General features: G+C 41.2%; 1 protein-coding gene across 1 annotated transcript; it reads right to left on the minus strand.

Moving 5' to 3' along the window:
- Window positions 1-19,654: 19,654 nt before the first annotated feature.
- Window positions 19,655-43,625, minus strand: DIPK2A (divergent protein kinase domain 2A). Its single transcript, XM_006124116.5, has 3 exons — window positions 42,850-43,625; window positions 26,780-27,083; window positions 19,655-22,579 (listed from the first exon to the last, which is right to left on the minus strand). Exons 1-3 carry the CDS (start codon window positions 43,501-43,503, stop codon window positions 22,248-22,250), a joined length of 1,290 nt encoding a protein of 429 aa, XP_006124178.3. The 5' UTR covers window positions 43,504-43,625; the 3' UTR covers window positions 19,655-22,247.
- Between the last annotated feature and the right edge of the window lie 17,980 nt (window positions 43,626-61,605).

Consider the following 61,605-nt stretch of genomic DNA (forward strand, 5'->3'; position numbering starts at 1 on the left):
TTGAGAGAAGTCTGGGGGGTACATCAACACAAGAGAATTTTGGAGAAAACTGAATTTTTGTTTTAAGTTTTATAGCGCTTTATTATTGTTGCACTTTTTACATCCAAAAATTTAATCGCCTGTCCTGCTACAATTAAGTTGTTTAAACAAATATGTTGCAATGATAGGGGAAAAAATGTGTGTCTGAGAACTGTAGGTACTGGGGGTACTTATAATTTTTTTAAAGGGGTACTTTATAAAAAAAAAGTTGAGAAACACTGTTCTAGACATCCATATTATCCCCTTCCCAGTACACTGTCTTGATTGCAAATAAACCAAAAAGTCAAAATAAATTCTACCTAAATTTTGTAAGAACATTCTATTTTCTCAGGGAAAGGTGAGGGAAGATATAATAGAAATTAAATATTCTTAACAGCTGAGAGAACAGAAATACAGCAAGCAGAATCAGCAGCCAGATGCAAAATGGCCACTGAGCTACTTTTTTTTCTGTCATAAAAAAAAAATCAGGCTAGAAAAGACTTCCTATACTGGAACAACCCTGCCCCGAGAATGGTCAATTGGGGTCTGGTTGTCACAAAGAAGTGTCCCTATGGAAAGGGCTGCTTTTATCCAACACCACTACTGCCAATGAGTGTTATTTTTCATTATATTTGATTGAACCAGGAGATTAAGAACAAAAAGGAAAAGATGTTTTACACTGATCAAATTGCAGTCTCAAAGAAATATAGGTACCTCAACTAACTACTGTGTTTTATCCATAAATTCTGCATCATTGGAATTTTGGCATAGCATCCTTCAATTTCCAAATTTGTAATATGGTGAGAGGTGTGCCTTACATGGGAGTTTTCCAGTTGCATTTGTTGTGCACAGTGGTAAAGGAAAGACCTTATTGTCTCATCTCAAGTTTGTGCCAGTCTAACCAAAAGTTACAGTTTTAAATCAATTTAGTCAAGCCAGTGAAAATCATGTGTGGACACTCTTAATTCAATTTAAATCTGGTTTATAAGAGTATCTACATAGGTTTTGCACCAGATTAACTAAATTAGTTTTAAACTGATTTAAATTAGCAAAGTTCTCTCTCAAACATTCCACACCCTTGGATTGTAAGATCTTTGAGACAAAATGAAGTCCCATTCCTGATTAAGGTGCTGGACACCATTATTATATAGGTAAAAAATATATCCCAGGTTTCATTTTAAACATTGGCCACTTCCTGCATTTGACTAATTTTAAGGGGTTTTATAATAATAAAAGAATGTTCCTGATCACATCATAAAAGTCTGTGCTTGGTTTTAAGACATTTGTGTCAGAGGATCTGCTAAAAAAGAAGAAGGAAGAGTGCTGGCTTGTTATAGCATACAAAGTGAATTGTAAAAAGGCAACAGCGGTTTTAACACAGAGGCTCATCATTAAAGATTCAGAGAAATTGAGAAATAAAAATAAATGGCAGATGACTGTCCCTCAGAATCAAGTTCTAATTTAGGCTTGAGGGACAGACAATATGAATGTTGGTGATGAAGTTCCCTTTCCTTCTCAATCAAGATAATGTTACAGCCCCACTGATTGTGTCTGAGAGTCTAATGGTGTTTGGTGTTTCATGAAAGAATCAAAACCCAGAGATCCTGATCAGATATGGTAATTAAAGACACTATGACACGCTGTCTGAAGGCCAAATTCTAACATCAGGAAGGACATTCCTGCCTGCCTCCATTCTCTGCCTGATCTTTCCATTTAATAGGATTCCATTCATTGTTTCTTGTTGCAAACTGAAAAATATTGCCAAATTGCATCCCCAAGGTAGCTGCATTTCAACAGTGGATGAAATACCTCTACAATTTGTGTAGCAGTTTATTAAAATGTGTAAAGCCCTTTGGAATCTTTCAAGATTAAAGAGATTTGTTATACATCAGATATTGCTAGCAATTAATCCATAAACCCCCCACAGATGTGTGATAATATTGCAAAATCAGTAATCTGCAGCTTAGATGATGGCACTTTGTATTTGTCAGTACTGTAGCCTGGATCCTAATATTTAGCCAGTAGAAGGCAACCTGATTACACGCACGCACACGCATGCACACACTCTTCGGCAGGTCTGAAATGTTATTAGTACAAATATCCTCCATTTTTGAACAACAAAATCATGATTTTAGTGTACTAGAGAAGTTATCAATCCAGATATGTATATCACATGCCTGGGAACAGTTATGGTATGGAAATATAGACTGCTTATGTCAAACAACATTAACTGCAATTACAGGTCATTACATGGAAGTTATATTTAATTACTAGTTCATGTAACCAGAAGGTTAACTGAATTAATTATCCTTTTATATTCTGTTACACTGTAATAACTCCCAAATTTGTATATCTACCACAAATTCCCATAAGGAAGTTACCAATACTGTTACATTGCAATTGCAGTGCACTTTTATTATAAAGTGTAACCATAATGTGAAATTAAGTTTCAGGCAAGCCCAAGACAAAGTACAGAAGAGTTTACCTACCAGGAATATATTCTCTTTCCTATCAGGTTTTGAAAGCAAAACAGATCCTTCAATGTAAGGGGATTTTCCCTGATGCAGCACTTCTGCTCCAAAATGCAATTACCACGATAATCAAGAGTAACCTTCCACCAACAAAAATTACAGGTATTTCAGTGGCACTTTAATGACCAACAAATATATTAGGGCATAAGCTTTTGTGAGATACAATCACTTCCTCAAGTGAAGGGAAGGAAAAGAGAAGAGAAGAGAAGAGAAGAGAAGAGAAGAGAAGAGAAGAGAAGAGAAGAGAAGAGAAGAGAAGAGAAGAGAAGAGAAGAGAAGAGAAGAGAAGAGAAGAGAAGAGAAGAGAGATGATACAGAGATGGGAGAGTGACATCAGTGCCAACTAAATCAGAATGGATGTGGCTCACCTCCAACAGAGATGAGGTGAGTTCCTGAATGGGAAATTACCTATTGTAATTTGAGAACGACTCCATTTTTCTACTTAAACCTTATTTCAGGGTGTCAAATTTGCATTTAAGTTCCAGCTCAGCAGTTTCTCCTTGCAGTCTGTTTTTCACTTTTTTTTGTCTGAGAATGGCAACTTACAAGACACAAACTCCCCTTCTCATCACTGTTGGCACCAATTAGCACTGATGTTACAGTCCCATCTCTGTATCCCTTCCCTTTCATTCCCTTCCCTTCATCTAAGGAAGTGAGTTGTAGCTCACAAAAGATTATGTCCTAATACCCTAATAAATTTAAAAACAACCAAAATGTCTGGTAGCACTTTAAAGACTAACAAAACATTTAGATGATATCATGATTTTTCATGGGCACAGCCCACTTCTTCAGATGACTGGTCAAAAAGCTCATGATACCATCTACATGTTTTGTTAGTCTTTAAAGTGCTACCAGACTTTGTGTTGTTTTTTAAGTTTATCCTGTTACAGACTAACATTAACCTAATAAATCTGTTAAAGTGCCACTGGACTCCTTGTTATTTTTGCTAACACAAACTAACATAGCTACCCTGTGGAAATTTCCACCAACATAAGTTGATCCAATAAAAAAAAATCACACCTGCCTTTTCTCTCCCATGTCTTTGGACCAACACTCCAAACAATAAACAAGAATGACAGCTCCTTACCAGTACAGTGCTAATATATAAATGGGATGTCACACAATAGGATGTATTCTCATTTATCATATCAGAGGTCACAGTCCTTCCCCAAATTAAGATAAAACAGTTCAAAACAACAGCAGCTTGTATGTTAACACAAAATTAGTGCTTAAGTACATGGACATCAGACCTGCTGTTCAAAATGAGTTGAATAAACACAACAGAGTGAAATACACTTTCCAGCCTTTTCACAAAAAACTCCAAATAGTTCCATTAAGTAAAATGTCAGTCTGATGAGTGATGTGGAGTTTGGGATTCTTTTTAATACCAACTTATGCTAGAAAATATATTTTACATACCAAGGTCTGTTGAGGTGTGTACGATAAATGATGCTTAAGCCTAATGGTCCTGAACATGTTTCAGAGTTTATGCAGTTTCCCTGATACACATCACCTAATAAAATTAAATTGTAGATAATACAGTTAGTTATATTGCTTCATTTTGTAGTTCCAACCAATGGTAAACACTTTTAAGACTTTATTTAATCTATCTAAGATTAACCAGAGTAAAACAGATGCAAGAAGTGTTGGGCTATGTAATGGTTAGAGGAGAGAGAGAAATTGCATCAGTTGATAATTGCCAATTTTTGCTAAAATATAGTTATATGGTCAACATTCATTGCTGTTACTGAGTAAGATATAATTCAGTGATTTATATTATACAGCTTGTAAACTGGCCAGCTGTGTCAACTAGCAATGTAATATCTATGTAAGGTTTACAAGAGTCCAGCAAGTTTTCAAATGATTTATTAGGCAATAGGGCTACAGACACATATGCATGAGTCAATGACATTGAAGGATAGTACTCATAAAAGTGGGTATCAGTCTGTGTTCTTGCAGGTTGGCACAAATCCTAATCCTAATACTATTAATAAGTAATGAGTAAAAATAGTTTCCACACTCAAGTTTCCCTATTATGATCACATCTCAAAGCCAGCAGAAGATGAGGGAGATGTCTAATTATTTTCATCACCAAAAAGCAAAAAAGTCTAATTTTAGTAAATAGCGTTCCATTTATATTCATTATTAGGTGGACAAATTACTGCATACAGCATGGTTGATCATAGAATATTAAGGTTGGAAGAGACCTCAGGAGCTCTTCAAGTCCAATGCCTTGCTCAAAGCACAACCAACCACAACTAAATCATCCCAGTGAGAGCTTGATCATGTGCCCCAACCCCCTAATCATTTTCCTTGCCCTCTGCTGGACTCTCTCCAATGCATCCACATGCTTTTTGTATTGGAGGTCCCAAAACTGGACACAAAACTCCAGATATGGCCTCATGAGTTCCAAACAGAGAATAATCACTTCCCTTGATCTGTTAGCAATGCTCTTACTACTGCAGCCCAATATGCCATTAGCCTTCTTGGCAACAAGGGCTCACTGTTGACTTGTATTCAGCTTCTCATCCACTGCAATCTCTAAATCTACTAAATTCCTGCTTAGCCAGCCTGTAGCAGTACATGGGATTCTTCCATCTTAAATTTAGGACTCTGCAACCTGTCTTTGTTGAATGTTATCACATTTCTTTTGACCGGATCCTTCAGTTTGTCTAGGTCACTCTGGGCCCTATCCTTACCCTTCAGCGTATCTGCCTCTCCCCGCACCTTAGTGTCATCCATGAACTTGCTGAGGGTGCAAATCATCCCATCATCCAGATTGTTCATGAAGATGTTGAACAAAACAGCCCCATAACCGACTCCTGGTTCACTCTGCTTAATACCAGCTATCCAACTAGACACTGAGCTTCTTATCAGTACCTGTAGAGCCCAATAATCTAGCCAGCTTTCTATCCACTTTCAGTCCATTCATCCAATGCATACTTTAACTGACTAGCCAGAACACTGTGGGAGATTGTATCAAAAGGTTTACTAAAGTCAAGTCAATATCATATCCACCACTTTCCCCATATTCATAGAACCTATTAGATCAATCAGGCATGACTTAGTGAATCTATGCTGACTGTTTCTGACCACCTTCATTCCTCTAAGCTTTTCAAAACTGATTCCTTAATTACCTGATTTTTCCAGGGATTGAAAAATCCCTGAAGCTGACTGATGCATAGTTCTCCAGATTCTACTTTTTCCCTTTTTTAAAAGATGGGCAGTATATTTGTCTTTTTTCAATCATTTGAGACCTCCCCCAATCTGCATGGGTTTTCAAAGATAATGACCATTGCTCTGCAATCCCATCAGCCATCTCTCTCAGAACCTTCAGATGCAGTCAATTTGACCCCATTGACATGTGCATGGCTAGATTTTCTAAATAGTCCTGTTGAAGCAAAAAAAAAAATGCTCCTCTCTGTTTAGGCAGCTAACAAACAGCTTTATTAATTAATAAAGCACAGCATGAGCCAAACGTGGTCCCAGCAGAGCCGGGCCCAGTAAGGCTGGCTAATACAATCAATCCTAGTATCTTTATACCCGTAGCCAAACAGTCTGATGTCAGGGCATCCAATTACAGAAATCCTCAATTAAACTTGGAAAAACAAAGCCTTATCAACAAGATGGCGGACAGGTACGAGGGAGTGCATCTCCTGTCCCAACCAGCCCAATTAACACATACCAATAGCCCATCCTGTAGGCCTCTTCTCACGGGGCGACAGAAAGTTCACTCTGGTCTACGTGCTTGAGAGAAAAGCTGAAATGGTTTCTGTTATACAAGATGGCTTCTAGCTAAATATGAAATGGTTTCTACAGCTTCTACAGTCCTTAACCTGTCCTTCCACTGCTGAAGGCTGCTCTCCTCCTTCCCATGCTGCCCAGTGCAGCTGACCGAGGAAAAGAAAAGATTGAGTACTTCAGCTTTTCCCACGTGATCAGTCACTAAGCTGCCTTCTCCATTCCCTAAGTGTCCCACAGTTTCCCTTCTTCCTGTTGCCAACAGATCTGTAGAAACCCTTCTTGTTATCCATCACATCCCTTCCTAAGTGGATAAAAGAGTACAAAAGTTGGCACATGTGTGACAATTAGAAACATAATTGTCTAAGAAGTGCCATAAAATGCAGTCTAACCACACAAAAATATCTTAAGCTAGTAAGCAAAGATTTCCCTTACTTATTGCTATCAAACAATCATAGTTAAATGTAGGGTTGGGAGGGAACTCAATTCTAGCCCTCTCCCCAGCACTCAAATCATGGTATATTATGTTCTAGGTGATCGTGCTAAATGAAAGCAACAGGCATATAAGTGGTACAGAGAAAGGATGCAGGGAAAGAAGACTATGATGTAAAAATGTGAAGAATAAAACTTTATTTTTATGATATTCATATATAAAGTAGAGGAAATTAGTGTCATCTAATGAAGTCTTGTAAAGTATCTTCTCAGAACAAAAAGTGGAGTATTTAAAGTAAAAACTTAGAGAAAGGATTTGGGAATAGGAGCTCCCAAGGATGTAATATTGTCTGCAAAGAACAGACAGAAATGGGCAAGTAAGCACTGTGGAATGGGTTGGAAAGTGGCCAAACAGACAAATAAAATCGCGAAAGGGACAGATAAGTGCAAGATCATTCCTCTTGAATTCTTGGCAGGGGATCCATGCAGTCCCTCCCCCTTCCACCACAAGTAGAAAATCTTTTAAAAATTCCTCATAACATAACTAAGGCCTGGTCCACACTACAGTTAGGACAACATAAAGTAGCTAATTATGTCTGCATACCTATGACAGCCTTGCATCCCACTGATGTAAGAGCCCTACAACACCATCCTAGCTGCCTTGTGGAAGACGGTGAGGAAGAAGAAATGTTACACTGTCTGTGTTTAAATCTGATTTTCCCCTAGAATAGATGAATCCATATGGTCATTTAATATACAGTTTATTTAAAATATATACCAGTTTACAGAGAGAAAATTCATGTTGCTGAAATACTCATTAGAGCTGGGTGAATGGTGGGAAGATATTATTTGCAAAGTTGTCAGTGAACTAAAGGCCAAATTTTGATTTGCCACATTCATTCCACTTTTATATCTACTGTTTATCATCATTCAACTTTTATTCTGTGTGCTGATTATTAATAGAAGCCCTTATTAAAAGGAGCAATCCTTTAACAAAGGACAGAGCTGTTGAAATACACTCCAGATCCCTGACCAGAACAGTGATTATATATGAGAATAAAACAGAAATTACAAGTTTCTGAACATATTCTATCCAACTAAGACAAACATGTGCATGAATTTTACTTTGGGGCTTGTCTTTCATTTACACTGATTTAACAGTGTTATTCAATTGAAACCAGCAGTGCAGCATTTGACACACATTATAGGAAGTTTAAAAAAGTCTGGCTGACTGGCAAATAACATCATATAGTAGAAAAACTTGATCTATGAAAAATTGTGTGTCTCCCTAAAACCTGAACATCATTTTGAAACAGAGATCTGCTCTTGCACTTCTCAACCAGAACTGTGCACACACTCACATTGCAATTCTGTTTGTGTCAATAAATGGAGATAAGTTTCCTAGATCCAAAAATTGTTTGGGACCTGCTTGACAATACATCATCAGAGAGAGATTCAGCCAGCAAAAGAACATCAGTTGCCTAGTATGAAAAGTTAATTGAAGTAAAAATGACCAAAAAGAGCTCAGTATCGCTCAAAAGATGGTATAATAAACATATATTATCTCACATGTCTTGTCTCCTAATACTCACCTGAAGACTGACTAACCTGATGAGATCTCTCAGACAGAAAGGGACCCAACCAGATACATCTGTGATCCACCCTAGCTGAGATCTGGCATCTACAACATAGCCAAAAACAGGACCAATAAAGGTGAAGCAACTTCCAGCATGAGCAGTATTTCTAGTTATTCAGAATTAAAACACACACACACACACACACTAAATAGGTTCTCTTTGAAAGGGTTATTTTGGTTTACTATTAATTATTTTAAAATAGTAAGAAAATTAGAAGTAAAATAAAATTCTTCAACATTTATAAATGCATGGATCTTTTAAGAAAAATGAAGTTGTAAACAAGACTACACAACTAGAATGAAAGCTAAATTTACTCCAAAGAAGACCAAATTCTAAACAAAAAGCTCCATTCTTGTCCTTTCTTGAGCAACAAATTGTTGATACTAACTTACAAGCCATCGTAAACTATGCCTTCCCTGTGGCATGTTAAGTGGTGTTTTATTTTGAAATATATTCTCTGTTGAATCGTTTCTCAGAAAGCCAAAAGTTACTGCATTAAGGCACCAAATCTAGAACTAGACAGATTTTTAAAGTCAGAGCTTTCTGATTGAAGCTGAATCACTATAAAGGTCAACATTCACAAAGCTTTTGGTTGCTATTTAAGTTTCCATACCACTTAAACTGGGCAAATAAAATATTTATATGCTCCCTTAGGTTTCCATACCATATTCCAGTAGCAGCCAAATAGGAGATCGCCCCTCACCTTGTCCACTCCCACACACATTACACAGAGTTGGCTGGATGTAGCATGACTTGACTGAACACGGCATTGCAATGGTTCAATACATATCATCCAGTGTAGGTCATGTTTCCAATACTTTTTTCCCTGAAAAGCACTGAACCATGTTTCTAGCAAAGTTCGCTATCAAATTTAAAATGCCATACAGTGATTTCAGTACTTTAGGTCAGTATTTCTCATAGGCTGTGTCCAGACTCAAGGGTTTTTTCGAAAAAAGTAGCCTTTTTTCGAAAAAACTTCACTTGTGTTTAGACTACAGCCACATTCTTTCGAAATTAAATCGAAAGAACGCGGCTTTTCTTTCGATGACGGTAAACCTAATTTCACGAGGAAGAACGCCTTTTTTCGAAAGTGCTCTTTCAAAAAAAAGGCGTTCTTAAATGCAAACAGGGTGTTTTCGAAAGAGAGCATCCAGACTGCCTGGGTGCTTTCTTTCGAAAAAGCGGCTTGCTTTTTCGAAAGTATTGGTTGCAGTCTAGATGCTCTTTTTCGAAAGAGGCTTGCAGTCTAGACGTAGCCATAGTGTTCTGTGGACCTGCTTTGGGAAAGGAGACTAAAGGTCTGTTGCCGTGGAGCCATTGGCTCAGTTCACCATTTCCAGCCAAGAGGTGCCTTTTTCAATTTAGTTTATATTTCAAGTTGGAAGGGGTTTATGCTAAACTGAAAAAAAATACTCTTATACCAGGACTAGAAGACTTACCCAGTGTTGCTCAGGTCCCTCAGGGCCAGGGGCTGGCAGAATGTGGGGTGCAGGAGTCAGGGAAGGGGGTTGGTTGTGGGGAGGAGGGGCTTGGGCAGAGGGTAAGGGTGCAGGAGTCAGGCAGGGGTCTAGGAAGTGGGGAGGGGCGCAAGGGAAGAGGTGCAAGAAGGTCTGGTTCACTGGGGCCACCTGCAGTAACAAGGATGGCACTTCAGCTACCAGCCCACCCACTTCCCTCCCCCAGTCTCCTCTGGCCAGGTGAAGGGGGACTTCAGTGCCCAAACCCAGCTGGCCCTCACGGTTGGAGGGGGGCTGGGACTGGATGGCCTGGCCATAGCAGGTCCCTGGGTGCGGGAGAGGGAACCAGGGCTACAGAGGCCAGCCCCCCTAGTGGGATAGAGGAGGGGAAAATGGGGGAGGCCAAGGCTGAGAATTCAGCTAGCACTAGCAGATCCCACAAGCAGAGTTTTATTTATATAACAGCAGAGTAGCAGTACCAAATATCACTCTAGAATGTGATATCAAGCCAATTTCACATAAAAATGGAAGTAATTATATCTACTAGCATACTAATAACAGGACACCAGTTGAATATTACCTACTAAGATGTCACAGTAGAGACTATATCTTGGTACTATATATGAACTTATAGCTAATGAGGACAGAGCTGGTTCTAAGAATGTGGTTGAGCCACAGAACAAGTGATTGCAATATAATTTAGATATTCTTATACTGTAGAGAGAAAATGCTGAAGGCTCTGTTGTAACACTACACTTTACAGAGCAAGAAATTAGAAAAGACAGGAAATTGAAATCCAGATAATGTGTGGAAATTGCTGAAGAATTAATCACAGAAAATACCCTATAAAAACCTAACATGTAAGATATCAGTGATCCATGTATTAAACAAGGTGCAAGTATTTATAATGCCAGTGTTAAAAGAAATGGAAATATTTTAAAAGCAGTCCTATAAAGAAAAGGAATAGAACGCTATTATAACTCAGATCACATGAGTCACATGAATTGCAGATCTGCCCTAATCACAGCAGTAAAATACAATTAAAGAATTGTTTAAACAATCCTTTTCATTATGATACAGCCTGTGAGTTGGTATAAGTAAGGAAAAAAGGCATTGGATTTAAGGGATTTAGATCATTCCTGATAAAATATCATGATCTATTTAAATATTGAGTTTGTATTGACCATCTTTCCAGCCCTGAAAAGTGTTGGTGAGATGTTAGTCTCAATGAGAATCATGTAGTTAGTTCCCCGTGATAGTTATGGAAGTGCAAAGGAACTGGGAGGAAGAGAAGAAAACCAAAAGAACCCTCCCTTACCCAATGATTTTGCAGTTCTTATGCTTAGGTGGAACAGGGTTACAGCCTCTTCTCCACCACCTTGGAAGCAAGCAGATACTAATCCCCCCATGAAGCAACAAGCATTATCTCTCTGTACATGCACAAAAAGGCATTGGAACAGCAGAAGGCATTGGAAAGAAACAAAATAATTACGGGTATTTACCTTGAAAGAGTATGAAGAAATACTTACATGAATTCTCTCAAGATATGTAATAAAGACAATGTACCTGCAGAAAAGTATAGAGTCAAAAGGTGTAGGAAGAGAATTTTAATTATATACCAGTCAATACCAGAAAGTGTGCCACCAAAAGTTCTAACATGATAAACTAATCAAATGAGTTAAATGATAAAAAAATAAAAAAATAAAGTTATCAGCCAGCATAGCGATGACAGTAGGTGATTGTTGCTTTTCCTATGTTTGAACTAAGGCAAACCAAGTTCTAAGTAGTTTCAACTCCTCATTCAAATCTGCCTCATATGTCTAGATTTTATACATTTTATACATTAGTTATTTGCCTCAACCACCATTGAGAATGTTTTCAATAGAAGTATGTAAAGGAGAATGTTTAGTTTTGAAAAGCATTTTCTCCACTGAATTGGCTTAAGATTGGTCTTGGATGTTTAGGGTTTTTCCGTTGAACACATTTTTCTGTTGAGCAGCGGAAGCTGAAATAGGGTCAGACAATACTCCTCATCTGAATTGCTGGTCTCTACCTCCCCTGGATGTTTTTTAAATCAACTGTCTATTGCTTTTTTAAGGTTTTCTTCACTTTTAAATAAATACCAGCTCTTTTATAATGCTTTACAAAACATCTACCACATAAGATGGTGCACCCCATAATGTTCTGTTCTTCAAGGAAATTGCCAGCATTTTCCCTCACCTCTGGTAAGACTCATTTCAACAATGTTCTATTAGAGTCAGATTCTGGCTCACTTATGGGTATCCTGTGTTAGGCATTTGGATCAATTTCCCCTTCAGTACTAGGAGCAACACTTCATTTCCTGATATTAGCAAGATCTGAATGATAGACTCCAGAGTTTCATATATAGTGGCATTTGATTTGTAATTTTGATACTGAAGAACATACCTGCATTGCAACTTGTCATCTAAAATGAACATTCTTGAGATAATGGTCTGTTTGGGCATAAAACCAGGTATAATTTGCTACCTTCAAAGAAATTTACCAGAGCAGGACATTTAATATCTAGAGGGGGCAGCCCTGCTCTGTTACAAATGTCAGTCACAAAGTATTGCCCCGAGTGTTTTTGTGTATTGTTAAACAGCCCATCCACTCTTCCCCACATCCTAGTTGGGGAAGTGAAGGCAGCCATTAGAAACAAAATATAACAAAGGTAGAGTAGATGACAAACTACAAATAAGGTATAAAATATACAGAATTGATAAGGTAAACTAACAACCTTAGGGGGAAAATTTCACATTTGTTAAAAGTATTTTAATGTATATCATGTGCCAAATAAATTCTAAATATGGTACAGACCCATTAATAGATGAAAAAGATAAAACTTAGTGCAAAAAAAGCACAATGTTTAATAAATATGTGTTTGATATTTGGAAAAAAGAACACTGATATATTGAGGACAATTAAACTTTCCAGTACATTAAAAACAGAGGATGTTAAGCTATTAGCAATAAACATTGTATCCCATCAGGCTCAAATAACTCTTTTAAAAGATAAGCTTTAAAAACAACAAATGGTCTGGTAGCACTTTACCATTCGTTGTTTTTTAAGTTTATCCTGTACAGACTAACTCGGCTACCCCTGAAGCTTCTTTTAAAAGAGTTGGTTGAGGGGACCACCGATCTACAAATATACATCGTTAAATAACTCTTGAACTACTGCAGAAATTCCAGAAGACTAGAACAATGGTAAGGTTGTGCCAATATTTAAAAAGTGTAAGATGATCTCAATAATTATAGGCTGATTAGCCAGACATCAATCCTGGACAAAAATGGAAACACTGTTACAGGATTCAATCAAAAATTAATGAATGAGAATAGTATTAATGCCAGTCTATGTTGTTTTATGAAAAATATATCTCATCAAACAAGCCTGAATTAGTTCTTTGAAATTGCGGGTTTGGTTAATAAAGGTAACTATACAGATGCAAGGCATTTGGACTTGGTATTACACTTCTTTTAAACTTAAAAATTAGCCTTTTCTTTAAAAAAAAACAAAATCAAAACAGTAAGGCTATGTCTACATTGTGCTTACTTGAACAAGAACATATGCAAATGAGGTGAGGCTATTAATATCGCTGTGCCTCATTTGCATACTTAATGAGCCACCATTTTGCACAAGGGGATTTTGAGCAAGAAGGAGCAGTCTACACTACTCCTTCTTACACAAAACCCCCCTCTTGCGCAAGAGGTGTTCTGCCACTTATTTTCAGGCAGAACAACTCTTGCGCAGTAGGAGGTTTTTGTTCAAGAAGGAGCAGTTTAGATTGCTCCTTCTTGCGCAAAAGCCCCTTGCGGAAAATGGCAGCTCATTAAGTATGCAAATGAGGCACGGCGATATTCATCGCTGTGCCTCATTTGCATATGTTCTTGCGCAAGAAAGCACAATGTAGATGTAGCCTAAGGGTGATTAACGGTTGGAACCCGCTACCAAGTTATGTGGTAGATTCACTATTTCTTGAAATCTTCAGCTCAAGACAGGATGTCTTTCTTTTAGACATGCTATAATTATACACAAATTATGGTGCTAGAGGTATTATGGCCTGTGTTATACAGTCAGAGTAGACCTAACCAGGAAATTTTTCAAAGCTATGTGGACACCCTAGGATACAGCTGGATACCACGTGGTGGGATATTTAGGGAGGTTGGACACCAAATTCCAATTAACTCAACTGGAGCGAGGTTCCTAAGTTGCGTAGGTACCTCTGGACACCAATCTGTACCTTTGAGCATCTAGATTCCTTTGAAAACCTGACCATAGCCCCTTCTGGCCTTTACAAATCATTACACAAATGCTTTTCTATATTGTTCAGAAAGTGGAAGCCAAAAGTAATGAATGGACATGAAACTTAGGGAAATTAAATATTTCACAACAGGAGGACTCCCTTCCTGCCATTCCTACTAAGTTAAAAAAAATGTTGCTCCTCTTACTCCTCCAAATAATGGGCAGAGAAGCAAGCCTCCAACAAGCTAGCTATAGAGAAGACTGAACCATGAGTTCCATGGGTGGCTAGCCACACTGAGTTCTAGAAGACAGTCAGACATGCCTGCAGTGGTTCATGAAGGAATCCAGTTGTAATTAGCAACTCTAATTTGGACACCACAGCACTCCTTGACATGGAGCTGCCTCTGGGCACACGATGGCCCCACACTGCCATGCTGCAGTTTCTGCAGGCTGGCTTCATGGCCCTACATGAGCTTGACCCTGAGCTTATCCTTGAAAACCTCTGCCTGTGTGTGGGAGCAATGCCCTTGCAACTGCACTCCACAGTACAGCGATGCTTCTGAAGGCTGGACACCAGTTCCGACTGGTAGGACCAGCTGGCGATGGAGAGGTGGGACGACCAGCAGTGGTTCCAAAACTTCCGCATGAGGAAGGAGACATTCTTGGAGCTGTGTGCCTGGCTCACTCCTGCCCTCCAACAACAGGACACCCAGATGCAACCCGACATCCCCCTGGAGAAGCGGGTTGCCATCGCCATCCAGAAGCTGTCCACACCAAACAGTTACTGATCAAAGGGCAAATTGTTTGGTGTGGAGAAATCAACCATTGGGGCCCTCCTCATGTAGGTATGGCACTCTCGTGCTGCAGTCCCTAGTGGGGGGAAGAGGAAGTACTGGAAAGGGGAACCCTAGAGAAAGGGGGAGGTTGCAGGGGTGGGATGAAGCCTCATTTCGGGGGGGGGGGGGGTTCTGCAGTCCCACCCTCACACAGCCCTGTGGGGGGAGGGGAGGCTTCACAGGGGGTGGCTGCTGGTATGTTTGAGGGGGCAGGGAAGGCTCAGGGACCTCCCAAGTGCTCAGGCACCCCCTTCGATTCTCTGTTTTGTTTCTTTGTCTCCTTTTGGTGGTGAGGGCCATTAACACTATCCTGCTGCACAGAGTCAACTGCCTGGGTGACCTGGACCCCATCATCACTGGATTTGCCATCCTGGGCTTCCCCAACTGAGTGTGGGGGGAATATTGATGGAACCCACATCTCCATCCAGGCCCCCGACTACCATGCAGCACAGTATATTAACAGAAAGGGATTCTGTTCTATGGCCCTGCAAGCCCTGGTTGACCACCATGGCCAGTTTTCAGACATTTTCATCAGCTGATCAGGGAAAGCGCACGATGCCCATGTCTTCTGCAACTCCAGCCTCTAGCAGAAGCTAGCACTTTCTTCCCTGAGCACAGCATCAGAGTCAGGGATGCTGAGATGCCACTGTGCAGCGTGGGGGACATGGCCTACCTCTTCATGCCATGGCTGATGAAGCTATCTACCAACCACCTGGACCCAAGCAAGGACCGCTTCAATGGCTACCTGGGCAGGGCCTACATGCAGGTGGAGTGCACCTTTGGGAAGTGGGGAAGCAAAACATGTCCCGGGGGTGTCAGCATGTGTGATCCACAACATTATGGAGAGGAAGGGGGCAGAGGCTGTCCAGGAGGGACAGGCCTTCAAGCAACCGTGCACATCTGCCAGGCCCATCAGTTGGAGGTGCGCATCTGGGAGGCCCGGAGGGAGAGTTTCTCTCAAGGACCCCAGTAACTCTCTCCAGGTCCGCCCCACTAGGGGCCTGTACTTTGCTTTTCTCTGCCTTTCCTCCAAAAACCCCTCCTCTCTTCTTTTCTGCAGACAATAAAAATACATTTGCTTATTTATTTGGGATAGAAGTAACTGGGGAAGAGGGGGCTGAGAACCTGGAAATGGGGAGAAGCAGGGGGCTGAGAACCTTGGAGGGGGGAGGAGAGGGCTAGGCTTAGGTGCTTCTTCTGCGGGGTCCTCAGTGACCTCAGGGAGGTCCTGGGAGGATAGAGAGAGAGGGGGTGGTTGGAGTGGGGTTGGGCAAGGGAGGGGGGAGCGAGGACTGGAACAGGGACTGAGAGTGGTGCTGGTTAGGTCATGAGCTCTCGGACGGTTGCACACATGTTGCAGCCCTGCTGCAGCAGCTCAGTCCACATCTGGGCCTGCCACTGGGCATCATCCCGGACCTTCTGGGCCAGCATCTGCTGCATGTCTTGGAGGATGGAGACATGCTCCCTGGACCCTCCAACATCTGCAGCTCCCCCAGGGTCAGGTGACTGGCTCAGCTGGTGTCACTCACCTCACAGTCACGGCCGGTGTGGCTGGGGAGAATAAAGAGAGGTGATCAGTCATCCCTGGAGACACTGTCCCTTAGGCCTTGCCCTCACCAGTGAGCTGAGAGCAACAGTTCCTGGGTCAGAGGATGATGTCGTCCCAGGAGCAAGGCCCTGTGTGGCCTGGACAGCGGGCCCTGCCTTACAGGGATCCAGAGGTCCCCAGGGGACCATGCTTCCCCTTCCTCGTCCCAAGGGAGCATGTTCCCATGTCCCATGGACAAGCAGGCAAGAGAAGTGTCTGGCCACACTGGAATCCATTGGCTGGGAAAGGGGCCTTGAACAGCCTGGGCTTCCATCAGGGCTGCACACACACCTGTGTCTGGCAGCGTTGTGCCTGGGAGCAGATGCTGCCTCAAGTGAGCAGGCATGCCCGTGTGGCACTCCAGAGTGTATCCTTGTCCCCAGCCTTCTTCCAGAAGTGGCTGGTGGTGGGACAGTACCCCCTGGAGTCAGAAGTGTCTCTGGGCTCCCCAGAGCTTATGAGCAGGAGCCCACAGGTGCTCCGGGGTTGCCTCTTGGGGCTGTTGGTACAGACTGGTGCTGCACGTGCACAGACTGCGGCATGATGGCCAGTCTGAGAAGGCCAAGCGATGCTCGCACCACAGCCCCTCACTGCCCGCCACCCCTGCCCTGCATGTGTGAAAAACTAAGACCACGCACCTGATGATCCCTTCCCAGCCAGGATTCGGGGTACAGGCTCCAAGGTGATGGTGGTCACCATGCTGGCTGTGTCCTCCTCCTCCTTCTCCTCATGGGCTGGGACTCCCAGGTGGGTGACAATGAGCATTTCCAGCCCCAAGGATGTGGTGCAGGTCCTCAAAATAGGGGCAGCATGAGCTGTGGTCCCTCACCCTGGCATAGGCCTGCCAGAGCTCCTTCACTTTACTCTGGACCTGCTCCAGAGTCCTGGTGTGGCCCTTGGTAGCCAGGCTCTTGGCCATCTGGCCATAGATGTCAGCATTGTGCCATCTGGAGCAGAGATCCTGGAGGTTCTCCTGGTCGCCCCACACCTCCAGGAGGGGGCCAGGAACTCCACCCCAGACCAAGATGATACATGCCTTTTGTGGCCCCTGGCAGCCCTGTGCGTGCTCCTTAGGACGGGCAGAGGGTTCTTCGGGGCCTTGTGGCTTGAACATAGTGCTCAGATGTGTGGCACTGGCAGCTGTGCTAGCACTGGAAGCTGTGAGGGCCTGCTTCCTGCCACAAGCTCTGTTCCCTGTGTCTACAGCTTTAAGAGCTGCTGGGCAACAGGAATTATAGAGTTGCGATGAGTGTGGACCGACTGGCCAGCACAGCACTTGTGGTATGTCCTGGAGGACCTTTTTTTTTTTTTTTTTTTTGGACAAAACTCCCGATTCTGCATCTACACGCCCTTTTCCGAAAAAGCTTTTTTGGAAAAGGGCTTATTTCTTATGGAATGATGTTTGCCACCATTGGAAAAAGCCATCCATTATTTCGACTTTGTCGAAATAACTGAATTGTAACGTGGACACTAGTATTGTTTTTCTGGAATAACAGCCGTTACTCCGGAAAAAACGCTGCCGTGTAGACACACCCTCACTGCCAACTTCAGCTCTGGTGTATGTTGGCCAACTTACTGGCATTGCAGCAACGTGGGAGTGTTGGTTGGAGGGAATGTGTTGTTCTATGCATTTTGGGCACTCTTTTTACTATTTAGAGACACCAGCAGCAGAGAAAAATCTGTTGTGATATTACAGTAGAATTGCTTCAAAATTCAATTGCTTCCTAAAATACAGAATAGAAATTACATTAAATCATAACTCAAAAATTACTATGAACAAAGTGAAACCCAGGATGTCAGAGGATAGGAGAGTTTTAACTACACGTATTCTACCTGTGGCTTGGTCTACACTACAGAGTTAGATCAACATAAGGCAGCATACAACAACCTAGTTAGGTCTGTGTCTACACTACAGCTTTGTCCCACTGATGAAATGCCCTACTACACCAACACAATAACTCCAGATCCACAAGAGATTTAGAACTTATGTTGGTATAATTAGGGCAACGAGTCTGTGTAGACACTGCATTCCTTACAACAGCTATTAGTTCCCCTGTCAATTTGCAATGGAGCTGTGAAATTTACAAGAAAGCGAGGCAGCTAGCTCTGCTGTCCCCACTACTCTGAGAGCTGGGCAGTTGGACCCCACTTACAGCTGGGATGTGGAACCTCCCGTTACTGGAAGCAAATAGCGAGGCAAGAAGCTCCAGGTGGCTACCCACCTGCCTGCTCCTAGCCAAGAACCTGGGCTGTCTTGCCATTTCACAGCTCCTAACAGACAAGGTCACTTGGCTCCTGCAGGGAATTAGTGGGGAAGAGAAGAGAGCAAAGAATTCAAAGCAGCTGAACTCCACTCCCCAATGGCAAGAAACCCCAGTTACCTTCCTCTATACTCCCAGCATGGAACAGGGAGAGAAAAAGCCCAGGTGGTTATCCCTATGCCCAGCAGGGAATGGGAAGTCAGAAAGAAGGAAAACCTACTGGGAATCCAGGACCCTTTGGGGCAGCTGTGCTTCCAGCAGTGATCTGCCAGTGAAGCTGAAAGACTGGGCTTTCAGGTCCCTACACCGCACCTTGTAGGTCAGTGCAAAACTCCAGCTGAGGTCACACAACTCTGACCCGAGGAACATAGTGTGGACATGTGCCACCGCAGTAATTATTGCAGTGGCTATAAATCAAATATAGGCAATCTTGAATTTTTATTGTAAATGTAGCCAATATCACTCTCTCACAGAGTGTCTTAAGTACTCCCAACACAGAGAGAAGTTACAGGCTGGGACGTTAAAATAACCAAAAACCCACCAACCAAAGAAAAACACCCACCTTATTTTGAATTCTAGTATTTCTTTTTCAGAAATTGAAAAACTAAAGATAAGCCATTGTTTAAGTTATTCTCTTTCAGAGGAAAATATAATGCTGACTTTGAAACATTTCTAACAGGGAAACTCATCATAGTAATTGAGTTATTTATGATTATGACCAAAAAACTAACTCAAATGAAAAATTTCTAGCCTCAAGAAAGTTAAATCTCCTTTGGAATATAATGCTCTTCACAATAGTAAGAAATCTAGCTCAATACATGATTATTCTTTAATGCTTCATTTTGAGTAGATCTTAAAGAACTAACTGATCTGAAAATGAAATTCTGAGATGAGATTCTTAAAGTACTCTTTATTAATATCATTAAAAGTTGTAGAAACAACTTTGTGTAATATAAAGGCACAGGGAGACATTTTGATAAAATATTCCAATTAAACAGTAACTTACAGTACAAAAAAGACAATTTTAATGCACATAGAAACCCCAAATGTCTCATTCAAAAATATTTCACCAAAAGTTCATCAATATTAATGGGCAATGACTAAAAATATAAATTGTCATTGTACAATAAATATCTGATAGGTGCAAATTGGACAAAATTTATTGCTTTCCACGTAAGTGTTTTCCCTGTAGTGTTTTTTTTTTGTAATTTGACATTCCTTTTCAAATCAACTTTCTCTATATATTTCAGTGGAAACTATAACCCTTAGATCAAATCTAACCAGGGACATTTGGAAGTTACAAGACTACTCCCAAGTATTATCAGAGCTGGCAGTGTTTTCTATTATCCTTTAGTAATTACACACAACTCACTCATCAGGTAACGTGCTGGGTATGTAAAAATCAACATCAGTGATACAACAAGGCTTGAGTGGCCTACTACTAGTTAATCTGAGTTTTTCGATGATTTTCTTCAAATAAACATATTTTGAAAAAAAAAATACATAAAGCCTATTTAAAGCTTCATATCTGAAGGGAAAGAGATTGCAGCACAGCTGACAAAACAGACTTACAATAGCAAAAACAAAAACCAAAAAGCCAGAGACAGCAAAAAGAAAGGGAAAAAGGAAAAGGGGAAGTAAAGCAAGTGTCATATTAGTTTCTGAAAACAAAATTAAGACAAGTGAGCTGCAGTAAAGTATGATTACATACGTAAAACAGATTCAAAGTGAAAATCTAGAGCTGTGCACAACAGTCATTAACATATTCATCTAACAAATCTGATAAAGGTTTGCATCTTTATATAGCAGTACTTCCCCATACTGCACCCTCCTGCTTTGAGAAAAATGACCCAATCAGTGTTGAATTATACATTTACTTTTTTTCTTCACCCAGCTCCTACAGGAATTTTGGTATAGCAGCAATTTCCATCTGTCTTTGACACAGCAGTTGATACTCATGCTGACTGTCATAAGTGGTGGTGCATACCCACTTCATTCAAAAATGTTTAATACTGTACCATGGTTTTTGATGTACAACTGTTACTTCTTTTCCTTTGCTACTGCTGCAAGCAATTAAAAAATTACACATATCCTAGAAGTATTTACTTAGAAATAGAATTTTATGACACTTCAGGTAAATGAAGCACTACAGTAGCTATTGTATAAGAGGGGAAAAAGGCTTCCAAGAAAATAAATCATTTTGATAGTGACTCATGTTATGCAAATTCTTATTTACGGATGCAATCTCAGGTTTACAGTAATCATTAAAGGGACCATTTTTACTGCAATTCAAAATAGTGAAACTTATTTCAAAGCAAAGTCTCTAGTGTGAATACGGCATAATCAGCTTAACTACTAACCCAATGGATAGACATTCAGTAAACTTTATTACATTGTGAATTCAGCAGAATTGTGAATGACAAACAAATGCTAGCCTGCTAGGCAGTTCCCTAAATTTAAATTTGGATTTTCCTCAAGCATTAACTAAAGTTTAAAAGTTTTTCAATGAGAAATTTGAATTTTGAGAAAGGATTAGTGTTACTACAGTACATAATTTCCCTTGAAAACTAGTGTAGGGACTTATACATATAACCATTTTCTTTGGTTTATGCTTTACTACACTGGACTAGTGATCTTATTTTTAACCTACATTTAATCCCTACTGATTTTTAGTATATTCTCCCCTCGAGTTAAAATTGACTGTTTGTTCATACAAACTATTCCCTGCTGAATGGCTATATGAACATACTTGCATGGAAGGTTGAAATTTTGTACAGTAACTACATTATCAAGTGATACCTACAATGGCAGAATTACAAAAATAAAATATGAATGGATTATGCTTCATATGCCATGAGTCTGCTTTAATGCCTGTATCCTTTTTAAAAATGTAACAATAAGACACAGTGGAAGGAACTTAGACAGTAAACATGTGAATCCTGCACTCATAGTAATAACATACTGCACAGTATTAAATAAAACGTGTTAAATCTGAAACAATGCAACAGACACCCTAGATTTACCTGCATGTATATAAATGCCACTTCAGTAAGGTGTTTGAACACAAAAATGAGACAATGACATCAGGAAAAAGCCTTTAAAACAGGCCATCAGTCTAACTTGACTTTCCAAGTAAAAGCATCAGCTTTACAAAACAGATACTAATGCAGTTTTATGTAAAGTACCCTTTGACAGACAAGCTGTCAATTAAGCTATCACAGTCTTATCTGACCCACTCCTTAGGCAATCAGGGAGAACAGTCAACAGTAGATCAAGTTTTAATTAGATAAGTACCTTGTCTGTTTACAGAGAAACATCCTCTAAACACCATAACATGTCTATGGTATTTATATAACTGATCAGATAGTGTAATTTTTGTAAAAAAAAGTTTTTGAATATATGTGAGTTCAAAACCTCATTTTTCCATGTCTTTGCAATAGTGTTTTAGCCAGTGTTATAAAAAGAAGATTAATTTACAATGGACTACCTCACATTATTACTTAATTGTGCAAGGTATTCACGTAGTTCTTTTGCAGCTTGGAATCTACCATATCGCTTCTTTGGGTTGGCACACTCATCCAGCAAGGCCTCAAGTCGGCCATCTTTGGCAATTTCAGGTGGAGGGTCATGAAGTAGTCCTCCAGAAGTGCCACGCCAGGTGGCATGTCTTGATAAAAGGTTCTGACAAATAGCATAGTAATTGTGGTCCACAGTGGCACGAGCACAAAGAATTTCTTTCGAGAAGGACAAGCAAGCTTCTTTATCACAGTCATCAAACTTGCTCTCGTACCATACATCCCAGTTTTCAGGTTTATCTATAAAACAAAGATGGCAAAGTACCATCAGTGAGACAGAAAGAAAACTATACATTTAACACAAAATATGACTAAAAGCTTAGTCTGAAGTGGTAAGTAGAGCAGACACCAATCAATAAAATAAAAAATTAGCAGCTTATCTGCCAAAAACAGTTTCAGTAGACCTAAAATTATTCACAAATATGACCAAATTAAAGAATCAAAATAAAACATTGTTTTAACCCCACTTGAAATTTTTCATTTCAATTTTGGGTATTTTAAACAAAAGCAAAGAGGCACGAGATTCACAAAACAGCATGATGAAAAATGACCTCATGGTGCCTTTTGAACTTTTGCGGTCAGAACATTGATCTGAGGTGTGAGAAATTCATTTTTCAGTCTCCTTCTGCAAATGGGCAGAATAGATTTGAAATTGCTCTCACATTACAGGAGAGTGCCTTGGCTACTGGGCCATGGGATATTCAGCTATGAGCCTCCGTCTCTCTTCTCCTTTAAGGTGTTTTACTTCTGAAATAATTAAAGTGAAAGTCAGTGCTCCAATGATGATTTATAGCAGGGCTACGCAACACGTGGCCCGCACACCTGTTTGTCTGTAGCCGGTGGTGCGGTTTGAGTTTATGTGGGGCTCAACATGCGGCCCGCAGATGGGATCCTTTCCATATGGCCTCCACTGGGAATATGTTCCACAACGGTGAAACCTCTCCCAGGCAGGGTGAGCACTGAAAGATGCAAGCGGATGGGCTGGCTGGAATAGACAGGTACAGAGTGTCAGCATTTCTAGCCCCCAGGGAAGAGGTGCCGAGGAGTGCCGGAGCATTGTGGGAAGTGCTGGCTGCTTAGCCTTGTGGGCAGAGCCTAAGAGTACTGACTGGCTCACACAGGCCACGTTTGGGTCCGGCACCACAGCTTAAGGCTTAATCTTTATCTTCATGCCCAAAAGTGTGAAAGAAGCTATTTGCATATTTATTTGTATGCATATGCAACCACAATTAAGTTGTAGCCCTCGTCATGTGCTGTGAGTATCATTGTGGTCCCCAGGGTTTCCAAAGTTGAGTGGCCCTGATTTATGGACTTGTGGTGAGGGCACCCACTAAGGATGTCAGAAGACTCAGAGTGAACCAATAAAGGATGTCGGAGACCCATTCAAGTCCCTACATGACTTTGTGCCATTATCCCTCAATTTTTTTAGGTTTTTGCTACCTACATTTTTTGTAAGGAAATCTTTAGGAATATCTCATTAGTGTTTTTACAAGTAAAACTCTATAAATACTAAGTAGAATTTATAAAAGTAACAAGACCTTAAGGATCATTACAAGTGCTAGAAGGCATCAAGCAGTGAACAGCAGGAAATTATAATTACTCTACAGACTCTAGTTTCCCATAAGACAAGACGAAACAAAAAACACACTAATGGCTGCCCCCAAATACTATATTTTAACCACACAGATCCTTTAGAACTTTACTGAAAAGCAAAAATATTGCAGATATAAAAAGGATGCTCAAGTATAGATTTTTATGTTGTGGCTAAGCTTTGGCTTTATCCCTGACAAATCATTTATACCTGAAGAAAAAAAGGGACCCGAATTTTCCTCTCTAGATAGGTGTTCATTTTTCCTGTTTAAGGCTAACTTTTTTTTTTTTTTTTTTTTTTTAAAAGAGAATCCAGAGAAGTAATCGAGAGTTTATATGTAGGTGAATCATGTGATAAAAAGAGTACACAAATAGGTGAAATCAAACCTCCAGACTTTGCTCAGGTATACATACCAGAACTCCTGAGAGGTGTAGCAACAGTATCCTGGCAACCTTCATTCTCTAGAGACTTCTGTCTAACAGAAAGTTTGCCTCTGACAAAAATAATTACCTTGATTACAAATGGGAAATAGTTGCCTTGAGCAATTCAGGATTCAGAAAGATATAGCAGATCCCTTGCAGTTTCCTGGAATAACTTCTATAGAACCAAGCTTCTCCCTGGAAGCTACAGACTATTGCTTCATTTGGAACAAATCCCCCTACTAGGGGCAATCAACTTAGTGGACCCCTTCTGCAGCCCTTATGAACCTGTATTGCTTGCTGTACAAGGAAAACAAACCAGTGTTACTGGAGAGCAGTCTTTGGGTTAATAATTAGTTTACAGTTATGAAAAGCAGACACAAAATACAATTTAGCTAAATTAAATTACCTCAAATTTCAGAGATTAACAGAAAAATAAGGTATCTGTTTGTAAGCCTTCCCCATCCAATTACTAAGATTGTTGGTGGGGGGAAGACTTACAATTATCTAAACAAATAGATTATGGACCCTATATATGTATTCTTTATGAAAGTAACCCAAAAGAATCACTGAGCTTCACTTAAAATATAGATATTTATTATCTAAAAAATAATTGTCCCAATTTTCCAAAGAGGAAAACTAGAAACCTTATTAACAAAGTGAGACATTCAATTTACAATGCCGTTTTAAAAATAATTGCCAGGGTTTGTGGGAGAGAAACTGTGTGCACTTCTGAGTTTGTGGAGTTATAATACTGAAATAATTGGATATCTAACATATTTAAAGAATTTATTGGAAACCACTGCTGGGATTTGATCTAAACAGTTATGAGAAATATTAACTAGTGAAAACACAAACTAGAAATTAATTCAGCAATTACCTATTTGCAAATTTGAAAAATCCACACATTATAGGGCAAGCAAGTCTTTTGGACTACTGCCATGAACTCCTCCAGAATTAAAGTTTTTATTTTAAAGGTTTCCAGTCCTTAGACTTGTAAAATTAATGTAGTCAATTGTGAAGAAAGTATAAACCATTATAATTGTGTCTCTTCTGCTACTTACAAAAAATGAACAAATTTTTCTGTTGCTATTCAGAACTCTGTACTGTTAATGAAAAGATTCTGGTCCATTTTATTTTGCTGCTGTTTGGTTAAGTTCTGAGGTCAGCAGAGGTAAACACGGAGCCCAATTATGGGAAATGAGGGCCCAAAGTCAAAGTGTGAAACAGCAGAATGACAGAAACCTTGTCTCTCATAACAGCCAGGCATTCATGGAAGGGTAGAATAGCAGTGACTTCTATCCTCACAGCAGCTTGGAGACTCAGGAACGAATAAGCCAGAGAAACCAAGAAATGGAAACAGAATGCTCTTTCTCCATATGAGTTACTGGAGTTATTGGCGGGCAAAGATATCAAATTAGATAGCCATTAGCCAGAGACTGTTATGAAAGATAGAACCCTTGAAAGAAGAATGAGGGAAAACTGGAATTCCACCACTATCCTTTCACTCAGCAGTGAGGGAAGGCAACAATTTGCTTTACCCTGAGTGTCACTAAGAACAAAGCAGAAACAACCCTGACCCAGACATTTTACATAATATGTAACAGATGTGAAAGAGTACCCATGTACACTATTAACAAATGAGCCTGGGCTCATCCGTTAATGTTCAAGGTTACATGTGGGCTCCTGATACACATGGGCTCCCGGGGAGGCAGCAGCGCAAGGTGGCAGGCAGGGGCTGGTACTCATGTGTAACCGTGTAATTGCTGAACATTTTGGCAGTTACATGATTAAACACATTTTAACATCTACAATAGATAAATAAAATGGGAGAATCTTTGTTGACTCAAGTAAATAAATACAACACAGAATGAGAAAGCATATGACTTAAGGAGACAGAAAGAAAGACAGAAAAGGAAAAAGAAAAAGGAAAAAAGCCATTATAGGAAAAAGGTGGATGAAGCCACTTTGAGCCAAATTAAACAAAAAAAAAAAAAAAAAAAAAAGGCTGTAACAAGTACTTTTCAACATGATTAGCAGGCATCAAGTAATCTCCTTCCCGCTCTCCCACCCTGGGAGCTTTCTGTATTTCTATAAAAGAAATACAAGCAACAGGTGATTCTCACATATGCCAATGCACTGATTTCTACAAGTATGTGCTGTGCCCAAGAAAGCTCATGATACCATCTACATGTTTTGTTAGTTTTTAAAGTGCTACCAGACTATTTATTGTTTAAGTTTTTCCTGTACAGACTAACTCGGCTACCTCTCTGAAGCTTTTGAAAATTCTGTAGTTTTGTTACAGATCAATTATTACACTATTTGTAGAATTAGAAGTCCCCCTGTTTCAGAAACTCACAACACTTTATATTCTTTTAAGACAAATTATAAAATGTGAAGCATGATGGACAGGAGAGGAAAACAACTTACTCTGTTTGATTAACCTTTTGTCTGCCACCAGAACATTTTCTGCATCTACAATGATAACCTTCCCATCTCTAGGGCCAACTGCGAAGTTGTCAAAGCTGACATCAAGGAGGTAGAGTGCAAATTCAAAGTCATTGTTTGTCAGTTGTTCTGCTATTTCCATTAACTGCCACGCCAGGTCAACTCGTTTTTCCCACGGTGCATTGAAGTAACTCCACAATTCTTCTCCAACATAGTTGACAGCCACCATTCTTCCACATGCTCCCAGGTACTTTGCAAATGGCCAGCCTTCATCAGATGGGAAACTCTGCATATGGACAGATTTTTTTTTGTTAATACTGAATAAACAAAGGGGAAGCAGCATATTTTAACAGGATGAAATGTGTGAAATACTAAAGACTTTTGAGACTAACATTTAAATCAGATGATTAGGCTGACCAGAATACATTTTTACATTTTGATATAATCAAAAATACAGAGATGAAGAGAAAGCAAGAGAGATTTTCTATACTAGCATCTAGTTTCTGTACGTATATTTTCCAGTTTCGTAGCAGATTATCTTTTGCCTTTGGTTTTTCATATACTCCTGCTGTGATAACATTTTTTCAACATTACTTTACTTTTTAAGCTAGGTCTTTAAATAATGGTTAATGTATATACAACACAAAGCAAGTATTTCATAAAGTTTCTTTTATTTATTAGACTATTTCTCTTCCCCATTCCCTTTTGCTTCTTCCAGATCTGTCTTGTGTGAAGACCTTACAGAAGAAATTAACCACATTTTGGTGTATAACAAAATTTAGCATGTTTTGTTCTATATCTTTCCTTAATCCACCATTTCTTAATTTTTTAAATGTATGTAGATTTGTAAAATGCAAGTAGTAGTATGGGCAGTATTGTGTAGTACAGACTCTCAAGAGAGTCTAAACAGTTAGGACATACTGAAAAACAACCAAAAAAGTCATTCGATAATTTGTGCAAGTTTGGGTATATTTGATGCAAATATATACAAATATCTACAAACATGCAAGACCAAGATGAACTGCTTTTTTGTAAAAGTAAAGAATGCAAAGCATCAAGGAAATTCCGAATGAACACTAAGATCAGAAACTGAATTATAAACCACAGCACTTAATGAGGATAAGCACATTCCTGGTAAATTTTAATAGTTCTAAAATAATAGTAGCAAATACCTCTATCACTGCTACCATAACTATGTCACCATACAGTGATGAAAACAGTTTCACTGAAAGAAACTACTATACAGCGGCATCAGCTAAGGTTGCAGTTACTGGTTTCAGTTTAACATGGATTTAAACCACTCTTTTGTTAAAGTCTCTGAAATCCAGCAAAGTCCAGCCATCACCACTCAGTTCAGGACAGGAGGTGGTCTATCAGTCAAAGTCTGCAGGAGTTTAAGGCTCCGTCCACACTTTCATTTAAAGTGAAAGTGTACCAATGGCAGGAGTTCTCCTAGCGCTCTATGTAAACCACCTCCACAAGGGAAGTAGCTAACAATGCCGGAAGAGCGGCTCTCAACGCTGGAAGCTTGCTTACACTAGCACTTTATAGTACTGTAACTTGCTGTGCTCGGAGGAGGGGAGATGTTTTTCACATCCCGAGCCAGAAAGTTGCAGCGCAGTAAGTGGTGGTGTGGTGGTGTAGACTTTGCCAAAGCAGAGAACCCACTTTTCAGAGTGACACAACAGTCTGTTTAGTCTATATCTAACCACTATACACTACATTCTTTAGAGCCAGAGACAGTAAATCAGAAATCCTAGACTTTTTTTTTAATATGCACTGCAAAGGTCTTCCATTAGGAAAGTGTATGTCAAGTTCTTCTTCTTTAGCAGCTGGCCTACAAAGGAGCTTGCAATTACTTTCGTTACTCAAAAAGCAAAGATCTGAGATATAGATTTGAAGGCAAAAGGGATGGAAATCTATTATTAATCCATTACACGTAATTCATATATAGAACACCTCAAAATACTTTAACTTAACCATGGTAAAAATCACCAAAACACATATTTCACGTCAGATTTCAGTTACAAATTTTGTTTGTGAAGCCCACTGATCAGAGTATGTGTTATACAGTTTCTTATATCCAATCCACATAGGATGTGAGTCATAGCTCTCACCTCAAGAGCCTGGCTCTTTAAGATAAGCTGAGTGATGCCTTCAGCTCTGGAGGTCCCTGGCTGTCCGTGGCTTGGTGTGTGTGGCAGTGGTCATGCTCACAGATATCCCACACTGTCATATTTGAAAGCTGGGATATGCTTTATACTGGCTGTGATAGAGTACCCAAAGGAAGGGGACACAATAGGCACTATTGCTGGTGTACTGCAGGCATGAAGTCAGCGGCTGAAGTTTATCCTGGTAATATCCAGAGGTCCATGGGAAGCTACTGAGGTCCACAGGAAGCTAAAGAGTATTTCAGGAAGCAAGTGACAACAGACTTCTTTAGATGTTCTCTCCATCTAAAAGCTTTATGTCATCACTAGTGAACATGAATGAAGAGTTATTCTAAGCCTACTTACTTTCGATAACTTTAAAATGGGGATAAACTTGCACTACAGAGATCATAGAGGTGCAAGTAAACCAATGGCAGACAGCTCTCCCATCAACTTAGGCAATGCCTACACTGCCACTTATGTCGGGAAAAATTTATGTCTCTTAGGAGTGTAAAGAATCCACTTCTAAGTAATGTATGTTACACGAACCTAAGCACCAGAGGGGACGGGGCAGGAGAGCTCCCTCCCCCCCTTGACACAGCACTGTCTACACCAGTACTTAGGTCGGTGCACTTTATGTTGTTCAGGGAGTGGTTTAGTCACACCCAATAGCGACGTAACTTACACAGACAAGCTATAGTATGCACCTAGCCTTTCTGAAGCACACCACAACCTTTCATGCCCTTAAAAGACAGACACAATCAGAAGCAACTTCAGCAACACAGTTTCTGGCTGCAATTCCCAAGAGGGGGGGAGGGGCGGAGGAGGAGGAGAACAAGTTTGCTTACCTATGGAATATGAAAAAAAGAAAAAACATAAAAAAAACCTAGGAAATTATCAATAAAGATGAGATTTAATGGCAGAATTACACCAGGACACATCCCATTCACCCGTTTTAGAAATGTGCATCTGTCTGTCTGTCTTTCCACTTGTTTAAGAACACCTCTTAAGTGGTAAGAGCTAGCACCACCAAATTTGGTATTTGGTTTCCTCTTACAACTTAAAGCAAGGTCAGGGGTTAGTTGTGCCAGGACAATGGGATGTGCCTAGAATTCAACTGTTTCTCAAAATGGAAGGAAGGGGGACTGGTACAGTTATTGGCCCAATGGGGTAGAAAGGGGCAGGGGTGAAGAAAAGGACAGCTATGTACTATATTTCAGAGAGTCTATTTGTGTATCTGTCAGTCCCCCAGCCGCGCTGACTGTAATGGCCATGGACAGTCCCCTCTCACCTGATCCTAAGCTACTGTGGTGACAGAAGGCTGGGATTGTCCTCTCTTCCTGGGGCAGCCTGCATACCGAACGCCTCAGCCCCAGCCTCACCCCAGGACAATAATTTAAATGAAGAAAAACAAAACTCTGAGAAAAACCAGGTATGTCTTCTAGTATGGAATATGAGAGACATGGCAGTATTACAGCATGAGGTTGCAGAGTCAAGTGCATATTTTGAGTGCAAGTTTGGTGCAGTGAGGGTATATACTGGCTTTTGGTATCAAAAAAGGGAAGTGAAAGCCCTATGGAGTATAGAAGTGTGTTACTAACTGCTCTATAGTCATTACACAGGTGGAAAGGAATGCATGACTTCAATTATGTCCATGTTTTTAGGGATGAGGTATATAAAATCCCATTTAACCAGTGAGGCTACATCTAGACTGCAACCTCTTTGGAAGAGGCTTTTTCGAAAGATATTATTGAAAAAGAACATCTAGACTACAACCAGTACTTTTGAAAAAGCAAGCCGCTTTTTCAAAAGAGCACCCAGGCAGTCTGGATACTCTCTTTCGAAAAAGCACAGTTTGCATTACATAGCGCCTTTTTTCAAAAGAGCACTTTCAAAAAAAGACGTTTTTCCTCATAAAATGAGGTTTTCCGCGGTTGAAAAAAACTGCTGCATTCTTTTGATTTACTTTCAAAAGAACACGGCAGCAGTCTAGATGCAGGGGAAGTTTTTTGGAAAAAACCCTGTAGTCTAGACATACCCTTAGAGGTCTAGACACACCCCTGCTCACATGTGAATACTTATTGTTTAACAACCCTAGAGTGGATGGGCTGTGTCCTGATTAGGAATGTTAATCGGTAACCAGTTCACCGGTTACCCTGTACCCAGGGAGCAGTGGGCTGGAGCTGGCAGCCCTGCTCAAAAGCGGGGCCAGAAGCAGCATCGGCTCGCAGAAATGGCAGCAGCTCTGCTGGCCCCTCGTGGGGCAGGAAGTATCTGAGCTGGAGCAGCCCCTGCCTGAGATGGGAGGAGAGGGTAGGAAGAGGAGCCACTCCAGCTCAGCCAGGCTGGAGTGTCCCTCCCCCCCTCCCCACACACATACACTTGCCCCCATTTAATCAGTTAATTAATTAAATGGGATTTTACATCCGTAGTCCTAATGAAACCATAACCGACACGAATCTTGACTCCATTAAGAACTGAGTGCCATATTATTATTAATATACTCAATGTCCTGAAGCCCTAGTCATGGACCACTTAAACATTAGGAATTCAACCTTTTTTTTTTTTAATTAAATAAAAAATACAATAGATCCTCCCCAAAAGATCCTGACTGGACTAATTTTGAGTAAAAAATGGATTTTCTATGAATTTGCAAGTAAATCCACTAGTTTAAAATAAAATTAAAGCCCGGGCCCTTTAAGTTATTTTGAATTTTGTTTTGTTCAGGACAAAACAAACAGAGATTCTGCCAACGTTCCACATAGTTTGAAATCACTTGCACATTGACTATATTTGACAAAATTAAGTTATATTGTATGCAATAGCTAATAAATAGGTTACAGAATTGATTAAGTAACTCTTTAGTTGTACCATTTGTGACTAACAACTAGCCACTATTCTGCCTTCTTTATTTAGTTCATGCAGAACACTAGTTTAAAAAAATCCTTAAGGAAATTCCCCAAAATCTATGTTGAAATGGAATAAAGCTTGAGAAAACAATGAGAAGTCCTGTGGCACCTTATAAACTAACAGATTTATTGAAGCATAAGCTTTCGTGGGCATGAGGAGTAAGGGATATTTTGGAATAGTGGGTTATTTTGAAATTTGGCGCTGTGCAGACAGCACCAAATTATGAAATAACCTATTTCGAAATAAGAGATGCAATTTACATAGCTCAAATTGCATATCTTATTTTGAGCCACAGTGTAGTGTAGATAGATGTACCCCTACAGAATACGTTTGGATTGCATATACGTGCAGTAAATTTCTCCAGTCCTATACTAATGCATCTGGATCTGTACTTTGCTGTAGGCAATGATGTTGACCTGATTTTACCCATCTTTAATCAAAAAGATTTTAGCATTTGTTAAATTCTAATTGACACAACTTTAACTGATTTAAATAGATTCTCACTAAGTACAAGACATTTTATCACTGTGTAATCAGTGAAAAGATTCTAAGAATGCTTTCACTTTTAGCCAGGATTTCAGCCCCAGACCCAATGATTTCTAAAGAAAAACAGATACAGAATTCCAATAATAATTTTATGCCATATACATTCACAGGCAATATATCCTCCCTAATCCTAATTATATATTTCCCTGCTTATACACCGAGTAGTCTATATGCACTACACCAGGGGTGGGCAATAAAACAGTGGCAGTTCACCATGGTTAGCCCCTGATTGGCCACCGTTGCTATATTTAGCTGTGCCTCTACAGATAAGGACAAACTGCAGTTCACCCACCATTCCTGGCCAATGGGAACTGCAGGAAGTGGTGTCCCAGTCCACGCTGCTTCCCGCATCTCCCAATGGTCAGGAATGGTGATCCTGTAATTTTCCACAGCTGCAGACGCGCAGGTAAATATAATGGTAGCAGCCCACCGGAGCTAACCCAGGGGAACCGGATACAGTCCACAGGCTAGTATATGCCCACTCCTGCACTAGACATACTTAACTTCGTTGTAAGTATGATCAGTGTCTCACATATGAGATTCTAGGACTCGCTTGCTATATTTAAAAAGTGAACCTTCCAAACATAATGTTGGTGTAACAACTACACACCATATTGTAAAAACAGATATTTATATCTCTGTGGCAACAAAAAGATCTTTTGACAACAAGAGTAGAGGGAATTTTGCCAACATCTGCACATGTACAAATAAGCTCTCTGCCTCTGGCTCCTTTCCAACTGGCATGTAACAGGCACATCTATGCTTCATTACCCAAGTCAGTAGCACAAGAAGGGGATAAAAAAATATGTATGAGTGTCACATTCAGCAGTTTTATATTCAGTCATTTTGACCAGAACGTTAACTCAAGTGCAGACCTGCGTCCCTTTTAAACAAAAGGTGTGTCTTTTGGTACTTCAATACCTTTTGAAAGTATTTTAATAAAAAGTCTATGCTACAGCTAGAAAGAAAAAAAATCAATATATTAGAGTAAGCTTTTATTTTAAAGAATGACGAGAAGTGCTATGTGTACTAGGGATGCAAAATCCCATTTAATTAGTTAACTGGCTATACATCTTACTATACCTATAAAAATAAGTTTTTTCCTGCAGGACAATAGAGTGATGTCACCACATCACTCTGCATCCTGCAGCTCCTCCCCCCTCAGCTACCCAGCTTCCTCCCTCTCTCTTCCCTGCTGCTAACTCCATAATGGGGCTGGCAACCTATGGCATCTAATTATGTCTCTTTGACTCTTCAACAGCAGCACTCACCCTCCTTGAACCTTGAAGGTAAGCTGCTGCTGGGGTTGTGGGGGAAGGATTGGGGGGGAGGAAGGGAGAGGACACAGAACTGCGTGGTGAGTGGGCAGGCAGCGTTGTGGCCTGCGGGTGGGGGGGGAGGGAAGAGAGCCCTGAGCCTCCGCACAGGGGCTGGCTGAAGCTCTGGCAGCCACCATGTGGAAGGCAGCTGTAATTTTAAAAACAGCTGATTGGGGCACAGGCAGCGGGATCCACAGCTGGCTGAAGCTCCATTGCACGGGCGGTGGCACCCGCACAGTGGGGGGTGGGGAGGGAGAGAGAGAAATTACCGGGCTGACAGAGCAGGGGAGGGAGAAGGGGCCTTGGCTGGTGAAGGGAAGGGACGGGGAGACGGCTGGTACAACTACACCCCAGCCCACCCCTGTGGCCAGGGGGAGAGCCAGCAAGCAGAGGGCACAGCCCCCCTAGTTAAGTTTAACTGGCTAATTGATTAATGAGTGGGCAGACTGGAGCAGCCCCATGATGAGGACAAGGGCTTCTTCAGCCAGGCTGCTCGAGCCCCCACCAGTTAGGTTAACCATTAACAGCCCTAATATGTACTGTCTACCAGTATTTTCATATCAACTGTACATTATTAAAAAAAATCCTGCCACTCATGCAAGTTCTACTCAAGATATATTCAAACTAAGTGACTTCCTTCTTGGTCATCACTATGATAAAGGCTCTGCAGACCAAATTACACCTTCAGTGATTCTTGTACAAACCTTATCCTCTTAAAATGAAGTTTGCATAGTTGTGGCTAACTTGAACTGTAAACAGAATTCACATAATGCTACTTTTAATCAAAAAGGAATATAATCCAACTCTTTCCCAGAGCAGTGTTGACTCTTCAGTGGAAATAGAAATGAAAGATACTTATTTCTGTCATCAAACCAAACCTATTTGACTAGATAATAGGGATGTTAAGAGGCAGGTAACTGACTAATCATGTATTCAATACAATTTATATGGATTACACAATTAGTCAATAGGGAAGGTGCTCAGTCCTGGTTGGTGTTGATCCAGGAGCTATCCACCTTGCAGCTCTGTGGTTTAAACACAGTAGGAGCTGAGAGCACAGGCAGCCTGGCTCCTCCTACATTTAAACTGTAGAGCTGCAGCAGGAGCAACTCCCGCACCCAATGCGAACCGGGACTGAGCAGTCCCGCCTCACTCTAGTCTAGTACTGCAGCTGCTCTGCATTTTAAAGAACATGGCTGGAGTTGACATACCTTAAACTAAGTTATCATATGCTCTACATCACAGGGAGTTGATGAAGGAACTTTCCTGTAGACTTCCCTTACTCTTCTTGTCGGAGGTAGAGTAACAGGGTAAAGGACCTAGCGATTTATGGTAGATTTGGCAGATCTTCACAAAACCCACTAAACTGACCACTGGGGAATAAAGATGTTAGAGACTAATCGACTATCCAATCAGCAAATGCTTATCGGATAGTCAGTCAACTAGTTGATTCCACCCCCCCCAGGCTGCCTCTATCAGATGAGTCCCCAGCTGATGCCTGGCTCAGCTGTGAGGGGCTGCCCCTTTGAAACGCTGAACTAGCATTTCAAAGGGCAGTGCCGCCTTGAACCCAGGGTCAGATGGGGACTCCCCAGTTGGCGAGTCCCCAGCTGACCCTGGGTTCTGGGGAAATGCAGCACAGAACCTGCGGTCAGCTGGGAAATCCCCAGATGATCCTGGGTTCCGCAGAAGATGCCAAAGGAATTTTATATTTATGTTTATATACTAGGGATGTTAAAATGCATTTTTTTGGTAAATGTGTAACCACGCAAATTTTCAGTAGTTACACGTTTACACTAAGGATGTATGCAATTAGTCTAGTAGGATCAACTACCTGATAAGCCTTGCATTCCCATTTCACACATCTCATACTGCCTCTGCATCACAGGCAACAAGGAGGGTAGGAGCAGGAGCTAGTGCTGGGGGGAGCCAAATTAAAAGCCAGTTTCCCCCAGCACTGTCTCTGTGGTGCCACTTCCCCCGACTCTGCTGCTTCTATCAGTCCTGTTTGCGGGCTGCTCCTGGAGCATCCCCTGTTCATGGCCCGCTCGTGAACAAAGGCTGCTCCGGCAACAGACCACAAACATCCAGGTCTGAGACTATCCCCGCTGCAACTCAACAGTTTAAACGTAGTAGGAACCAGGCTGCCTGTCCACTCAGCTCTTACTATATTTAAACTGCAGAGCCACGTGGGGGGGAGGGGAAGGAGGAGACTTCTGAAGGCTTTTCTCCTTTTTTGACTGATGGTGTAGTTGATAGAATGTCTATCAAGTACACTATTAGCTATTTACTAGCTTCCTAACATCCCTGGTGTTTCACACACACACACACCTGCTCTGGAGAAACCATATCAAGAACAAAAGTTTACCTTTCTGGCACTGTAGAGACCAAAACTAGACAACATGGGCAGATATTAAAGAAAAGCAGAAAAAGTGGTCAAGAAACCAGAAGGACTAATTTATAAAATAAAGATTAAAAGCTAAATAAAATATAGTAAAAAAGTATACATGGACAGAATACTCCACCGATGTGTTGGATATAACACTCCTGGTCGATAATACTCCACAGATGTACTGGATATAACACTCCTGGTACATAATATAACCACTGCTTGGAATCAGAAAAGTAAGCTACTAGGGCCATCCATTAGCAACTGTGCTTTTATGTCCAGACCCAAATCTTTTTAAAATGAACACTTCAAAGAGACTTACTAAAGATCACTCAGGCTTTGTTGGAAGCTGCAAAATTGTCCAGTACTGTAACACTGTGTTTTAGATGTAGTTTATAGTAGGGATGTGAATGGATAATAGTTTCAACAGAAAGGCTATAAACTAGGGTGATGCTATCTGCAGTTAGAAAAAGATCTTTTACTGGTGTTCTGAAACAATTAAATTTGTAAAAAAAGATCAACATACTTCATGTCAAAGTAAATATCCATGAAATAAAAAACAACACCCAATACCAAATTCTACACCACACTAATGGAATAACAGCAGAAATGCAAGACTATTAGCACTACAAAACAAAGTTTAGTTAATCTGTGCCATGATGATTAATTAAACATATGGCCTAATTTTACCAGGACAACAGTAAACTGGATTTCAAAGTTAATCAGAAGCCCAGAAAACACAAACATACACTATTACAGACAATGCAGTTTTATTTTTGAAATGCATTATTTTAGTTTTATTTTTTGCCATAAAAAAATATTATGGTGAGCTCTTCCAGAGTAATTACAAATTAGAACCTTGAAAAAAATGCAAACATTTTGAATGTTTCAACACAAACAGAAATGAAGTACAGGTTAAACCTACAACATCTGGTACTCTCTGGTCTAGCAACATCTGTGGCCCAGAAGGATCAAGCATGCTGCTGTACCAGAGAGTCCCAGAACCTAGGAATGCAAGCCAACTGGGAGTCTAGTGGAAGAAGAGCCCCGCCATCAGGACTGGCAAGCCCTGTCCCGGGGAGCTCCAGCTGGGCACAGCACAGCGGGGCAACCATGCAGCCCCTGCCTGGCAGTAGCAGAACCCCAGTGAAGCATGGCAGAAGCCGGGAAGCCACGGAGCTCCAACCCAGCGGGGAAGGGGAGCCCTAGATGGGAAGGACAGAAGTGGGGCAGCCACAGAGCTCCATCCCCAGGAAGCTCCAGCCGGGTGGGACAGAAGAAGTGGGGCCACAGCGGCTGGGAAGTTCTATCCCCATAGAGCCCCAGCCAGCTGGTAGAAGCAAGATAGAACCAAGCCGCAAGCCCTGTAGCAGCAGGGCTGAGCAGAGCCAGGAGGAGTAGTGTCCTGGGAGGCTGGCGTAAGGGGCCCTCCCCTGATCTGACCAATCCCAAATGAGGGAATTTGCCAGGTCCCAAAGGGAGGGTCCAAGCTGTACTTCATTGTGGCTTTGCCATAAACCCCCATGTAGGAGGTAGCGCAGTGTTGCACAGACCCAAGAGAATTTACACAATGTCATTTGAAATGGGGCAGATACATTGGTGAAATTACACTAGTACAGAAACAGTATGCAGATAAGCCATGTACTACACAAACTAAATCAGAGACTGCTAGAATCTAATGTTCTTAAGGATATCAAGAAAATAAAATCTGTACATGTTTGCATCCATGCGACTAAAGTCTCTTGCTTCATTTGAGTATGAAACAAGTTACATATACTCTGTTCTGGATAGGGATGTAAAATATTGGTTAATCAGTTAAGCGGGCTGTTGCTACCACCTCCACATGCAAGAGTCAGCAGAAGCCACGCGCAGGGGTGGGGGGGGGGGGGGGGAGTAGTGCAGCTGGCAACCATGTAGGGGGGTGGGAGGGAGCAGCTGGAAGCTATATGTGGAGGTGAGCAGGCGGCTAGCAGCCACACGTGCCCCCTCCCCTGCACACAGGATGGCTGGCTCCCGTTCTTGGCCCCTGGTCACACATAGGCTACAGTCTCACAGGGGTCATGAGCCAGCTGCCTTCAGGCTTGCAGCAGGGCATGGGGGTTGGAGGGGGAGACTGCTCCTGGGTAAACTGTACAAAATTGGAGTTCAGCTGCATATGATTTGTTTTACTAGAAAGATTAGTAAGAATTAGTGAAATCAAGAATAAAGTCAGTCTATAAATGTATTAGTAAAAAAATGTATTATTGCAAAACTAATAAAAATATGAGTATCTTTACACCAGACCTCAATAATTAAAACTATGTAAGTGGTGTTTTCCTAACTTCTATGATCTGTGGAGAAGTGTACAGTGCTTAGCTGAAGGATGGAGTTTGCTTCAAACTAACGCAAAGGCTGACAGTCAATTTGACAGTATGCATTTCATAAGCACTGCCACTTTAGGAGTAATCCATATGCCAAATAGGCTTCAAGCTAAGCTTCCAATCTCTGATAAAAAAAGTTTTATAATCCCCAAGTCACTAGGTTTAGTAGACGATTAAAATCACCTTTTCCATTATAAATCCAAGTTCAGTTCCTAAATATTTATTTTTGGCTACAGCTATAAGTTAATGAAATACCACAGATCAGTTATGCACAGAATTGAGGCTAAACACATTTCCCAATATGAAGTTAGCTTATGCTCTAGGTACAAATTAAAATTAAACAAAAATTGTTTTTCAGGGGATAACCCACAGTATACAATTTGGCAAAATTTTCCTTTTAACTGTCTGCTACAAACAAACAGCTAACATTGATTATTATTGTTAATCACTTCAAAGATTTTAATTACAACCAAGACATCCTCCAAGAAAAGAAACAATTCTTAGAACAAATCTCCAATTCTCACTCTTACAAACTTCCCTATGGACTGCAATAGAAACAAATTCTGAACATTTTTAGATTTATCCAAAAATACCTGCCAAACCTTTCAAAATATCCAAATCAGGACAACTATACTTCTTATAAAGTTTATTTCCTAGATGACCTACCTGCTGAAGTCATAATTAAAGTTTCATGGTAGAGAAAACTGAAATTATATTTATTTTTCCCAAATTTTTAATATTCTTCTAATACTTGCACTTATCAAACCTGAAAAGAGTAAAGTGAAAGCCAGATGTGTTGTCTATGTTAACAAGTGTGCTTAATTCAAAAAGTTATGTTCCAAGTTAGTTTTCTGTTAAAGTGACACAGCTATTTTATTATTTGAAAAAAGCACCCAATTTCAATAAGATCTCTAAAAAACTTAATTTTATAAACTTTCAATGCTGATGAAACTAAACCTGGGTAGAATTATTCTAAGAATGTTATCTGGTGGCAAATGATCATTCATAGAATTTGAAACATTTTGCGGGGACAGTTCAGTTTTGATGAAGTTGCAATGGAGCACAGGCAGAGTTCCCAAGGAAGCATCTTGCCAGTCCGCTTGAAATCCCAGCTCAGGCAGCTTCAAACAGAGCTCCCAGAAGCTCAGCTCCTGCACACCTTAGCAGGTGGCATAATGGGGAGTTGGAACCCATGCAAATAGTGGCTAAGCTTTGAGGCACCTCACTTCCAGCTCTTCAGCAGGCTGAGGTTCCAGGATTGACAGCTCCACAGCAGTCTGCCAGGTAGACAGCATCAGAACCAGTACTCCATTCCCTTTTACAATGAATTTGGAAATGTCGGGGAATGAAGGTGGTGTTCCAAGTTTCAACAAAACTATGTTTCAAAAAGGTCAAAATCCTCCACAAAACAGAACTGTTTTTCCTCTTCCCAGATCAAGTTAAAAAGAGATGAAGTTTTAAAAGGTAATGTGTGCTTTTCCTGAGCACCACAGTCATGTTTAATTCCTTAGACATGTATTGACATTGTAATTTAGCATTCCACATGGTTAAATTTGTCTATAGTAGATAATTCATAGTAAAGGTCAAAATGTCATCAGTAAACAGGAAAAACTGGACACCAGGAAAGATTAGCTTTCCCACCATTCCATATTAACTGGTTTCTATCCTCAGAGTTTCTCTGGAAAGTTAACTTGTAAGCTGTACAATTCTATTTCTAGCATTATAAATTAATGTAAGCTAATGAAAATAAATTTTCAGATTTTAAAGAATAGTCAGGCATTTTGAAGTAAAAAAAAAGTCTTACTAATCTATGCCTCCCTTGTTCACTCCTATAAAAATCCACATCACAGAGTATTCCATGATTAACAGGCCACATAACTTATAAAAACCTCCAATACAGAACTTATCCAGAAATCTTAAGTTATTTTTATTGTGGCTACCCAGGCATAAATGTTGATCTCATTATTTTACATTTGTTCTGCAAATCTGCTGCCATTTTCCAGAATTACTTCAGTTTTGCAAAAACATTTAGAAAGAGACTTGGAATACCGCAGAATACATTCAAAGCAAATGCCGCACATTAAAATGTACACTAACTAAAAATAATTACTTCTGCCAATTTTTTTTAAATGTTATAATTTACACTATAATAGAAAGGTGAGAGAAATTTGTTTATTTTTTCAATCTACTTGCTAGATGAATTCAACAGCACTTTTTGTCTACTGCATTTCACTATGTAGTAAGTGTGCTCCCCTCTGCGTTGAGATTTCCTCACAGGAAAGAGGAAAGGGAAAAAAAAATACAAGTCACCTGTAAAATGAGAGAAATCACCAAATGGACTGAACCATTAAAAATAAACCATTAAAAAGTTAACGATTTCAAACTGATTATCTCTAAATTAATATCCATGAACCTTTTCTTATAGGGGTATTCTAGATAATAATCAAGAGATATATTCACTGGCAGTTAAAACCAATCTCCACAGCCCTGGCTATTTGACAATCAACTGGATGCTTCTTTGACAAATATCTAGAAAAAGACCAGAGATTTATAATAATAATCCTATGATAATTTGTTGCATTCAAATACACTTACAAATCCTCCTTTAGGCATTAGATGAAACCAAGGACAGTCTAAAGACCAAAATGGTTGGGGGAGGGGATGAGGGAGAATGGACCAAGATTCAATTCCAGTAACTTTCTAAGTGCATACTTTGAATTTTCTCCACAGTGTTGTCAGCTTAATATAAACAAAAGGCTAGCAACTGTTCAGTTTAACTAGTATCACAAACAAGAGATTATCAGTTTTCCACAAATCTGCATCTAAGATCTGACCAAAATCCAAGTTTCTCAAAATGGAATGCACATTGTCAGCCAATTTGAGAGAGTAAATTTCTTATTTAGATATAATTCAAGCACTCAACAGCTAAAAAGATGTGTCAGAGTGCTGCTTTACCATCAGACTTGTATCTCACGGATTATCTGCACATAGGAACAGCCATACCGGCTCAGAACAAAGGTCCATCTAGCGTCTTCTGACAATAGCTAATGCCAGGTGTCCCAGAGGAAAGTAACAGAACAGGTAATCACCAAGTGATCCATCCCCATTCTCAGCCTCTGACAGAGGCTAGAGACACCATTCCTGTCACCTTGGCTATTTGCCATAGCTAATAACCATGAATTTATCTAGCTCTTTTTTGAATCCTGTTATAGTATTGGACTTCACAACATCCTCTGCAAGGAGTTCCACAGATTAACTGTGCATTGTGTGAAGAAAATGCAGCACATGACTGTTTTTAAAAGTGTTACTTTAAATAATAACAAAGATGTATGTATGTGTGAATTCCAATTTTAATAAAACATTGGGATGAACACTAACAATGGAAGACTTTATGAAAAAGGAAACAAAAGTACCAATACATGCCATCCTAAGTCTGATCAGGCAAATCTGATCAGCTAAAATATTCTTCTGACAAAAGTTTAATGACTTGTCAAATTAGTAATGGTGACCAGAGTAAAGCCTCCAACTAACAAGAGAAAAACAGGGATAAATAACCAGGCTTTTTTAAATGTAGACACAGTCCTGCCAACCTGCTACTTGCAGAATAGCTGTTCCTCTTCACCCCTCAAAGGATCACAGCATAGACTATAAGAAAGCTTTCCAAGGGGAGGCAGGGCAGTAAAGGGAGATAAGAGAATTAAATTTCCATGTTTCCCCACCTCTAAAGAGCAATTGCAAAAAAAGGGAGGAGAGGTGGAAAAGCGCAGATTCAGTTTTGGAACATATAGGAAGAAAGACTAGAGCTAAATAAGAAAACAGACAACACAATCCCCTGCCCAGTGTCGCTCATCGGGGCAAAAAGAGATGCCTTCCCCCACAGATCAGGGTAGCTTTTAGATCGGGAGAGGAGTGTAAGGACGGGACGTGTGGCGTTAGTGCCCGTTTCATCAGGAGCCCCTTCCCTTCACTACGTTTCCCAGGAGGGTTTGCACGATCTGCCCTCCTCAAGCCACACACGGCTCGGCTCTCCCGCACCGCAAAGCGCCAGCCAGCCAAAGAGCTGCTAGCAACGTGAACAGGGAAGAGACGCAGACCATGCTCGGCCAGGGCGAGCGCTTGGCTGGATCAGATGGGTACTTACCTGGGCAGCCGGGCTGGGCAAGGGACCGGCGGGGAAGGAGATGGGCGCGTTCCTGCAGCACCACGGAAAGCAGGTCGGCTGGGCTGCCCCCGACTTTTGTCCCTAGGCTGGGCCATTGGGAGATTAGCACCGCAGCGCGCCCTCAGCCCCACAGCACTGCGCGATGGTGAGAGGAGGCTCTCGGGGGGGCAGCGGGGCTGGGGCGCGGTACTTGCGCGGCGGGGGGAGGGGAGTTACCTGCAGCACGAGCGGCTCCGGGTTGAAGGCCAGCGTGATGAGCAGCTGCATGCGCTCCGAGTCCTTAAGGTTGCGGAGCAGGAAGCTGCCCGAGTCCTTGGTCTCAGCGTAGCGGCGGACCAGGCGGTCGAGCAGGCGCTGCGAGGGGCAATGCACCAGGTCCGACCAGCCCTCCACCACGTCGGGGGTGAGCAGCCGCACGTCGCCGTTGATGCTGGCGAACTCGGTGGCGTGCAGGGCCTGCAGCAGGTCGCAGCGGCCCCTGCCGGTGGCGCGGCGGCAGATCTTGGTGTCGATGTCGGCGAGCTCCTGCGCCGAGCCCAGGCGCTTGAGCACGACGCGGCGGCTGCCCTCGCGGGGCTCGCCGTAGCGCGCGAAGTAGACGTTCTTGACATTGAGGAAGTCGAGCAGGCGCAGGCGGCCCCAGCTCTCCAGCCGCAGCTGCCCGTTGAGGAACTTGCGGCACCAGCTGGTGCCCCAGCAGGCCGGGCACTTATTGAGCTGCAGGAAGCGCCGCTCCGACAGCTCGTTGCGCTGCAGCGAAGCCAGCAGCGAGTGCGTGTTCAGGACCAGCGCCGCCGCCAGGCTGCCCAGCACCGCCAGCTTCACGTAGCGGTACAGCCGCCCCAACTTCAGCGACACCAGCCGCAGCATCGTCCCGGACCGGACCGGACCGGGGCCCCCCTCCCCGCCGCTCCGCTCCCCGCTCGCGCCGCAGCTCCGGCCCCAGCAAACTCTCCGCCGCGCGGCTCGCCAGATAAAAGGCAGCCAAGTTACTGAGGGGGACGGCAAGGGGGGGAGGGGGCGGTGCCGCGAGCCCGCCGGGGCGGACCGCTCCGCCCCGGGGCGGAGCCACGCCGCCGCGCGCGTACCCGCCCCCCCGCTCGCCGCCCCACCTGCAGGAGGGGTGGGGCCTCGTGAGCGCGCGGGCTCCGCCGTTGTGGAGAAACGCGCGCGCGCGCCCTCCCCGCCTCAGAGAAGAGGCGGGGCCACCAGGCGCGCGAGGGTGGCGCGCGCGGAGGAGGAGGAGGCAGGCAGGTGGGGAGGGGCACTCTCCCCATCACACATCGAAGCGGCCCCCTGTGCCGTGCTACTGGCTGCGGGTGGAGGGGCGCCCGCCATGTTTCCTTATCCCCGCCCGCCTGGCGGCAGGGTCCCGCGGGACGGTGGCCGTTGCGGGCGCGGCTGCCTTGGCTCTGAGGCCCGAGGTTGCGAACAGCTGTTCGCCTGAGGTGCCGCTTCTGCCCGTCCGCTCCCGCGCGGAGCCGCTCGGCTGGGCTCGCACGTGCCGGTGGCCAGGGCCTCTGCGTGTCTTTGTCTCGCGCGCGCAACGTGCATTGCTTGTGGTAGCTCAAATCGGCCCCGCCCGTCGGTGCCTGCTGACTCCTTGCACAGACGCGCTCCTGGCTAGTGCACGTCAGTGCCACGTAAGGCAACTGTGCCTGCTGTGCACTGCTACCGTCTCTAGCATAGCGCACACCTGCCCCGGGTGCTTGGTGTCATGCACGCGCAGGGTTTGTTGTACACCAGATTTGTGCCCAGCATGACTCAAAGGGGGAGGTGGCATGACTAGCCTGTCTACTGATAAGCGTTTGCAAATGCTTATGGGATAGTCAACTAGTTGTTCAGGTCTGTGGTAGACACAATTGCACAGAAGAGATTCCTGTCTACTCCAAAATCCGATCAGTACTAAGAGGGGAAGAAACTTTATCACACCATCATCAAGACTGCTTTCAAAATCTCTAGACAGTCCATAGGTACCATCTCAGTAGTGTCACTATGAAAATTGCGTGGAATATAAGAGGTAAATAGTCTAAGAACCCCAAAGAAAACAGTTCTTCCTCTCTATTTACCTTAGTATCCTTAAGAACAAGATTATTTTCCAATATTAGAAAACATTTAGTGTCCATTTGTTCCCTCAGATGTAAGCAGGGATCAAAGTGTAAGGGAGGACAGCAAAGTGAACACTTTTTAGGCTTTTCTATTTTCAATTTTGAAGAAAAATTGCCTCTGAACTCTATGAAACCATAAATATAACTATTATTTTTCATTAAGATGAACTTTAATTCTATTTTGGCATTTATATAGGTAACAACAGCTTCAAGAGCATTTGTCATATTGAAATACTGTAACTTTGTAGAATAAGATGCATGAGCTTGTCCTTCTTGTTGTGCTCCAGAAATGACTCTTTCATTCCAACTTGTCCTGTCAAGCTATGTCGACACTACAGGGTTTTTGCGCAAAAACCCGTGGTGTATCCACACCTCAAGCGTGTTTTTGTGCAAGTACATTTACAGTAAATCAAAAGAACAAGAGTTTTTGCAGTGTAGGTATTCCTCTTTCCATGAACACATATGAAACGGACAAATCAAATTTCAGAACAGAAGGGGGATGGGGGGGAGGTAAATGTCTGTGAGCTAATGATATTAGAGGTGATAATTGGGGAAGCTATTTTTGTAATGGGTAAGAACTAGATCCTTTATTCAAACTGAGGTGTAAAGTGTCGAATTTTAGCATGAATAACAGTTTCAGCTACACCAGACTAACACGGCTACATTTCTATCGCTATTCTTTAGAGAGAGCGTCCATGCAGTCTGGACACTCTCTTGTGCAAAAGCGAATCACTTTCATGTGCAAGAAGCTTGCAGTGCAGATGTAGCCTCACATCCTAAAGATAAAGATCAGAATCAAGTCTAATCAACTGGCTTTGTTCTGAGTTCCAGTGTGTGGAAAACAATATATTTCATTATTTTAAAGTAACTAGGTTACACTATGTAAGCAGTTTATTATAAACAAAATATTTGGAGTCAAGTTGAAACTTGAGAAATGATGAATCCTATTCATTAGCTTACTCTGTTTCTTTGTAGTTACAGCTTGCAAGCTGTGGAGCCAAACAAATTCCTTCTTCAGGTGTTGGCAGTGTTTTTTGGTCCAAGACCATACATTGGTTTACTTATTAAATCACTAAAATGTCCAAATATGCACAGGTGTTTCTTAAATTGTCAAAATTCATTTTCTACAGGTGTTGCTCATATTAATCTTCTTTTGCAATTTTTTTTGTATAATTTCAGGGAAGCAGACTGATCCTTCTGGGTAATAAAATTAGTGTTATAATTTTTATTAGAAGAAAATATAATTAAAAGAAACCATTAAATAGTTTGACTAATAAGCTTTTCCAGTGAAGATGTAATAGTTTTAAGACATATTCCATTGAGTATCCATAAACAAATTGCCAGGAAACAAATCAACAAATCTATTTTTATGTATGTGTCATTCAAAGATTGCTAATTTTTTTGATTAGTTTGTACATCACAGGCTTTTGTTCTTACCCCTCACAAAGACTAGGAAACAGAGGGTTTCTTGTTATCCATTATCACATTGAAAAAGTTACCTTCATACACTTACAAATCCGTTGCTTTGTGGGAGAAGGAAGGAGACCGGCACCGAAAGGAGCATATTACTGTTTCCCTTCTGCAGATTAAATAAATGAAGAGAAAACTGAGGTGGCGTCACAACGAGGAGGTAAAGGACAGAGAGCATCCATGACTGGAATTGAGTGAAATTGAGGAATGGAAGAGGAAGAAATATAAGTTGCGACTTTTGAAGAATCAAGTTATTTGAAGTTATTTTTTTCAAGTTCAGAATACCTGGAGAGATGCAATCTTTGCCTGAAGAAGCGTTTTCTCAAAATGTGAGAGTTTCTTTGGTGGATACTTAAAAAATTAGAGATTTTAAATTATTATTTATATTTCCATGACACCTGGAGGCCTATCGCCCATTGTGGGATGCACTGTACAAAACATGAAAAAGGATTGCCCCATCTCAAGATCTCTAACAGCCTTTCTTGAATGTTTTCATGATACTCCAAAGTACAACTAGGAGGTCTTTCTGAAGATGTTTTATTACTGACTTCATGTCCTTATTAAACTAAAGACTTATTAAATCCCCACTTTAACAATCTAAAATCTCTGAAGCAATTCTTGTTGAATTACAAACTTGTCTACACTTGCATTTGATGCAGTTCCTGAAATACCTTGTTTTTCAGGTTGCACTAGAAAGTGTGTCAGTGATCAAGGAAAACCTTTCACATTTTTTAAAGTTTGTCCTCAAAGAAACTATATTATTACATTTTGATAATTGAGTAATAATGATCTGGTATCCCCATGTTTAGAAGGTGTTTTCTGGACTAAATATTCTGCAAAACACAGAACAACTTAGGCCTTGTCTATACTTACCAAGAAGGTCAAATTAAGATAAGCAAATCCAGCTGTGTTAATTATGTAGCTGGAGTCAACTTACCTTAATTTGACCTTTTCACCATCTCCACGGGAGGTCAATGGGAACAAACACTCCCTCCAACTTCCCTTACACCTCATGAACTGAGTACCAGCGTTGACTGGGGTGCCCTCAGCATTCGATTTAGTGTGTCCTTACTAGACCCTCTAAATCAAACTCTGGAAGATCAACTACCACAATGTTGATCACCCTGACAGGGAAGATGTGGCCTTAATCAAACTCAGAACAATCCCTTGAAAGGCCATATGCAACTCAATACGTGAATATTCTAATCCTAAGGAAACCAACAAATGAACCAGGAATTTTCAGATTTGATTGCAATCTAATACAGTACTTGTCAAATTGGAACCAAAGCTATTAACTCAATATATGGAATCTTTTTTAAAAAAAGTCTGTTGATCCTTAAAACATTTAGGAAATAAAATTATTTTTCACTAGAATGTAATCAACACAAAAATTAACCGAAGCCTTTTCCATAGATACTTAATGATTCACAGTTCCACGGCAATACCCACTGATATTGCCCTATTAATTAAATGGTTAAAAAAACGCAGTTCATAAATTGTGGGATTTCTGTCCTCCTTGCCCATATAAAACACAGATGTTAGTTACTTCAATGCTCATATTGAAAATGAGTGTAGTGAATAGTTTCATTACTTTAAGTGGACTGAGATTTTATCATGATTTAAGTGGACATTATTTTAATCTAACCATATCAAATTTTAATTTAAGTGCTTCTGATGCATAGAAAAGATGGCTTTCAGTACCCTCAAATCCACTAACTTACAGTAAATGTTAGCCTTACTTCCTAAACTGAAAATCCTGCACTAGTTCAGGGGGAATGCATTACATAACATAGGTGTGCTAGGTTGAGTTGCCTGCTCTGTTCTAAGTTTAAAACATACTTTCTACAGTAGTTTTTCTATGAGGATTTCATTGTGTTTGGCAATCCATTTAATCAGAAATTTCAGTGGCTGAAACACAGAGAACAGCAGCAGAATGCAAGTTCCTGGATTTCATTATTATATAGCAATCCAGCTACACAGGCCTATCCATTCAGCATTACCTGGGCAGTAGGTTCATATCTTCCCCTTATACTCTCAACAAGACATACTAGATGTTATTTCATGACTTGTGTTTTTGCATGACTCACACTAGATTTCGTAGTTCTCCTTACACGCTCTGAGAGCTGAGGCATGTTGTTTAGGAACTTACCTTCGTGGCAGATGAAAGTGTTATGTTTTCATTCTTTTCAGAAAGGGCCACTTACTAGATATCATGAAAAATCACAAGCTTAAGCATCACTGGATTGCTTTACTACTAGATTTCATCTTAATCTGGTTGGCTGCGTCTAGATTGGCATGATTTTCCAGAAATGCTTTTAACGGAAAAGTTTTCCGTTAAAAGCATTTTCGGAACAGAGCGTCTAGATTGGCATGGACGCTTTTCCACAAAAGCACTTTTTCTGGAAAAGCGTCCGTGCCAATCTAGATGCGCTTTTCTGCAAAAAAGCCCCGATCGCCATTTTCGCAGTCTGGGCTTTTTTACGGAAAACAAATCTGAGCTGTCTACACTGGCCCTTTTGCGCAAAAGCTTTGTGCAAAAGGGACTTTTGCCTGAATGGGAGCAGAATAGTATTTCCGCAAGAAGCACTGATTTCTTACAGTAGGAAGTCAGTGCTTTTGTGTAAATTCAAGCAGCCAGTGTAGACAGCTGGCAAGTTTTTCCGGAAAAGCGGCTGATTTTCTGGAAAAACTGGCCAGTCTAAACACAGCTGTTGAGTTGTAAGAGGACATTGGCTTCCAGGTTTGTATGTCCTTGAAATCAAATCAGACTCATAAATTTTAGAATAGCTTCCCTTGGTGCAAAGAAAACATGAGTTTTTGTAACTACAGGTTCAGTTGATACCACTTTACTGTGATTCAGCTGCTTGAAACGTCATAAAGCTGCCATAACCACGTTGAGGGGCTGCCTTCAGAGCAGGGGCAGCATAGGTAGCCCAATACCAATGCACATAAAATCTCTAGTTTGGGAAATGTCAGGGAGTGGGTGATATCAGCAGAGGCTTATCAAGAGGGGGAGGGGCAGTGTGCTTCTGTTGCTGCCATTTTGGGTGGCTTTGAAGCTCTTTGATGGTTGTGGGGCAGAGGTGTAGTGAGGGTGTTATGCACCCGGGAACAAAGGCAAAATGTGCGTCCCTCCCTATTGCCACTGTGCAACAGGGCCCCAAACCTGGTGCATGGCTGAGCCTGACCCTGAAAGGAGCGGAGGGAGCTTGTCCCACATTTTCCCCCGCCTCCTCCAGTTTGGGGCCGGGCCCCACACGCATTAACCTGCTGGTGGAGATAGAGGAGAGTTGGGCTGGGGACGGAGAGGCAGGAAGAAGGCTCCAGCCGGTGGCGGTGGGCAGAGGAGGAGCAGGTGAGCTGAGGGATGACAGGGGGAGCAGAGAGGGACTAAATTGGTGCCCCGTAGCATGGTGTCCTGGGGCAACTGCCTCCTCCCCCACCCCTCCCTCACCACGCCACTGTTATGAAGAGGCACCATAAAGCAGAGCCAATTCCAGGGACCATACGAGCCCCTAGACCAGTGGTCCCCAAAATTGTGCCCACGGGTGCCATGGTGCCTGCTGGGCCATTTCTGTGCACCCGCTGAGTGATCGGGGCCAGCTCTGCCCCTGCTCCCGGGCGCATGGCGCATGGGCACTGCTGGCTCCTGGGCATGCGGCGTATAGGCATCCCTGCCCCTGGGCACGCGGCACAGGAGCGGCGCTGGCCCCAGGCGTGCGGTGCGTGGGCACTGCCGACTCCTGGGCGCGTGGCTGAGGCCAGAACAGCCCATGCTCTGCATGCCCAGAGCCAGCGTTGCTCCTGTGCCACGCGTCCAGGAGCCAGCAGCGCCTGTGTGCCACATGCCTGGGGCTGGTGCCGCTCCTGTGCCACGTGCCCCGGGGCGGGGACACCCATATGCGGTGCACCCGGGGCCGACACAGCCCTTGCGCTATGCACCTGGGAGCGGGGCCGCCTATAAGCTGTGCGCCCAGGGGCCAGCACCGCCCATGCGCCACGCGCCTGAGGGCGGGGCCTACCCCCGATCACTCAGCAGGCGCACAGAAATGGCCCAGCGGATGTCATAGTGCCCGCAGACACCGCGTTGGGGACCACTGCTGTAGAAGATACTATATTTAAGAACTGTTTCTGCTTTCAGTTCACTGATGAGCAGCAGTTACTATATCAAGTTTAAGGAACAGAGAGTTATATGAACATATGTTTTAGGTCAAAATAAAATAATGTAGGGCATTTGGATAAATAATGCATTAGCTTCTACTCAGAAAGGACAGGAGGGATTTAAGTCACAATCAAGGTACCAGATTCTCCACCTGTACAAAGTTAGTGTAAAGAGATACCACTGCTATTTGGTGATGTGTTTTAATCACTTTCTAAACCCATTTTAGACAAGGATAAGTAACTACAATGCAATCAGGCACTGTCTCTTTAATGTTCTCTGTAAATAACACAGGCTATATTTTCTCCATTCAATAAACCTTTAGAAATCCTTTCATTTTTAAGCCAAGTCCTTAATTGAAGCATTCAAGTAAAGATACGGTTTATTCTAATAACAGAAAATAATGCTTCTTCAGCTAAAAGGAATTCGCTTCAGCATCCTTCATTAGTTGTGTGGTATTCTGGAGGTTCATTTTTTCTAGTGAAAATATTTGTGTGACCTATCATTGTATGTATTGTTCTCTGAACTTCCACCATAACAGTTACCTTCATTTTCCTTGAAGAACAGACAAGCTCAAGATCAGCCCTTTTCTTTTTTTCTCTGATGTCTTAATATTATTCATGAAGAATAATTTCAATGAGTCTGTGTAAAATGTTGTAGCATCTTATGATATTAAGATGTTTCTGTTACTTTAATGTGTCTGCTGGCAGTTTTCGCCTACTAAGAAGATACAGATCTGAAATAGAGTCCATTCTGATATTGTCTGCATCTTATCTGCAGAATTAGTTCAAATTCCTCCCAGTCAGTTTTAACTCTGCAATTACTTCTTTTATCATTAATAGTAAAAGGACAGTTTGATCTGTTTCTCATATTGTTGCTTCTTTCCAGAAATATCATTTTTTTCAATAGTATGATGCCAAAGCCCGTCTACAATAAACTGCACCATGTGAAAAGCTATAATGGATATATCAAGAAGGGAAAACATCATTTCAATGTATTATCACTCTTCTATTGAAGACCAACTAGCGGGTTTACTGATGTCTGCTCTGCATTCATGAGACAGTTCCTAATAATGTCTAAACAAGTGAGTTGATCTGCCACAATACAGGCAGTCCCCGGGTTACGTACAAGATAGGGACTGTAGGTTTGTTCTTAAGTTGAATTTGTATGTAAGTCAGAACCGGTACATATTTGGGGGGGGGGGGGGAGCTGGAGTTAGGTGGAAAAGATCCTGATTCTCTTACAACTTCCTTATTCTAAGAAAAACACATACTGTTTTGATATGAAGGTTTTTTGGTTGATATTTTAATTAAAAATTGATCATAAGTTTCAGTGTTTCATGCTATATCCAAATCTTCCTTTTGGGGTACCCGAAAGATCCCAGTTATTCATTTAATAGTCAGAATCTTTGTTTTTTATAACTAAAAAAAGCTTATTCAATGCATATTACTGTTCCAAATAGAATTTGCTACAGATGGTTCAGTGAAATGGGTATTAAGTGTAATCAATAGTCATTGGAGAGCACAGTGAAATATTGATAAAATCAAAGCTGCTGTTGTATTCTGCTGAGCAGAAAATGGAAATCCCTTCCTGTGAAGTGTGTGTGTGAATTTATCCACAGGATTAATTTTAAAGAAAAATTCTGTGTTGGGAACAGGAGTTTAGCCACAGGTGGGTCCTCATTGTCCACTCACCCACTTTGCAACCAGACCCATCCCCTCAGGGCTTACCCTGCTCCGCTCCAGCCAGGGTGTGGGGTTGGGGCTTATCCCCTCTTCCCTTCTGTCCTGCTCCTCCCCATTCTTGCCCACCCACACCACTGGGTAATTTTTCAGCTTCACCTCTGCCAGGCTGGAAGGGACTTGTTAATTTCACGTGACGCTAACAAGATACTTGCAGCTCTAGTGCTGAAGCGGGAAAGAGCTGTTGCTCCCAAGGTGGGGACTGTAACACAATGGGTCTCACTGCCTGCTGCTCCTGCTGTTCCCCTTTTGGCTGGTGTCTTGTTCCCCCCAGCAGACCCGCATCCTCCGCGGCGAGAAAAACCGCTCCGTGTCTCCCTGGTCTGCTGGGGGAAGGGGCACTAGCTCCGCGTCTCCCTGGTCTGCTGGGGGGAAGCGCCCCTCACGCCGCCGGAGGTGGTGACAGTGGGGGAGGCACCCCGCACTAGCTGCATGCTCCCCCCCCCCCCGTTTGTAACTAGGGATCCGATGTAAGTTGGATTGATGTAACCTGGGAACTGCCTGTACTGGCATATATAAATAATGAACAATTATTGAACAATTTAGATGGCAAAATACAGTTCTGCTGACCTCCAGTTCTTATCTCAGACTGTTCTGAGATTTCATCTTCAGTTCTTCCATGAAACATCTCCTTTAGTAATCTTAGTTTCCCTTACTGCTTAATGAAAAACTCACTACTTTATTCACATCCTGTCACCTAGAGCTGATTTGAAGCTATTCATAATAGTTGTTGAGAGTGACAGCAGTAATAAAGGACTTCACATGCTTTCTGATTGGAAAATTGTCCCATAATTCTTCATCTCAAGGAACACTTCTAGGCTATGTCTACACTGCAGTCTTCTTGCACAAGAACGGCCATTCTTATGCAAAACCTTGTGGAGCATCTACACTGCACGCGTGTTCTTGAACAAGTAAATTTACAGTATAGTGTAGAACAGAGGGCTTCTTGTGCAAGAGTTATTCCTCTCCCCATGAGGAATAAGCCTTCTTGATCAAGAGCTAAAATGGCCATTAGAGCTTTCTTGCACAAGAGAGTGTCCACACTGCCATAGACGCAAAAGCACATTTCTTGCGCAAAAGCACATGGCAGTGTGAACGTGCTCTTACGTAAGACCTTTTGCGCAAGAACTCTTACACAAAATAGTTCTTGTGCAAGAAGCCTGCAGTGTAGATGTAGCCCGATAGTTTCAGTCAGATGAAAGGTAAGGATTTCCGTTCACTTAGACATTTTCTAGTATTTCTTGTAGAAGTGGTTTTCAGATATGGGCCATGGAACTTCTCTCGTTGGTGGTCAGAATTAAATATTTTGAAAACCAAATACTGGGAAACTGTAAGTGAGGTTGGAAGAGGAGTTGCTCCATTAAACTCACTTTCTCATACAAAATATATATATTATGCTGATCTTCTATACTTTGAATAGTATCTTGCCCCATAAGTAATCCCATAGAAACTAGCATTTGTGCTCAGTGTGAGTAATGATATTGGAATCTGGCCTAAAATGTTATCCACTGCATGCAAATGTTAAAGCAGCATAATGTATTCTAGTTTTCAAAGACTCAAATTTGATCTTATATATATAGGATTTTTAAATGCTCAGCTGTATTTATGTCTATTTTTCAATTCATATTAGCAAACTTTGCATAACAGAAAGTAAAAGGAAAGAAAAAAATGAAATGGTATATTATACATGAATTTTTAAATGCTTTCAAAATGTGCTTAGACATAAAACATTATTAAAATGACCTAAATCACACCAATCTTCGTCATTTCATCATGAAAAATATGATTGTTTTCTTGGTGCTTTTTTCACATTTTATCTTGTTACAGACTGAAAATCTAACAAGAATTATGATGGAGTAAGAAGCTTTTTAACATACAACTAGAGACAATGTGCTCCGGGAGTTTTTAACACAGGGATGATATTTGTGTTGTGCAGAATGGGCAGTTCCTAAAATGGTCAGTTATCCCAAGATCTATGCAGATACTGGGAAACTTGAGTCCAGAAATCCAATCACTAAAAACTACTCTCAGGGGCCATGACAATCTCTCTTTCTAATTGAAAAACATGCCAAAAAGAGTAATTATTCTGAGGTTCTTCATTTTTCTGCTTCCAAGACTCTTCACCATAGAACCGCATATGCATGGAACACAAGTAGTGGGCTCTTCCTATTGTCTGAGAGCATGCCACAGCTGCTCCCTCCCCAGCAAGTTTGGGGCTTATTTTGTCATGTTTTGTAACTTATAGTGAAGTTAGCTTGTGGCCCTGGAAGTGCCAACCAAAAGGCTATCAATATGCAGCCACATTTGGAAGGTGGGTGAATCAAGAGATGAATCTATTTTTCCCAATGAACAATTATGTTGGCTTAGTATTTTAATTTTCATGTTCTGTAATTACATCCCTTGCTGTAGGACAAATGAAAAGTCAGAGCAAACAGGAGTCAACATTCCTCTTTAATAATATTAATATTAATACTATAATAAATAAAATAAGTAATAAATAATAAAATAAATGTATTTCCTATTTTGATTGAATTTTATGTTGTCAACATACTGTATATGAAGCCGCATAGCATAGCATTACTGTCACTGTAGCATTTTGATCATAGCAGTTTGGCATGATTCTTCAAAACATTTTTACTTTTAATTGCTGTCTGAGTATCATGCATTTTGAATTGAGCTGATTCTTGTTAGAAGTTGTTTTGCTGAACCAGCACCCCAGCAAATGTGCTTTATTTTTACATACGATACATAACTTTGTTGGTTACAACACTGCTCCTTGAATAGCAAAATCTTCAAAAGCATTTTAAGTTCTCCTTTCTTTTTCCTTGCATTCTCAAACTTAGATTAAGATTAAAAAAATCTCTCCCCCAACTCAAGACAGTCTCTCTTTATTAAAATTGCATGTAGATTGTTTTCAATGTCAATGAAGTCTCAGTGATTATGTTGTTGGACAAGATCTATTTAATTAGTTTCTGGTGGGAATTCTGTAATATTTTTCAGAGAAAATAGTTTCTTTGTCTTCATGTTCAAGACATTATGCAATAATTTTACCGTAAAATCTGTTGGGGCTTTTGTTTCAATGCCAGCTATTTTTACACTTTTGTCTGTGATTTTCTACATTTAGTTCTACAAGCATGTATTTTATGGCACTTGCTTATCTAAAAATATCATTGTCTGCGTGTGAGTTTGGAGTTTCTTACTTTATCCTCAGACCCACTACTCAGTGATTAGGCTGCAGATTTTATTTTCCATCGATTACCATTTTGTGAGACATGTATTGTTTGCTGAAAGTTATTCAGTTCTGTTGTTTCCAGCTGGCATTAAAGAACTAAAAGCCAGATCAAACTCCTATTGAAATCAACAGGAGGCTTTTTGTCAATTTTAATGAGAGTTGGATTGAATACTACATGAGTTTTCTTGGGCTCCAGATCTTACACAGGGACCCATCCTTATTGATGGGGTCTGTACTCTGCAGTGATTCCTTGTCAGGTGCAGGGTTGCTTTTTTGTGGGAAAATGTGTGGGTATATTTGCATTGTTTGACTGCAGTCATATTTCCCCTCCCTCACTTTAGTATGATTAATAAATTCACAATTTTTGTACACCCTACCACAGAACAGAAACAATTTTTTTTCTGGAATTTCTACCACCATTCTACCACCATTCTACCACTATTTCTACCACCATTCTACCACTCAACAGTCTTAATGTAAATTTCACAATAAAACATACTTAGCACAAACACTTTCTGATAAAGAAATACACAAAAAAAGGCAGTCATTTTGGATTGGCTGTGGAGAGGCTGCTGCCTTGCATACTGGGATGCTGCTTGTTCTTCTCTCCCTTCCCCTTCCCCTCACTATCAGAGAGCAAGGGGAAAGTACATACTATTTGTGCATTCTTCACTCCCGGCTGGTAAGGGATGGAGGCAAAGGAGTAAGTGATGCAAGCTGTGTATTTTCTTCATGCTCTCTTAGGATGCATCTACGCTGCACCCGTAGCTCAAAATAAGCTACAGAATTTGAGCTATGCAAATTATATAGCTTATTTCAAGTCAATTTTGAAATTTGAAATTTGGTGCTGTCTACATTCGAAATAAGGTGCTATTCCGAAATGTCCCTTGCTCCTCATGGAATGAGTTTTACAGGGATGTTGGAATAGCAAGCCCGTTATATTTCAAAATAATGGGTGTGCTCAAAAGACATGGAATAGCTTTCTTGGGATACCTCCAGTATCCTGAAATAGCACTGCAGTGTAGATGTAGCCTCACAGTAAGGAGAAGGGGAAGAAGAACAAGCACCGTCCTGGAATGCGCAGCTGTAGTCCTCATCTTCTTCCCCGAAATAGTGCCATTGCATATACATGACAGATTTACACATGACACCCATAGATCAGCTTAAATGCAAGTCCACAAGCATAGATAATTAACCTAAACAATAACAATATGCACTTTTCCTATTACATCATGTGCACAATACTTTTCTCAAAAATATAAGAATTGTACTAAAAATGTCTATTGTCAGATGATAGATATATTTTCTGATACCTCCTGCTTCCTAGTAGCTCTTAAAAGAAAATGTGCAATTATCAAAACCAAGAAAACCAAATAAAATATTAAAAGAATAAAATACAATTTTTGATGGGTCAGAATTAAGGTCCTGGTCCTGCAGTTAGAGTCAATGGTATGATTTCTGTGAGTTAAGTGCTACTGATCATGAATGGGAGTTCCGTAACTGGGTTCTAAGACTCGTGCTTCCTTCACCCTTGGAAAGAATAATTGTCCAGATCACCCACAGGAGTGAGGAGCAGGATCAATTATTTTTGCACCAATCCTCTTTTTGTAGCTCTCCTCACCATATTGATCAGTTAAGGGTACCAGATCTGGTTCCAGCATTGCCTCCCCTCAGCTGGACCCTCAATCAGTATAGAGTTAGTGAAGACAATTAAGATTCCCTACCCATAGCTGGTCCTGGGATGGGCAGAAGGAGAACATTGGGGTCTGTGGTTCAGACTGTATTATAATTTCCAAATAAGTTCCATTGGGCCAGACGAGGGATATAATATGTTCATCCTATTCTTGCTAATACCTTTCCCCAGCTCATCCAGTCTCATTTACTCATGTGCTCAGTGAAAACCCCAGGCATAGGGAAAAGGTCTTCATGGAATACAGACATGAGAGAATAGTGCCATCAATGGGGCAGCTAACATTTACTTATGAGACTTTGAGGGATACTCACATGAGCAATCACACACCATCCTGAATAAGACGTTGGCAACGATTCAGGCCAATTTGTTTGTTTATTACAAGGGTTATGTGAAATTTATGTCCTTAACTTATTTACTTGCTTTTGAGGTGCTTGGGTTTTGTAGACTGTAAGAAGTAAGTACATTGTTGTCATTTAGTAACCTTAATTTTTGTTTGAAAGAAAGAGGACTTGATTGTGGAACAATAGTATTAATTGGTTGTGTGGGTGTTATTAACTTTTTACATTACAAGACAAATACTTGGAAAACATTCTTTCTCCAAATGTAAGCTTACAGAAATACTTTAAAGATATCTTCCTTATATAAAAATTATTAATATTTTCAGTGCACTTTATTCCATATGTGCTGTACATAGAAATGCCTATGGTCAAAACAAATTATGAGCAAGATTGTGGTGCTTTCCCTGGGGAACATTTACTTATGAGACTTTGAGGGATACTCACATGAGTAATCACACACCATCCTGAATAAGGATTTTAGTATAGTCTTGTATTATTTATTAGTTTGTGTCCCAGCTGTGAAACTAGGCTTTCTCTTAAAAAAAAGTTTTACTCAGCTTGTAATAAATTGTAAAAGACTTATTATAATAAACCACATTAGTGCAAGGGTAACTTTTGTATTCTGTTAAACAAAGCTGCTATTAATATAAATGAATCTGTAAGTGATTGTGGGAATATATTGCTATGGTAACAGTGATCCACAACAGCAACAGCTTGCTTTTCATTGCTACTGCATGTGAACAGATTTAAGGATGACAATCTCTTTTTTTTCTCTCCAATTTTAATGTATCCAACCTGCAAAAATAAACAAACACACACTCCCAATGCTACACACAGAAAATGAAGCCAAGCTACAGTTTACATTTATTTAGCCTTTGAAGGTTCACGGTCTGATGAAATATGTCAAAAGTATTCTTTAAAATTGTTTAGACTGCTTCAAATTAATAACATTTGAATCTGCATACTTTTTATAATAAGACAATCTTGAAAGAAATTTGGAAAGCACTTATATCATATCTTAACCTTATGTCTGCCAGTTAACTTATTCCAAGTTGTGTACACAATTTAATAAGAATGACTGCTATTTGAAATACAAACATTGTAATACATGTAGTTTTTTCTGTTAATTTCTTCTGTCAGTATTATATTAAAATCAAAATAAATGACTGCATCCCTGATCTTGCAAACACTTATGTGCTTCGTTAGTTTCTTCCACTATTTGATCTGAGGAAGTGGGTCTGGTCCACGAAAGCTTGTTAGTCTTTAAAGTGCTACATAGTCCTGTTTTTTGTTTCAGCTACACCAGACTAACACGGCTACATTTCTCTCACTATTTTATGTGCTTAGTGTTATACACATGATGGCTGTGTCTAGACTGCATCCCTTTTTCGTGAAAGGGATGCAAATTAGACATATCGCAATTGCAAATGAAGAGGGGATTTAAATCCCCCCGCTTCATTAGCATAAAAATGGCTGCCGCTTTTTTCCGGCTTGGAGCTTTGCCGGAAAAAAGCGCCAGTCTAGACGCGGATCTTTCGGAAAATAAAGCCTTTTCCGAAAGATCCCTTATCCCTGGATCTTTCGGAAAAGGCTTTATTTTCCGAAAGATCCGCGTCTAGACTGGCGCTTTTTTCCGGCAAAGCTCCGAGCCGGAAAAAAGCGGCAGCCATTTTTATGCTAATGAAGCGGGGGGGATTTAAATCCCTGCTTCATTTGTAATTGCGATATGTCTAATTTGCATCCCTTTTACGAAAAAGGGATGCAGTCTAGACACAGCCGATTAGTCTATGAGATTAACCCTTGCATAAAATTAAGCATGCAGATTGGTATATACAAAATTCGGGCCCAGTCGGGAATAATATATTTATATTAAAGACAATTGGATTTGTTGTTAGTTGTGACCCATAGCCCCTCAACGCTAAATGCCAAAGGTCCTACCATATTGAAACTCAGGGGTGGGCAAATACCAGCCACTGTGCTAGATCCAGTCCACCAGGATTAGCTCCTGGGGGACCCCCATGACTATATTTACATGCACAGCTGCAGGTACCAGTGATCACAACTCCCATTGGTCACAGATCACCATTCCCAGGCAATGGGAGCAGCTGGAAGTAGTTTTCCACTCAATGTCACTTCCTGCCACTCCTATTGGCTGGGAACAGAGATCCACAGCCAGTGGGACTTGTGATCACTGGTACTTGCAGCCGTGCAGGTAAATATAGTGGTGGCAGTGTGCCAGGGGCTAAACCTGGTGAACCACCGCCATGTTATTGCCCACCTCAATTGTAACTCATGTCAGGTTTGATACATTCACTACATCCAATACACTGGTGTCCTAATATATAACCAAAAAAGTAACTTATAAGATCTCATGTATACTGGAAACTAGCTCTTCTGGGATATCATTGCATGCTGTATTATGGGTTGTGTGTAAGTGCTGAAAAATATATTCTTAAGATGTGTTTTGGAGACAGTGAATAAATCAAGCCTGCCTTTGACAAAGGAATATTGATTTACCTGTCTGACTGGCTTAATTACAGGCAGAGGACAATGAAAGTGCATTTACATACAGTGTAAACAAAGCCATCAAAATAACAAACAGCCCCTTAGTGAGGACACCAGGAGACAGAGTTTGAACTCCCAGCAGATCTTCCTGTCTCTTGAGGTAAAAACAATGATCTTTGGGAAATATAAGGGAAGCCAAAGATATTCTAGTTACCAATCAATTAGGGAACAAAGGTGGCAGGACCTTCTGTTCCCATTAAGACTGAATCCTATACTAGGAGTTGCTGAAGATATTAGCTTGATATAAGAATAAAAAGCTGCATAGACAAAAGATGTAGCTTGCTAGAATTACATGTTAGGCTTTGAAAATGTTATTTTTGTTTTGTCTGAGACCATACTTATCTCTTTTTTCTTTTCTTGCTTAGTATCACTCACATTTCTGTTCTTTATTCAATAACTTATTTTTAAATTTTACTATAAACCATCCCAGTGCTGTTATAGTGAAGTAAAGAGTGAGTCCCCTGGTAACCTAGCAGACTGGCATGTGCACTGTCTTTCTGGTGACAGCAAACGTAATAATTTCTGTGAGTGCCCAGTGAGAGTGGCTGGACACTTCAGTGTGATGTCTCTGGGGACCTTGGAAAATGAGATTCACTGTTATCTGTGAGATAAGCCTGAGAGTTGCAATTGTGAGGATTTTGCTGGTGAGGCAGACAGACTGGTGTGTTAGGGTGCTGATTCACAGTGTAAGCCCCAGCAAAGCTCTCCTTAGCTATAGCAGAGAGATAATACAATGGCTTATGGTTCTGAGTTCTCAGAGGAGAGTGTTACTATAATATTATATCCCCCTTTATCAGAAGGGAGTAACAAACAGCTAGGCTGCGTCTAGACTGGCAAGTTTTTCCGCAAAAGCAGATGCTTTTGCGGAAAACTTGCCAGCTGTCTACACTGGCCACTTGAATTTGTGCAAGAACACTGACGATCTAATATAAGATTGTCAGTGTTCTTGCGCAAATAAAATGCTGCTCCCGCTTGGGAAAAAGCCCTCTTGCGCAAATGCTTTTGTGCAAGAGGGCCAGTGTAGACAGCTAAAATCTGTTTTGTGCAAAAAAGCCCCGATGGTGAAAATGGCGATCGGGGCTTTCTTGCGCAAAACCGCATCTAGATTGGCACGGACGCTTTTCCGCAAAAAAGTGCTTTTGTGCAAAAGCGTCCGTGCCAATCTAGACGCTCTTTTCCGCAAATGCTTTTAACGGAAAAACTTTTCCATTAAAGCATTTGCGGAAAATCATGCCAGTCTAGATGTATCCCTATTAGTACAGTCTTCTTGGTAAGGTTTCATGGTCTGGTTCACAGCATTCCATTGCTTTAGCTGTTTAGCAAAAAAAAAAAAATCCTATTAAAAATTTTGTCATGTTATGGTTATAGAAGTATAGTTAAAACTTTACCTTTAACATGACTTGTACTAAAATGAGTACTGTTCTATGATGGGGCATTTGCCTCAGACTGGCCCTATCAAGGGCGGGGGCTTTGGAGCAAGCAGCTGAGCCATATAACAGCTAATTAGGGCCTAGTGGGGACTGTATAAAGAAGGGCTCCTGGAGAGAAGGGAAACAACACATTCTTGCTCCATCCTTGGAGCTGGAGAGACCTGGCTTCCTGAGACAAAGTACTGCTGGGGAAAGGCAGGCAGTGCTGGGGACCCTTCACTCCCAGGCTGAAGGG

Source organism: Pelodiscus sinensis, chromosome 10 (genome assembly GCF_052426305.1).
Source record: "Pelodiscus sinensis isolate ZL-2025 chromosome 10, ASM5242630v1, whole genome shotgun sequence".
NCBI lineage: Eukaryota > Metazoa > Chordata > Testudines > Trionychidae > Pelodiscus > Pelodiscus sinensis.

Bases quoted from the DNA above. Each gene is read 5' to 3' on its own strand.
- DIPK2A (XM_006124116.5), bottom strand. From the start codon at position 43,503: ATGCTGCGGCTGGTGTCGCTGAAGTTGGGGCGGCTGTACCGCTACGTG. The intron at 27,084-42,849 runs GTAACTCCCCTC...GTCCATATGCAG, and splicing joins CGGAGCCGCTCGTGCTGCAG to AGTTTCCCATCTGATGAAGG. The intron at 22,580-26,779 runs GTAAGTTGTTTT...TTTGTTTTATAG, and splicing joins CAAAAGGTTAATCAAACAGA to ATAAACCTGAAAACTGGGAT.